Below are 72089 nucleotides of genomic sequence, written 5' to 3'. Positions count from 1 at the left end.
GGGTCTCTCCCAACAAACCAACATGGCCAGTGTCTTTAAGTTAGGACAGGGTGATATTTATGTTTTGCATTGAGGGATCAAGTGGAAGGAAGAATATACATCTTGAAACACTACCAGTATCCTCAATGCAGGGACTCGGTCTCAGGTGGCCCATGGCCAAAGAAGGTAGGAGGGGTAGGGCTTACTCCTGGAGAGCATGGTGGGCAGAGCAGCCTGTGTTGGAACAATGTTTTCCTCTCTCCCCCCACCATACATCAGGAAGAACTTGTCGAAATATAAAACATTACCAGGATGGAACCCCACATTTTTATTTTTATTTTTTGTACCTGGGTTTCAGCCCAGGGGTGCTTAACCACGCAGCCACATCCTCAGCCCTTTTCAGATTTTCATTTTGAAACAGGGTCTCACTAAGTTGCTGAGGCTGGCTTTGAACTCACCTTCCTCCTGCCTCAGCCTCCTGTGCTGCTGGGTTTCAAGTGTGCACCACCACTCCTGGCCTGGGGCTGCACTATTGTCACAGAAACGGTCGGCACCTGTCATAGCCCAGCCCCCTGCACTCACCATGTGGGCGTGCCCATCTCGTGGCCTCAGGCTGCCAACCCTTGACTTCTGAGGGGTTTTCTCTGGCCCCTTGACATTGTTCATGAGTTGGACCAGAAGTGGGTAAGAGCTGTACTCCCTGAACAGCCTGCAGCCAGCTGTGTTACCCCTCCAGTGGTACGACCAGCACCTGCTCTGCCCCGTCCTCCCCAGCAGAGCAGAGCACCGCTGTCTCCAGGGCGGGAGAGTATGTCCCCTTCCCTGTCTTTCCCGCCTCTTCACCTTGGCAAATTCTTGGATGTGCTTCCTGAGTCTACCTGACCCTTTGTCCAGCCACCTACCTGTCATTTCTCTAAGTTCACCTGCCAGTTCCTCAAACATCCTTTTTCACAGGGTACTGCCAGGTGTACATTACTTGGTATTTTTATTTAGATCAATGTTTTCATTTGCTCATACTTTTTTAATGTAGTAAGAAAGACATGACATAAAGTTTACCACAATAACCATGCATGTGTGCATGTGTGTTTGCATATGAGTGTGTGTGTGCACGTGTCTGTATGTGTGCATGTGTGTGTGTGCATGTGTGTGTGTGTATGTGCATGTGTGTGTGTGTGTTTCTAGGGGTTGAGCCCAGGGCCTCGTGCAGGCTGGACAAGCATTCTATCACTGAGCAGCCTCCTCAGCCCCTAACCATCATTCACTCCAGGTTCCAGTGACAATAAGTTACACAACCATCCCTGTACACATCTCCGGAACTTTCCATCATCCCAAACAGAAGCTCTGTCCTCATTAAATAATAACTCCATTCCCTTCTCCCCACAGCCTCCAGTAATATCTATTCTACTTTGTCTCCATGAATATTCCCACTCGAGATACCTAAGAAAGGTAGAATCTTGCCATGATTTTGTTTTCTGAGCCTGGCTTATTTCACCTAGCATAATATTTTCAAGGTTCATCTATGTTAGAGCGTGTGTCAGAATTTTATTTTTTTATGGCAAATATTTACCCGGGTTTGGTGTTAACCACATTTTTTAATCTATTCAATCCCCTAGAGTGACCCTGTCTGCCACTAGAGGTTCACATGGCACCTCTATGCGACAGTCTGCACACTGTATGCATGCACAGAACAAAAATCAAGACTCATAACTGAGTCTCCAGACCTAACTAGTATCTACTTAGTGCCTTATAAATGCTCAAAATTATTTGCTGGCTGATTTAGTTCTGAAGATTCAGAATCTCTCCTGGCCCAGGAAAATTCAGAGCTGCATTGAATGTTGGCACAATCCAGGAACTAACAAGCTTATGCTGGCTTTATCTGGGAACTAGGGCCAATGTTGCCACCATGCAGTGGACTGCCAGGGAATTAATGGCCCTGAAAATAGCTCTTAACCAATGATTGAGAGACCCTCCCCTCTCCGGTGATAATTTTGAAGTGGGACATGTTCTGTACTGGGTCCCAGAGTTCCCAGCAGGATGGGCAGCAGGATCCATAATACATCTTTTACTGATGGCTCCTCTTCCCCTTAATTTCTCTCTCCCCTCGAGGACACCCTGGCTCCAAGTAAACATTATACACCTGGACCCTTAGCTCATTCTCTGCTTCTGGGGAAACCCACACAGAGACACTGGAGAACATGAGATTTCAGCTCATTTTTTGTATCAAAAAATTATTTTTTTTCCTATTGGATTTCTTTCAATACAGCGATTTGGGGATGGGTGAAGGAAGGACCAGAAACTGTCTCTCTTTGCAGCAATCTCTTTTCCACAGGGGTTATCCCCCAAATGGATGCAGCTTCTTGAAGACGTAGAGCAATGTAATTAACATATGAAATCCTTACTTCTGATATTATTAAATTTGTTACAGTTTTACAGTGCAGAACATATTGAAAAGGCAAATTAAAATGTTATGTGTTAATAAACTTGGATTAAATTGGGCTTTGAGAACCCAGGGAAGGCAAGTTGGTCCCACATGGATGCTGCTTGGAGTTTTGAAGGAGCCTTCCCTCCCCTTGAAGTTGCCACCACTGAAATTACTCAGGAAGAGGCCGGATCTAAAGAGGAACCACCCCCTCCAACTTGGATCCGAAGTGTGTTTCTGTGGAGTGTATGTTTAGAGTTGGGTTTCTCAACACTTCATTCCCCAGACAGGATCATGGAAAGAGAAAGAGGAAATTGAGAAAGCTCTTGAAAGGTACACGGAAAAAAAAAATGAAGAAATCAAACCCATTCCCAACAGAGTAAGCAAAAGGAACAGGGGCCACCTATGTGAGGAGCCTCTCTTCCCACAAGCTCCAGGTGATTCGTTTCCCAGGGTTGGAGAACTTGCCTGAACATTCTTGGTCCAGGGTGAGGGTGGGTTGTCCTTTTTCTGTGGGAGGACGGACAGTCGGCTCAACCTTCAGGTTCCTTATCCACTGATTGGACTGTGGAGAGAAAACATTTTTAAAAATAGAAATGCAACAAGAAAACATGATTTAAATAAAATTGCAGTATAACAGTGATTTCCATAGCATGTGTATTGAATTAGTACTGTAAGTCCTCTAGAGGTGGTTGAAAGTACACAGGAAGAAGGCACAGGTGACACACAAATACTGCGCCATTTTGTTTAAGGGACTTGAGCACCCAGGGATTTTTTTATCCGTGTGGGGACAGGGAGGGTGTCCAGGATACTGAGGAGTGACTTCACTGAGGAAAACCCTCAGCCAGAAGAACTTAGAAGACTGAAAACTTGGAGCTACCCTCTCAGCAAGGCCACCATGGTGCCCTTGGGGACTTCACAGTCCCCTCTCAGTCCATGGCTTTCCAAAGCTCTCCCTCTCCCAAACACTACCCTGTTCCCTAGTCTCTTTCTGCCTCTCTGATGGCTTCTCCTCAGCCCCCTCCACTGTGGTCTTCTCTCGGGGCCTTCCTTGGTCCTGTACTCTCTCTGCTCCATGAACTCTTCCCTAAGTTTCTTTTCCCACCTCTCCATCTCCTGATCTTTCTCTTTTAACCTTCAAACCTTTATACCCATGGTCCATGGGCCACCTTCACCCAAGACCCCTAAGCTCAACGTCCTCCAAAAGGAGACTACCCTCTTCCCCATGACAGTTCCTCATCTTGAATCTCATCTAACCTAACATCCAAACTGTAATCCAGGGATCTATTCCTAATGCTCTATTAGTGACGTTTCTAGGTTACAAATGACCCTAGAACTTAAAAGTGGCATTAACACAATATGTTGAATCCTCTTCCACATAGGCTTTGGGTCAGAAATCAGAGGCTCAGCTGGGTGGTTCTGGATCAGTCTCTCATGAGGCTGCAGGACCGCGATTGTCTGAGTGTTAGACTGGGGCTGGAGGATTTGCTGCAACATGGCTCACTCTCTGGGCTGTTGGCAGGAGGCCTCAGTTCCTCATTATGCTGACTTCTCCATGGGGCTGCTTGAGTGTCATCATGACAGGGCCCCTGACTTCCTCCTCCGAGCCAGTGATCCAAGAGAGAGGGGAGCGGGAGGAAGAGGCATGACGACTTTTTGTAATTATTTGTTTTGGGTGGTGCTGAGGATGGAACCCAGGGCTTTGCACATGCTAGTCAAACACTCTACAACTGAGCCACAATCCCAGCTCCAGAATGCTATTTTGTTAAGTTATGAAAGTTATACGAATTCATTGCAAAAAATTTAGAAAAGCAGAAATTATAGCATAATGCCTCTAATCCTACCATCTGAATAAATGCAAAATACCAGGCTGCCATTGTGGTTCAGAGGAGAGCACTCACCTAGCATGTGTGAGGTCCTGAGTTCGATCCCCAGCCCCACATAAAATAAATAAATAAAATAAAGGTATTGGGTCCAACTAAAAATAATCAAATAAGTGCTATTTACAATTTGAAGTGTTTCCATCTAGACCTGTGTGTGTGTGTGTATGTGTGTGTGTTTATGTGTGTGTGTATGTGTGTTTGTGTAGTTGTATCATTTGGGGGGTGAGAAGGGGTGTTGCCAGAATGCAGTGAGTGCTGGAGCTGTGGCAGGAGGGCCACCAGGAGTTGTGGCCTTACCTAGAGGTACTAAGAACAACTAAGAGAGAGGATTCCAGTTGAGGGGATCTGCAGTATTAGGAATGCCAGAGGACAGAGAGGAGAAGAGAGTAGGTAGAGGTCAGAGGAGAGTAAACTGCACAGGAGGTAAGTCATTTTAAACAAACCGAAGACTGTGGATGTATCTCAGTGCAGCACTCCCTGGGTTCAATCCCCAGTACCACAAATACAAAAATGAATAAATAAATAAATAAAGATCAAGGTGCTGGATGTGGTGTTGTAAACCTGTAATCCCAGCAATACACCAAAAAACCAGCAAGTTCAAGGCCAGCGTCAGCAACTTAGTTTGACCCTTTCTCAAAATTTAAAAAAATGAAAAGGGCTGGGAGTGTAGCTTGGTGGTAAAGCACCCCTGGGTTCAATTCCCAGGACCAAAATAAATAAATAAAATAAATTGAGATTACGAGAGGGATGCCCATCAGTGAATGGTAGAGCACTTGCTCAGCACACTTAAGGCTCTTCCTGAGAGCATCAAAGTAAAGAAATAGATAATAAGGAAATAAATTGGAGTACAGTTTGAGCTTTCTATTTTAAACTGGGCTTAAAATACATTGTAAGAATTTTTATATCCCATATTTTATATACTACGATACATATTATTATAAAAGCATAATAATATAAATTATAATTTAACTTGTTATAATTTATAATTAATATAAATTAGGGGATGAGGGTGTGGCTCAGTGGAAGAGCACACGTTTAGCATGAGCAAGGCCATGGGTTCATCCCCAGCACCAAAAAATTATATATATATATATATGTAACTTTTATAACACAAATACACACAAATACATATATACATATATATTATTTATATTATGTATTTATACATTATTTATGCATCAATTTTATGTTCTATATTTATGTTATTTGTATATTTACATTACGTATTTATGTATTGTTACATAATATATAAACATTTTATTTATTATACTTCACATGTTTTAAAATGTTAAATGTATTGTACTATTTAGATTTTTTAAATTGTATATATATTGTAAGAATGTTCTTCCAGCCAGGCACAGTGGCACATGCCTATAATCCCAGCAACTCAGGAGGTTGGAGCAAGAGGATCACAAGTTCAAGGCCGGCCTCTGCATCTTGGTGAAATCCTCAGCAACTTAGAGATAGCCTGTCTTAAAATAAGAAACGTCTTTAAGGGGGTTTCTGGGGATGTAGCTCAGTGGTTTAGCACCCCTGAGTTCCATCTCCAGCATCAAAAGAAAGAAAGAATTTTATTCAAATGCAAGATATTTAACGACTGCAGACCATTCGAAGGACACCGCTTACTGACCCCCTCATCGAGCCCGTTCTGTCTTCCCCACTTCAAGGTCCTCCCCGAGCCCTTGCAACAACTGCTGATTTGCCCACCATCTCTGGCTCTGGCCCCTTCAGTTCCCGCACTGCACATCCCTGCAGGGCTCATCCTGAGACACAGATATGGTCACGCTGTTTTTCTGCAGAAGTCCCCTCCATGGCTCTGTACTGTTCTTGGCCTAAACTCCAAGCTCTTCCATGTGTCTGGCAGGGATCTTCAGGCCCTGGCCCCCTATCCCCCTACAGATGCAGCTTCAGCCTTCCCCACTGGTGCCACATGGTCCAGCCACGCTGGTCTCTGCTAATAGGAGGGAGTGTGGTATAATGGCTGGTGCCTGGACATTGGAGCCAGCTGCCTGGGTACAAATCTCAGCTCTCCTGCTTGCCCACTTTCTGAGTTTGTAGAAGTTCCCCATGCCTCAGGATGATGGGGGGACTCCATGAGTTCCTGCATAAAGAGCGCTCAGAATGGTGTTGGCAAGTGTAAGTAAGTGCTCCATGGATACATCAGATGTTTTCATCATTAGTGACACTCCCTGAACACAGTGGAGCAGTTCCCTAATCAGAGCCCCTGGAATCTGGGTGGGCTTAGGATGCTTCAGCCAATAGAATGCAGGGGGTGTCCTGCCTGTGACTTCCAAGTCTGTCACACAACGTAGTGTAGAGCCTCTTCTCCAGTGCAATACGTCCTCTCTGAGGCACCCTGATGGGAAAGAGCCCATGCCACACCTGTGGGAGAGGGTATGGCAGTCCCAGTCTCTGTGTCACCCTAACCAGAAACAGGAGATATCAGATCATTTCAGCCTCCAGTTTTTAAGTTGCTCCAGTCTCTAGTTTTCCTACTGAGACCTCAGACTCTAAGAAGCAGAGACAAGCTCCCTCCACTCTGCCCTGCCCACATTCCTGACCTACTGACTGTTGTTTTGTTTTGTTTTAGTTGTAGATATACATAATACCTTTATTTCATGTATTTATTTTTATTTGGCGCTGAGGATGGAACCCAGGGCCTCACATGTGCAAGGCAAGCACTCTAACACTGTGCCCCAGCCTCAGCCCCTGACCTGTAGACTCTTAAGAACATAATAAGATGGTTCCTTGAAGTTGTAAGTGGTGGGTAATTCATTACACAACAATAGATAACTCTTTTTCTCATGGCAAACTCCTACACTTTCTTCAAGACTCATAAAAATGTTGCCTCCTCCTCTCTGAAGCCTTCCCTGATTCCTCCTTGCCTTGGGGGTTTCCTGTGTGTGGGTCTTCAGGGGCCCATTCCTCACCATGTGGACCTGTGTCCTCATCCATTTCTCTCCTCAGACCAGGCACCCAGCAGGTCCATCTTTATGTCCTAGCACTAGGGCTGTTTAATGGAGGTTACATTTGATGAATGAATGATTGTGGCCAGTGCTGGCCTACATGACCAAAGCATCGGGAAGATATTCACATAATTCCATTGTGGGATTTGATGGATGTTGGTATAGTGGAATGCACTTTTTTTTTTTAAAGAGAGAGAGAGCGAGAGAGAGAGACAGAGAGAGAGAGAGAGAGGAGAAAGAATTTTAATATTTATTTTTTAGTTATCGGCGGACACAACATCTTTGTTTGTATGTGGTGCTGAGGATCAAACCCGGGCCGCACGCATGCCAGGCGAGCTCGCTACTGCTTGAGCCACATCCCCAGCCCTGGAATTCACTTTTAAACAGCTTTACTGAGGGTTAAACAATGTGAAATCAACAATACATATTTTTAAATGTTATTTTTAGTTGTAGTTGGACATAATACCTTTACTTTTATTTGTTTTCTTATTTTTATGTGGTGCTGAGGATCCAGCCCAGTGCCTCACACGTGCTAGGTGAGTGCTCTACTGCTGAGCCTCAACCTCAGCCCCCAAAATACATATTTTTGACAGATAGTCAACTACATATTTTAAAGTGAACAATTTATTATATACATTCACAAAACCATCCACACAATCAAGATAGTGAACTTCTCCATCACCTCATCATCCTCAAATTTTCTTCCTTTTTCTTTTTTGATACCAGAGATTGAACTCAGGAGTACTTTACCATTGCATTACATTCTCAACCCCTTTATTTATTTATTTATTTTTTATTTTTGAGATAGGGTCTTTGCTGAGGGTCTCACAAAATTGTCCAGGCTGGCCTCAAACTTGTGATCCTCCTGCCTCAGCCTCCTAAGTGTCTGGGATAACATGCATGCACCACTGTATTGTGCCCAAAAGTTTATTTATGCTCCCTGTAATTGCACCCTATGAGCACAAGTAACCACCAATCTGCTGACACTATAAAATAGTTTATATTTTCTAGAATTATATATAAATAAAATCCTGTGATATGTGCTTTTAACAAAAATCTGGCTTCATTCACTCATAAAAATTTGTCCACCCTGCTGTGATATAGTCATAATCTATTTCTTTTTACTGCTGAGTAGTATTATTCCATTATATATATGCATCACATTATCCTCCATTTTAAAAATGAGGAGACTGAGGTTTGGAGAAGCGAAGCAACTTGCCCAAGGTCACTTTGCTGGTGAACTTGAACCCAGGTGAGTGTCTTCAGAGCCAACTATCTTAACTGCCACCTGTGCCTTCTAACTGGGGCATTACAACTTTTTTTTCATTCTTTTCTTTTTTTTTTTTTTTTGTTTTTCCAGTGCTGGGAGGCATGGTGCCTTTTGTTGTGGTAGACAGAATAATGATCCCCCAGAGACATCTATGTCCTAATTCCTGGAGTCTGTAAATACGTTATATAAGGTGGCAAGGGGGAATTAAGTTTGCAGATAAAATCAAGGTTGCTCTAAGATGGCCTCAAGACAAAAAGATGCCCTTGGTTTCTTACTCTGGGGGCCAGTGCAGTGTAATCACAAGGGTCCTTTGAAGTAGCAGAAGCAGGCAGAAGAGGAGAGGAGGGAAGAGATATGCAGATGCTGGCTTTGAAAATGGAGGAAGGGGCCACAAGGCAAGGAATGCAAGAGGCCTTTAGGACTTGGAAAAGGCTGAGAATGCTCCAGAAAGAATGGAGCCCTGCCAACACTGGAGGGCGGGGGAGGAGCTTGGGGCCCACTTCTGACTTCTGGCCTTCAGTACTGTAAGATAAGTTTGTGTTGCTTTAAATCCCTAATTTGTGCAAATTTGTTACAACAGCAACGGGAAACTAATGCAATGACTTTGACCATTCCTTCTAGAAAATATGAGCCCTTGGACGAGAGCTAGGGGCTACTGTGGTGTTCAGGGAGAGTTGGGGGAAACTGAGCCTATCAGAGGGTATGGGTTTCTGGGCAGAGTGGTCACACCCGTATTCCCTGCCATAGGCTCAGTCCCAAATTCCAGCTAAAATATTCCCAAGTAGTGAGCGTGGCTCAACGGTGGGTGGGAGACCTTGAAGCTCAGACCTATCTAGGCTGAACAAATCATTTCCTGGTTCTTTGAAGTCCTGGGGTAAACACAAGAGATAGGTTTTCTCCACCAACTGAGCCTAACAGACCTAGGCCCCAGCTGCAGATGTTGCCGGGAATGTGGGCATGCTGGCCCAACGTCAGCCTTGCCATGGATGCTCAGAAAACAGAGATGATCAAAGCCCTTGGAGAAGGAGAGCTCGTGGGAGTACGTAGGAGCTGACAGTAAGTGAGAGTAGCCTCACTTGCTCCATGTTCAGAGAAAAATTCTCAAGATGCATCATTTGGGAGAATGGCAGCTCTTTGGCTTCCCCTCCTCCAGCCACATGACTACTGAGGGAAAATGCCTATTTATGTGAGCAAGTCTTCTTTGTTTTCAAAATTATCAACTTGTAATCTTTCTTGCATTTATGATATTGGTTTCTTATAGTTTACTCTGGGTTTCCCAACCACTTCTCTGAGCAGGACAGAAGAAATTTCCTCCTCTAAATCTTGATCCACCTAAAGCAGATGAAATTGAGGTCAGAAAATGTCTTTAAAGTGTTACAATTTCCATGTGCAATGGCACAGACTTGTAATCCTAGCAGACCTGTAATCCTACCAGCTCAGGAGGCTGAGGTAGGAGGATCAGAAGTTTCAAGCCAGCCTCAGGAAAAGCGAGGCACTAAGCAACTCAGTGAGACCCTGTCTCTAAAGAAAATATAAAATAAGGCTGGGGATGTGGCTCAGTGGTAGAGTGTCCCTGAGTTCAATCTCAAGTACAAAAAAAGTTATTGTTTCTATTATTATTATTATTATTATTATTGGCATTGTTGGCATTGTGGATGGAGCCCAGGAGCACTCTACCACCAAGCTGCAGACATAGTCTTTTTCATTTTTTATTTTTGAGATAGGGCCTTGATAGATTGCACAGGCTGGCCTCAAACTTGAGATCTTCTTGCCTCAGCCTCCTCAGTTGCTGGAATAACAGGCATGCATCTTGGGCCAAAGGGACCTTTTTAACAAGGGAGGGGCCATAAACCCTGAATTCCCTGCTGGAGTTAGGCAGATGGTGTAAAATACATCACCTGAAAATGACTTTCTGGTACAGAGTCAACAGATTGGTGAGAAGCAGGGCCCAGGCTTCAACAAATGTCCCTTGAGGCCCTTCTGGTATGAATCCAAGCTTAACAGGGCTAGGGTTGTAAGGGGGGACAGTTCTGTTTTTTTGCAACTCTGAGATTTTTCTTGTAACAACATTTTTCTGGAAGGAGTTTAGAATGAAACAAGCTTTAGAGGAAACAGAAGAAATGAGGCACGAGGAGGTCAAGCTCCCTCCACACCCTAAGGCACCCTGACTGTAGGTGACAGGGACCAGGGACACAGCTGGCAGGTCTGGGGTGGGGGCAGGGTGAGGGTCCAGTCACAAACATGCTTCAGAGCAGTGCGCACAACTCATTCAAAAAAAAAAAAAAACTTTGTGTGCTGCTCCAGGACCCTCATCCTTGAGGATTAGTTCCTAAAGGCCTTGGTCATCCCTGCCACCCCCCCACCCTTCGTAATTCCCCCCGCGTCTCACCCAGTCCATTCTGTTACCTCCACCTCTGACCTCTGAGCCTCCTGCAGTTCCCTTAGGACAGAAAAAGGGCAGAGGCACTGGCGCCCCTTCCCACCGGATGACCCCCTCCTTTCGTCTAACACAACCCATCCCCAACTCGCTCCTTTTGTTTGCCCCCTCTCTCCTGGATGGGTACTATCCGCAGTTTCCATCCCCCTGCCCCCAGAGCCTGGGCAGGCAAGCTGGGGGTTGTTCTCCCCCCTCCCCAGGAGAGGCAGCCTGGGGCACCCCAGAGCAGAGGCCAAACACCCACTCCCCCAGTGTATGCCATCTGCCATCTGCCACCTGTCAGCCTCTCTCCGGGTCCTCGATCCGAGGCACCAGTGGGGGTGTGGCAGGGGGCGGCTGGTTCGGCTCCTTCCTGGCTCTTTCCCAGGCGCCTAGAAATCTCTGCCCTTGCCTGGGCCCTTGGCACTCTTCAGTCTAATCCTGGCCATCCCTGGCTGCAGGAGGTGGCTCCTTGGGGATGTTGGACATTCTTGGACTCACGAACTGGGGAGGGCGGTGGCTGAGGGTGCCAACCCTATTTCAGAGAAAGGGAGGACCTCGGGGCCTAGGTCTTACTTAGTGGATGACCTGGCCATAGCCTGTCTGGGTATCCTCATGCTTGTTCTCTGCTGTAGGCATGTTTGCCTGGGCATTGCATTTCTCCATTCACCCCACTGTACCTCGGAGATGGCCTTGGGCTCATGCCAACGGCCCTCCTGCCTAAGGCATTTCTCTGCATCTGCTGGCCTGCTCTCACTAGCATCAGGGGTGCAGGGGGTGGCTTCTACCTCGGCAATCAGCCCACTGCTAAGCTAGCTGGTGGGGCCTTGGGCCAGGCTGGCGAGCAGGCGGGGAACCCAGGGGTGCGGACACCCTGCTTGGGGTGGGCACCGCTGCTGGGCTGGCCCAGCGCTCCTCTCGGAGGGGAGAGGATTTTTCCGTGAAAGGTTGCCCTGTGTAACTCGTCTCTGAGGGGACACAGCCCTCCCCTCTCCAAGTGGCAACTTATCAATCTGCGAGATTGATAACCCCCAGGGCCACACTGTGTACCCTCTCTGCTCTCCAGGCTCAAGGCTCCCAGGTCCACGGTGGTGTCACTTGCCTGGGAAGGGGAGATGTGGGGGCCTCACCCCTACCCAGGACCTAGAGGTCTGCAGCTGGTGGCGGAGGGGCACGCTTCAAAGTAAAGGTTTATGGGAGCCGCCCAGGGAAGACTTTCCTTAAGCATGTGCCTTTCCAGGACCCCAGGACCAGCTAGGAGATTTGAGACTCAACTAGTTCGAGAACTACAGGGACTTCAGGCTGTTATGCTCGAATTCGGGACCCCCCCCCCCAAAGACCACCAGAGACCAAGATAAGGTGTTAGAGTCACAGCCTGGAAGTGCGCACCAGGCTCAAGAACCCTACAAATGAGGGTATAGGCCAGATCCAGAGGAAGAGAGCCAGCGACTACAAAGAAGACAGGAGCGCTGGCTGGAGCACTGAGGAGCCCGGGCGCAGCCACTGCGCAGCTCCTGCTTGTCCTCCTCCTCTGCCACCGCCGCCTCCCCCCTCTCCGAGCCCATGGCCCATGGAGGCGGCTAGCGGGCTGGCGACTTGGCACCAGCCTGGGGATCGGCTGCGACTGCTGCCCTAGGGCAGGCAGCAGCAGCCAGGTGCACAGGCTGAGCGATGCCCGGGGAACGGGCGCACCTGAACACCGCTGCCTGAGCGCCCCCCGCACCCCTTCCTCCTCTGGGGTACAGCACCAGACCCAGAGTCAGAGAAGGGGGCGTGAGCCAAGGGCCCCAAGCCGCGGCTTTCCAGCCACTATGGCCTTTTTGAGCCCCCACCCCCAAGTAGGCTGAGTTGAGGTACCCCCTCGCCACCCATCATAATCTCCAAACCAGGCGTTTGGGCATTTTTTGAGCCATTAATATTTATTTATTTATTTTTTTGTGCGGCAGGGGATATTTGAAGCCTTTTTTGGGGGGTGGGGGAGGTACTGAGCTCCCGCCTACCGACCGCCTTCCGGTCTCATCCCCTCCTGAGACCCTCTGGACTCCAGCCCCATTCCCCCTCCTCAGATGGGTTCATTGTGAGCTCTACAACAGGCTGCAAAATCCGGCAAGGGATGGAAGAGGAGGAGAAAGAGGAGGAGGGTGAGGGTGGCGGTGGGGTGGGGGAGTGAGGGGCCGCAGGGGCCAGGGGTGGGGAGGAGGAGGGGGGCGGCTTTTTTTTTTTTTTTTTTTGCATAACTCCGCTCAGCCCAGTGTCCTCTGGACTCCCCTGCGACTGCCGCTGGGAACAGGAGCCCCCAGCTGCCGCATTGCAACAGTCAGGGACCTGGCGTGCCCCCTGGGCCTCCTGCCGCCCCACCTGAGGTCCGCTTCCAGCAGCCGCTGACCTTGCTGCAAAAAAAAAAAAAAAAAAAAAAAAAAAATTCCAAGAGGCAGGCTGAGAAAGTGGAGAAGGGCTACCCTGAGCCGCGGAGGGCAACGGAGCGCCTGGAGCCCAGGACGTGTCCAGGCAGAAGCAGGTGAAGACGCGCTCGGTGAAAGGTGAGCGAGCAAGGCGCCATCAAGCTAGGAGGGAGAGAGAGAGGGAGGAGGGACCGGCGAGCAGGCGGGCGGCTGGGGACCTGATCCAGCAAGCGGAGAGGAGGAGGAGGGGGCGGCAAGGAGGAAGAGGGGGAGGACGAAGCCAGGAAGGGGAGGCGAAGGCGGTGGAGGGGGCACGCCATGGACACCCTACCCGCTCGACACTTTCCGGGCCTGGAGCCAACAGTTGCTGGGACCCAGGCCTGGGTTTGCCTACGAGGGGCCTTCCTTGCTTCCTCCTTGCTGTCCGGGCCTGCGTGGCCAATCAAGGGGTGCTGCCCAACTTGGCGGGGATTGCGAATCTTGGTGCTGGCGAGAGGAAGGAAAAGGCGGCCAGGACATGCGCCCAGGAGGCTGGCAGCTTCAAGGTCGCCCTTGCTGGCCCTGGGCCTCGCTGGCTTTCTCCAGCCCCCTCCTTGTAGCCAGGGGATGTGAAGAGCAGTGGGCGCTGCCTGAGCGGGCTTCAGGCGTGTCATCCAACCTGGCCACCTGGCTTCCCCTCCAGCCACCTGGCGTCCCCTCCCCCCCTCCCCAGGCCGCGATCCCAGCTGGGGCCGCTGCACTTCCTGCCTGCTCTGTGAGGCCAATCAGGCAGGGAACCTCTGCCAGGAGTTCATTGTCTGCACCACGCAGGCGGGTCGCAGGTCCCCCAGGGAGCGCTGCAGCCCTCTTCTCAGTGTGCCGGGTACTCACCTTCCAGATCGTGGCCAGCTTCCTTCATCGAGTCCCCAGGTTGCGCACTTTTGTGATGAGAAATGGATGTATTGGTACACACACACACGCACACGCACATGCACAAACACGCACTCCTTCTCCTTGCTTTGCTTTCTATTTACACCGCGTCCCAGGCTCCAGGGGCTCCTGGAGAACAGAGGCCCTGGGGAGAGGCATTGCATCGGATGAGCCCCTCCCCTGCCATTTTCCCCTAGTAGGCCGCCCTCTGCTGCTTTGTCCCAATTCCAGCCCCTCGGATGGGTGCTTAGCCGCCTGGACACACTGAGGGATGACTGAGGAACAGGATGAGAGTGGCTATATGCCTCTGAAGACTTAAAGTCCTGAGGCCCTTGTCCTCTCCCCACTCCCTTGATGACCTCTGGCTGCAGCCCAGTTCTGCTCTGAAAAGTTCATTTCCTGAAGGCCTGCGCGGGAAGGCGCTGGAGCAGGCTCTCTTCCTGCCAGCCTTGCACTTGGCTGGAGTAGTTGAGACTAAATCTGGCAACTCAGGTGATACACTAGCCACCTCCCTCCTCCTAAAGTCCCAGGAAAGCCAGTGGCAGACAGCCTGAAGAGATGCTCCCTGTCATCCTAGAAGAAAACCAACTCAGTTCAACTTTCAGCAGCGGGACTGCACCTCTATTACGCTTCGGGAGAAGTTGGTCTTACTTCTGCTCCTTGTTCTGTATCCCAATTCGGAATAGCCTGTTCTGTCTCACAGAGGTGGGGGTACCAAAGGTGTTCTGATCAAGAGAAGGAAACCAGAAGAGAGACTCCCAGAACAAAAGAGGGAAGAAGGGTAGATGTTTGTCCTTTTCATGAATAGAAGGGCACCCACAGCTTTAAGTAATATTTGATTTCTTTTCTCTTTTCCTGGCTCATTGCTCACTCCTTCTAGAGCCACTTAAGAAGATATTGTAATTGGAACTACTGGATGCAAAATGAGTTTTCTTTAAATTGGGCAGTTGATTTTGGGTTAAACTTGCAGATTTTTTTTTTTTTTTTTGTAAAGATGCAAGCTTGCTTACCTATAACCTGGTAATGTGTTTTCATATCTCCTTATTTTAGAAGTCAAGCCACAGAAAGGAAAGGTTGAACAGTTTGCAGTGAACAGATGAGTGGGTGTTTCAGAGTTGCTTGAACAAAATTCTAAAACCACTCTATGGATCTCAGAGAAAGACTCAAGAATTGGTCTTTAGCCTTTCACGAAATGAGCCTTGAAATGATTTTAAATGAATCTACATGTACATGTGTGTATATGTACCTGACAATTCAAGCAAATTGAGGAAGGGAGATATCTAGGTGGGAGAAGACTAGTGAAGGCATTTTGAGAAGCGTTGTACATACCAGCCACACAATCTTTCTGCAGAACCTTGGCATCGAAAGCCCCCTGATTCTTCCCATGGAGCTTTACATTTTCTAAAAGCAGCCACAACCTTTGTCTCTCACCATTTTGTCTTTTATTCAGTTTACTGGATTGCTTAGGGTGGAGATGTGGCCACTTATCAAAGGAGGAATTAAGAGAGTAGATAATTTGAATAGATAAGAGTTACAGCAGGTAAGGGATTTATTGCTTTTCAAGAAATTCCCTCCTTCTCACAAGCAATATTCAAAAGTGTGTGCGTAAGTGTGGACAGCTCCACACCAAGTGTTTGAAATGGCAAGGTCTTCACCTTTAAAGATGCTTGAAGGTGCTTTTTAAGGAACAGTGGTACATTTTACATTTAATTTTATTTTATTTTGCCTCCACTGCTGTGTGTCATGGCTAATGTGGAGGCATTGTGGACTTCCTCAGCTCCGTGCATTCTGCAGTGGAAGTCGCTTGACTGTGATTCACAATTGATCTGGGAAATATGAAAGCTCGTAGCAGGAAGGAAAGACAGAAATGTAACAATTTTGAAAGGATGCTCACAGAGTGTGATTTGAAAGCATAGGCATTGCTGCTTTGAAAATCAAACAGGCCTCGGTGTGTGGGGGGGCTCACTTCCCACTTTGGGGACACAGCCTCCCTCTGGAGTGGAGGTTCATTTTTCCCCCCAGGATGTTTGTCCTTCTTTGGAAAACCCAGATTTACTGGAGGGAGGATACCCAATAAATAGAGAAGGGAGCTGGTGTGGTAGGACAGGGAGTGAGCAGCCTCATTGGTTTTCCAAAGCCTTGTGATTTTGTTTAAAAACAAGAAAGAAAAAAAATCCATGAATGTTACAAAAGTCACATTTTCTGACTGATTTTCCTATATTCCTTTCCCCTTTTTTGAGTCCTGGTGGTGTGGCGTGGTAGTTGCAATGATTTTTTCCCTTTGATAATTTTGGCCTCATTCTCCAGGCTGTTCCCATCTCACTCACTGATGTTATTTTGGCTGATGGTGGTTTGGTAAGATTACCTAGCAGTTCCCTCTGTCATTCAACGTTAAGGAGCCCTGACTCCCTTTACCCTACGTCTGGCTGCTACTGGCTTCCTCAGATACACACAACTGCTTCTCTCATTTCTATGGAAAAGGAATACATCTTTTTTCCCAGCCTCAGTTTAAAACTTTTGAATAATTTGTACTGCTGTCAGTTTTTCTCCATCTAGCAACTGCCTGTTAATTACAGTTCTTAATATTAATTAGCACTCAGGCTGTGTCCACATACCCCCACCCCAACATCCAAAACTACCCCCAGTGACTTTTCTCTCATTCCCTCCCCTTCTTTGTCTTCTTCTGCCAGCCCCGAGCTCCTCCAAAGTCCATTTTAGAAATTTGGTAGTCTAGGAACCTGGGAAAAGTGTAGCTCAACATTGCTAGTGTTTCCATGGAAATAATTGAGATGTAATAAATAGAGGCATTCTGAGGTTACAGGTTTCTTGATTCATCTGAGACCACATACAAGTGTAAATTGTTGACATTTGTTTGGCTAAATGTACATGATGTTGCAGGAAGGGCAAAACAAATCCTTTGTACCTTCCATAGCTTTCTATGTGGATTGGGGTAACTGATATTTAATCCTAATATTTAATCCCCCCCAATTAAGTTATCTATTCTTAGCTTTGGAAGGGCCTGTTTCATTCTAGAAAATATTCTTTAGTTCTAGTAATTACTGTTTAGATTCTTACACCTGTTTCCTTGCAAAAACTTAATAAGCAATAAAATAAAATAACTATGTGCCTGTGGCAGGAGAATCCTACTAAACATTTAAGCATAAGGTGCCGAAGGCTGGGGATCTGGTTCAATCTAATACAAAGTTGCAATAATTGCTATATCGGTAGCCAACTCTTAAGCTGGTGGCTGTGGAATTCTTCCCCTGGTGTAGGATTTAATAGTCTGGCAATTAGATTCATTGATTTCTCTTAACTGTTCATTTGGATGTGTAAACGAAAGGAACTCACCACTGAGGCCAGCGTGCAGACTTGCTGCCTGGCTCTGGAAAAGACTCATTTAGGTGGCAGTGGTGGGAGAGTGTGTTTTCAAGGCAGCGTTAGAACCAGCTCCCTCCTCTTTTAACATTTCTCCCCATTTTAGAAATGAAACGAAGGGAGCCTGTTCAAATACTGTTTAAAAACACAACAGTGTCTACTTCTGTCTGAAAAAGTAAAAGCAACCATTGCTGCCTCTGGTGCTTCGAGAGTAACATCTTTGTCTCAGGGTGACTCAACTTGGTTGCATACTTTTGGCATGTGGTCTGTTGGATATCAGAGGATATAACACTTTGTCTGGGCTCTTCAGCAGAGTGTCTTTCTTTCTTTCTCTCCTTTTTCACAACATTCTAGGACTTGGAGCTACCTGTACCAGAAGCTCTGTCAAGCCCTGAGTGGGGGTGACCTCCTTTGGGTGTTAAGGCCATCATCTTGGACTTTTTGGAAGGCTGGTGGCTGGATACATCAGCAGTTCAGAAAGTGTGTAGATTATAAACGCTCTTGAACATTAGTTTCCCCATACTTCCTGCTCTGAATCCTGCAGTTTTCCTTAAGTGTCACTAACTTATGGCATGCAGGCATCTTAACTGTTCGAGGTAATCTAGTGGTGGATGGCTAGGTTTCCTGATGGCCCCTTCCATTTTGCAAGGTGGGTGGGTGGCTTTAGGTGCTTGATTTTCCTGAACCCTGGCTGAAGTAAAGTCCAAACTTGTCTATGCATAGTACACTGATGTTTGCAAAGAGTATTATCTTTATTTCTTGAAAATATTTGTATAGATATGAGGGTTTCTTCCTATCTGAGTGAGTGTCTAGGGTAATTAAAACAGAAGAGCATCTTGGAAACTCTTAGTGCCTGGTTATAATAGGTAACCTCAATAGGTGTGGTTGGGCCAATTTGTCAATTTCTGCAAATTTCCGTTGGCTTGCAAGGGCGTTTTGTGTGTAGATATATTAATCTGTAATCAGAGTAGTTTTGCACTCAAAATGGACTAGTGAAGCCTGGATTGGTTATATATCCCACTTGAAGTTTTCAGCGATGACTGTCAGTTCCCTTAGCCTGCTCTGGGTGCCAGGCAGGGTGAAGTGCGTGGGGGAGATAAAGATGGAAATTTTTGATTCATAGCGTACCTGCCAGGATGGGGTGGCAGCCAGTGACTGGGGTTGTACACTCAGTAAATAAAAATACTTTACTGCTTTCAAGGATCACCAATTATCTGATTGCTCCGCATGGCCGTCTTTAAGGAGAGTGCTGTTTTACCTATCTTCTTGTACAAAGGTTTAATTTTTAATTTCTTGTGAAAAGGATTTTCTTTGTCTTGATTGATGTCAGGAATAAAAGCATGATGGTAATAACCCTTTGAAAGCTATTGTATTGTCAGCCCTGCCTGACAGTGGGAGGGCTTCCCAGCATTATAGATTAGTGCTCTGAAAACACTGACATTTTCTTTGTTACATTGCTGTTGTTCTACTTGCAAAGTCAATTACATAATGTCAGAGCTCAGTTACCCATTTGTCTTTGGAAGTAGCAGTGTCTTTCATTGTCTTCTTAAAGATATAATTTCATATTGTTATTGTTGCTTTATTTTCTCCTTTTCCTTTTGAACCTGCCTCCCTCCCTGGTTACCTCCCCTTCCATGTGCTAACCGCCCCCCATACCCCCCCATAGTCTGAACATGTTGAAAGGGTAAAGTTTCTAAGCTGGAAAGCTTGAATGTAAAAGATTAGGTATTATTAAGTTCCTCTGTTACACCCAGATTCCTGAGATAGTTAAGACAACACCCTACTGGCCATTTAGCCTAGGGCTCTGTGCAGTTCCTCACAGGGCCCAAACCAATCAGTTTGAATTTGTAACCTGCTTACGAATGACCAATCACCCTCGCCCACCAATGAATGTGCCAATCACGTCTCAGAGTTGTTGTTCAATTTCCCCGCGCCTCATGATGATTTGTTGTGATGTATGCAAAGACTCCCACCCTCTCCAAAAAGTTTACTTAAGCTCTGTTTGACCTTTGCTCTGGGCTCTGAGCTGCGCTCCCTTCTTGAGTGGGCACAGAGTCCCAGCGCGCTGGAATGGATCCCCAATAAATCCCCTTTTGCCAATTGCATGGAGTAAGTCTCTTGTGTATGGTCTCTCCCTCCGACGCTCCGCCGGACCCCTCTTACAATGTGAGCAAGGCAAACACTCTGGTTTCAATTGTGACCATCCAAATTCAAAGATCGCTAGACCATTATCTCTGAATTCTTTTGCTCATTCACATCTCAGTGGATTTTTATTGATATAGTGACTACAGCATAAAAAAACCCATCCAACGAGATTATAGTGTTGATAATCTCTTATCAAGTGGGTTGTTCTCTGGATTGGGAGTCACTAAGGTTGGCAAATTCAGAGCTTGCTTTTTAGATTTTTTTCCTCCTCCCACTTCCTAGAGCCTGCAAATCGAGCTGAACCAGGTTCCTTGGTAGATGGGACCCTGGCGAACAGTTTATTATTATTATTATTATTATTATTATTATTATTATTATTATAGATGTAGCATTCAGCTAGAGCCATTGAGTTTGGGATTTAGGATCCTGGATGGCCTTTTGTCACGGGTGGAAGAGGTCTCATAGGAAAAGCATGCAGTTCACTCTCCCACTGCAGATGACAAACTGCGTTATAAGGTATTGTTCTGAGGGGATTCTAGTCTGCCTTTTTGGGCACACTTGGGCTTGGGAAGGATTTACATCCCTGTTTGAAATCTTGCTACTGAATGGAAGGAAGCCTTGACATGTCTAAAGCTGAAAATGGTTCCACAGGGTGTTTTTATTTACCTGCCATCTTCACCATCCCTCCCTTCTCCAGAAAATCTGAAAGTCCTGAGTTTCCTAAGCTGGTCATGGAAGAGGTGGTCACCTGGAAAGGGGCTTGCAGAACCGTATCTCTCACCCCACAGAACAGGGTGTAGGAGATACACTGGTGCTGCCCGCCACCACCGCAGACTGCAGATGACGGGCTCCATCAGGAAACTCCATCTGAAGACACTAATGGTGGGCCCCCAAAGTTATTATTATGAACCACCAGACAAGAGCCTGTGTTCACCAGCAATTTGTCAGGACTAATTTTGTTTTTCTCCAATAATTGAAAATTAATGTCTTGAAGTGAAAGCAGATGTTCATGTCATCTTCTGAATTGGGATATAAAAAGGGGCTCTGTGGATGTGCTCACTAATCTAACAGCAATTTCCTTGTCCTCCATAATGCGGTTTGCTTGGCCTATGACACTTAAGGCCAGGGATTGGGAGCTGAGATAAGGGGGCCTGGGTGGCACTCCTTGTGCTCCTTGGGGGTTTGTTTGGGAGGGAGACTGCGCCAATAAAAATCTTTTTGTTTGAGCTCTGAAACTTGGAGAGTTCATTATTGAGGATGTTCAGTCGCTGGAGACATATTTGCTGAGATACTTCAAAGCACTGTGCTAGGATAGGTAAGGGGATCCCTGGAAGGGGGAGAGTGGCTTCCTACAGATGTGTGGGTCCCCAACTGTCATGTTCTTTCGCTGTTGCATGGTGAAGCTGCTTAAAGGCTTGCATACCTGGGCCTGGATCCCAGAGACCTCTGCTCACCTCTCTGACCTGAGCAGGGGTTCAAAACTCTGCATCCCTCTTTTTTAAAAAATGGGGGTAAAATACATTTTAACCATTTAAAAGTAGTATTTAAATACCCAACATTGCATCTGACACTACCCCCAAGTAGTGATGGTTGGGGGAAGGCCATCAGTTCAAACTTTACTCTTCCAGGGCAGATGTGAAAAAAATGGCTCAGAAGATGATATGGGGTCTCAAATCTCATGGTTCTTTTTCTTAGTCCAGAGTGAGAGGTGAGTCAGGTCTGCCTGCCACTAAGAGAGAGCAGGAGTCCTGCCCCATCAGGGCCAGTGGGACTGGGGTGGACAGAAACTTTCTAGTGATCTGGTGACCATTCCCAGGATTAGAACATTTTCCCTCTCTTTAGGGGTGCCATTCTTCTAGAGACAAAACCTGGCTGGGTGTGAGTTCCCCTAGTGGCCCCCATAGGCCAGATCTCAAGTGGCTCCCGCACTTGCCTGCCAGGTCCCAGGCAGCATTGCCTCACCCAGCCCAGTGCACTTGGGGAAGGTTTGTCTGCGATAGGGAGAAGGGAGGAGCAGCTGTTACAGGACGGCCACCTGGCTGCCTTGATTTGTGGAGTCCTTGAAGCCCCATGTTGGGCCTGTAGGTCTGGGCTTTGCTGCAGCATGCGGTCTCCTCCTCCTCTGCCTCCTCCAAAGTGCTGGGGAATTTTTTCCTCCCCTGATTTCCCTGTAATTGAGATTTGCCCTTTCGCCACCTGGGCATGAATTATTTTGTGTAGGGTTGTCATTCCCTGTCCTGCTGTGAGGTTTATCTCATCTGTTGATCCTAATTAAATAAAACATACTGTTCACCTAACTCCTGTTGCACCACATTTTTTCTGCCTGAAGGCAGAGTGATGGCCATCTGGGCCTGGTCAGGGACCAGTGCATTCCTAGAGATAGCGGGGGTGGGGGGGTGGCAGGTGAGGAGCTGTGCCCCTTGGCCTGGGTGCTGTGGGACTATGGAGCAACTGGCAGCATACAGTGTGTTTCTGCTTCCCGAACAAGAGGTTTGGTTTTGTCCTTAGCCCCCATGGGGCTGTAGGTTTAAATTTGGGGAGACGGGAGACAATTACCACTCCAGGGACTCCCCAGGGAGAGGACAAGGGAGGAGAGCAGGCTGGCAGGCTGGTGGGGGGAAGATGGAGAAAAGGGACAGTTTTCCATCACCTGAGGTGGAGGCTGCAGAGAGTGCTGGGTTCTCTGGGGATTCGCGAGCAGTACACCTGTTCTTGTGTCCCAAAAGAGCATCTGCAGCTGCCCTGTTCCCCCCAGAGGGACAGTGGTCAGCCAGGGCCCTGGGCATGTACATTGGGAAGATTCAGGCCTTTACTGTTGTTGCCTTTGAATCTCTAAGAATCCTGAAAACCACGGAAAAGGGACCCTGGAGTTCCTTCATTCAGACGTGTGTGTGTGTGTGGTGTGTGTGTGTGTGTGTGTTTGTGTGTGTGTATATGTGTGTGTGTGCCTGGACCTGCACACTGCTTTTTTCAGGGAGCTCTCTCTCTCTCTGTGCCACATCCTTGCTTCTTTAGTTGCCGCAGTCTGGCTGGGCACAAAATCACGAGCCACTCACAGCCTTGTAGATTCAAACAGCAATTCTTTATTCCCGAACTCACACCGGCATTCTACACACGTTCTGGGGAAATCCACGTTCTCTGCAAAATCCACGTTCTCCACCAGGCTCTAATCAGCAGGATACGCCCTATTCCCTGCAAGGTACACCTTAAACCTGGAACTGCCCTAAACCCAAGGAGCGGGATACTCCCTAAAACCTTATCTGCCCTAAACCGGGATCCGCCCTGGTCCTTGAGCAAGGTCACCTTAATCAAGCATTCATGCAATGTCACTGCAAATGACCTGAGTCTAAGACAAGCCCATTTCCACAATGGAGAGTCCTTCTTCTAAGCAACATGGGGTAGGCTGACAAGAAAATTTTGATGCATCATTTCTACTTGGCAATGGCTCTCAGTATTTAGTTTCACACATCCATCTGCAATCTGGCTCCCACAATTTAGGTGCGTGGGTACTCGTTCCACCTGTTGCGGCCACAGAGAACCACTCAGGTTCCCAGTCCCCAGAGCATCCCTGTGGAGAGCTGGTCGGGCTGATCCTGCCTTCCTCATGGGAGAGCACCTTGCCTGGCACAGGGCAGCCTGGGGGGGCCTCCGGGACCTCATGCTCCATCACAGATGAGGACCCAAGCTGGGATTCTGGACTACTGTGTTTAAAAATAAAAGGACTTCTGAACTGAATGAGTGAAGGTGTAAACTTTTGAGGGAATGAACTTGTGAGCAAGCACGTAAGTGAATGAATGATCAGGTCATGGCTAATGAATTCCTAAGAGAAACAGCGAGTGGGTGAGCTCCCAGGCAGAACGTGGGATCCCGTGGGTGTCACTCTCTCTCGTCTCTTCTTCCCTCCTGGGCTCCCTCTGCCTTTTTTCCTGCTCAGGAGGTGAGGCTGCCAGCCCTCGTGCCCTGGAGCTGGGGTGGCTGTGCCATCCTCTTCTTTCTCAGGTGCTCCTTGCAGTGAGATGGTAGTTGCTGCTCACGGCGGGCCTGTGCCCTGTATGGTCCTAGGTTGAAAAATAGTCTTTTAAAAATGATAAAAGCGATATGAGATTTTTATATTAATTTGAAATAAAACAGAATGTTTGACTCAATAAATTCCCATCCTGCTGCTTATGGTCATCCTGCCACAGAGATTGAGGGGTCAGACGGGACATCCTTAACTGGCTTGGTGCTGGCCAGTGCTGGGCAGTTCAGCTACCATTGAGTGGCCTTCAGGACCCTCCTCATCTTTCAGGGAGGGTTTGCCCCAGGATTAGCCCTAGAGTGAGGGGTAGGGTTGGGAGAAGGAAGCGGGAGGGAGGAAATGGGCAGTGCTTGCAGGGAAACCTGCTGCCCACAGTAGAAAAGCAAGGCTCACTCTGAGCTGGCAGAGTGGTGCATGCTTGTGATCCCAGCAAGTGATTTCAGGAGTCTGAAGCAGGAGGATTGCAAATTTGAGGCCAGCCTTGGCATTTTAGTGATGCCCTTAACAATTTAGCCAGATCCTATCTAAAAATAGAAAAAAAAAATAAAAAGGGCTGGGGATGTAGCTAGGTGCAAAAGCACCTCTGCATTCAATAATCCCCAGTTCTGTAAAGACAAACGAACAACACTATCTCCAAGGTGAGGCTCAAAATGCTTTATTTTTCTTGTGGGGGATGGGTGTGTGTTGGAGGCAATGAGTTCCATGATCTGGGGAAAGATAGTGTTCTCTTTCAGTCTTAGTTTCCCTATCTGTGAAATGGGATGGAACCAGTTGGATCAGCTGCATGTCTTAGCTGCTATAGGATTTTAATTCCTGGAACACAAGAAGTGGCAAACACACAAAACTTGTGTTTTAAAATAATGCAGGCTAAACTGGGTGTGGTGGTGCAGGCCTGTAATCTCAGCGACTTGGGATGCTGAGGTGGGAGGATCGCAAGTTCAAAGCCAGCCTCAGCAATGGCACTGCACTAAACAACTCAGTGAGGCCCTGCCTCTAAATAAAATATAAAATGGGGATGGGGATGTGACTCAGAGGTTGAGTGCCCCTGAGTTTAATCCCCAGTACCCCCCAAAAAAAGTTTCTTTTCCAAGTGCTGGGGCCACAGTGGATGTATCTGAGTTGGCTGCTCTAGGGCATCTGCTGCAGGGCAGCTGAGTCCTTTCTAGCCCTTTATAAGGTTTAGGATGAGCAACTGATAGGGAGAGGCTTGAGGCTTGATGGTGATGTTTCCAGGTGTCTGAGAGGTAGAGTTGGTGGTGATGGGCATTGTTGATCCCAGCTGGGGGTGTCCCCGGCTTTGGCTCCAGGTGTTCTGCAAAGCATTGCTGGTCATCTGGGTGCTGCTGTAATCCAGTGGTGACCAGGTCAGACACATATCCATCCAGAGTCACCAGCCCTGATCCCTGTGGAGGACACATGGAGGGATAGTCAGGACCTGGCTCTTTGGGCACCATGGGGCTCTGTCTTCCTCTTGTCCCCCATTCCTGCATGAGATTCTCACAGCAGCTTTCTGATTTACTTATCTCAGTTTCACAGGTGCGCAGACTGAGGCACAGAAGTCCCTTGCCCAAGGTCAGACTGCTGGAAGTAGCAGAGCTGGGATTTGAGGGCAGGCCTTATCTAGGTCCAGAGCCTGAGTCAGTCACCACCACCTTTATTTATAACTACCTCTGTGGCTGTGAAGGACAGCAGAGGCCCACCTCTGGTCTGGGTGAGACAGCCATGAATAAAGATACCCAGGGGGAGCCCTCCTTCCCACCCTTCTGTCCATCAGTGGAGTTCTGCCTTTAGGCCTGTCCATGTTCCAATCTGGGGGGCGGGAGATTGACATCTTAAAAAACAGTCCCGCTCTTTTCCCAGAGCACTAGCATCCTGGGTGCCCCCTTCCCCAGAGCCTTTTCAGTGGTGCCTTTACACTAGGCCTGGGTGTGTACACCTGTGTGTGTCAGTTTAAACACAGATGGTGCCTGCTACTCCCTGGCTACACTGACTCTCAATTCATATTTTCACGTAGCAGAGATTTTAGTTTTGGTTGCACAATTAACATCATTGTAGGCACTGAAAAAAAAAAAATAATAACTTGACCTGGGCCCAGCATCTGGAGTCTTTGATGAGGGGTTCCAGGTCAGTGTTTCTTTGAAAACTTCCTGGGAAACTTGAATGTGCAGCCAGGGTTAAGAATTGTTGGTGAAGGAGGTAGCACCAGGTGTGCGTCACACATCTCCACGTTACAGCCAGAGAGGGTCTATGAAAAGGATGCACCAGAATTATTGATTGTTTTCATGGAGCTGGGGATCAGACCCAGGACCTTCAGTGCCCTAGGCAAGAACTGGACCACTGAGCTACATTCTCAGCCCTCTAGAACTTACAGTCCTCTAGCAGTGGACATACAGTTGCTTTCTACTGTTTTGCTGTTAGTGACAGTGCTGCATCGAGCATCCTCAGGTATCCATTTTTGTGTTCTTGTTTGAGTATTTCTTAGGCTGGACTCCTAGAAGTGGAATTATTGGGTCTAAGGGTATCACTCAAAAAATTTGATACTTTTTTTTTGTACTATGGATTGAACTCAGGGGGTACCTGGCCACTGAGGCATATCCCCAGCCCTATTTTGTATTGTGTTTGGAGACAGGGTCTCATTGAGTTGCTTAGTGCCTTGAGTTGCTGAGACTGGCTTTGAACTTGTGATCCTCCTTTCTTAGTCTTCTGAGCTGCTGGGATTACAGGCTTGCACCACTTCGCCCAGCAATTTGGTAGATCTTTCTGAGTCACCTTGTGCAAAGGATGTGCCGGGGAACTCTTCAACAACAGGGCCCAGGTGCAAGGCACATTCCTCTGAACCCTTGCCCACCTAGGAGGTTTTCTTTCTTCTCTTTGTTTCTGTCATCCCCCTTGCCCTTTTTGCTCTTTTCCCATCAGGCAAGCAAGACATTGCACATTGTTTTTGTTAGTACTTCTTTTATTATTATTAGCAAAGTTGACCACTTTGGTTTCATTTCTTCTCTGGGCAGCTTGGCTGCACTGGCTGCACCCAGTAGGCATTTCTTTCCTTTGGTGAGTCCTTCGGTCTTTCCCCCCACCTCCCTTGCATACATCCATTCTTCCATCTGAATCTGGAGCATCTTACCAGCTGAGCTTAGCCTGGGCTCCCAGGAAGATGCTTGAGAACCAAGAGGAAGCCATGTGTTCAGGGAGCCCATTGACTGGAAGGGTATGAGTCCTCAATCACCAGACCAGACAGGGCAGTCCAGCATTGAGGTCCAGGCTTAGGGCTGGGGGGTGGGGGAGTAGGGGGAGATTCTTTTTGATAGGGAAAATCAGGCAAAGCATAGGGAATGGCATTTTGTTTGGACCCTGAAGGGTGAAATCAGACCACCAGGAGCAGCTAACATCAGAAGAGCACCCTTGGGTACAGGTGCCGGCCTGTGTTCTTTACAGGCAGGGTCTCATTTAATATTGGCACTAATTGATGCTTAGGTGGGGGCCTTAGGCTCTCTTTTTCATGAGCAACAATGGATCTTGGAGAATCCTCAGCTGAGCATTCTTCTCATATGGATGGTCAGACTTGCCCAGAGAGATTGCAAGTCAGGTGTGCAAGGTTATACAGTGACCTTGTGGCAGAACTATGCCTAGGGGAGGGCCAAGATGTGCTGGGGGAGCTTGCTGCAGCCACTGACCCAGGCTAGGACCCACTTTGGAGACAGCCTGGAGACCCCTAAGCTTCTGGAGTTTGGGGAAATTCTGAGCAGATGGGTCTGGGCTCCCAACCCTGCTCCCACACACCCTTGCTGTGTTACTGCTGAGTCTTAGTTTATTTTCCTCCCTCCCAGGGGAAGTGTGAGGACGACTCCCTGGAGCTGAGTGCGATGGTGCAGGCCTGTAATCTCAGTAATTCTGGAGGCTGAAGCAGGAGGATCGCAAGATCAAAGCCAGCCTCAGCAACTTATTGAGGTCCTAAGCAACTCAACAAGACCCTGTGTCAGAATAAAAAAATAAAAGGGCTAGGGATATGGCTCAGTGGTTAAGCATCCCTGGGCTCAATCCATAGTTCAAAAAATAGAAAGAAATCTTGAGGGAGAGAGAGCTGTAAATTGAGTAGCCATACAGCGGAGGGTTAGTTATTTCTTCTGGTGGGATCCCACTGCAGACTCTCCCATTCCCTCTCATCTATATCTATACTCAAAATGCAGCACTGGAGATAATGGGCAGGAAACAACAACAAACTTTTAATCTGTCACCTGCTGGTGACACCTAGCCCTCTTGGTGATGCCAGATTGTGCATCCCTCCTCATGTCCATCCTCTCACCCCACCAGAGGACTGCTGCCCATCTCAAGAGCCTCCTCAGCCAGGCACAGTGAAGCTGGTTGTGTGGGAGGGAAGGTGTATGCCCCAGAATGGGTTGCCCATGTGTCTGTGTGTTCATGAGTACATGTGCTTGTGGGTATGTGTACTTGTATGTGAGTGTGTTTGCGCTGGTGTGCTCATGTGTGCTCACACATGCATCTGTACATGTGTGCATGAGTCAATGTAAATGAATGTATATGAATGGCCTTGTGTGTCTGCAGCTGAGGGAAAGGACTTTCGTAATTGCTTGCCTGGTTCAGAATCTCAGTATAGGGGCTGTGTTACTTTGGGTATAGTTTGTACCAAAAGTTTGGAACTTCTAGGCTCATAGGTTTTCACCCAGAGAGAATGAACATGGGTGAATTTACTTTATATGCTTTCATTCAAATAATTGGAGCATCTTCCATGTGTGGAGCACTGTGCTAGACTCAGTCCTATTAAAAAAAGAGAAGCAAATCCTTTCTTCTAAGAATCAGTTGATCATTTATAAAGCTGTGGTCATGAGGGTGGTTAAAAAGTATTTTCTATGGCCAAATGCATTTGGCAAACACTGGAATAAACAATTAAAAAGTTTTTTAAACCTTGAGGTCTTCTCTGAGCCTTTAAAATGCTAATGTAGGACTCAGATATTTTTAGTAGTTTGTGATTTCCAAACTTATTAGATTGCTCTTTGTGGAATCCTCTTATCTTGGACACAGTTTGGGTTTCAAGGCTTTTAGGGTTGACATTATTTACTGGCTCTTCATTTGTTCATTCATTCAGCCCAAGTGTTTACTGAGCACCTATTATATGCCAGGTATGCTGAAGCTCCACAGGTGAGAAGACAGAAGTGTATTCTAGTAAGATTGAGGGGCCCATCTACAAGTATATGGGTCCATTCATCCTTGAAAGCCAATCCTGGAATAGGCAGAGAATGGTGTGGGAAGTTTTCTGGTTAGGGCCATCCTGGAGGTGACACTTGAGCTAAGATGACAGGGGGGTTCATGAGGGGATCTGGGGACCTGAAAGTCTTTGCAGTTGATGATTCGGAGGGGCTGGGAGGGGCTGGGAGATTTTAGGAAGTCTGGAGAGAGGGCTCTCTGAATCTTGCCCTCAAATTCTGGGACCACCTGCTACCAACTCAGTACCCTTTTGGTTTCCCTGGTGCAGTCCAGAAACCAGAGAGAGGCTTCCCTTGGTGTTGAGTCAGTTAAACGAGATTGTTGCAGGCACAGGTGCTTCAGGGTTCTAATCTTGTCCTAAGAACTTCAGTGGCTTGGCCCCTTTTTCTGCCCCAGACCTATCTCGATGTAATTCTCACCATGAAAGGAGGAGGATGACTTCTCCCTGGGCCTGCCTGCTGTGCACACCACCTGGCCAAGCACCTTGCTTTTGTGCCCATGCCATCTCCCCAGCGCCTGGCACTGGACTCACATTCCCCCCACCCCCCATCTGACAGATGGGAAAATGAGGCCAGGAGGCTTCCCAGCACATTCCCGCAGAGGGCCAGCCAAGAATCCAACCCTTTTCCAAGCCAGGCTGTGACCCGAGGCTGGTGGTGTGTGTGGGGGTGCAGCTCGGTGTTGGGGACAACAGAGATTTTCAGGACGGGAGAGTTGAGGCCCCTTAAAGCCACCTGGTGCCTGTCTGCAGAGTGGCCCCATAGGGTTTGGGTCCTGAGAGATGAGCAGGAAGAGCGAGTGGGTGGGAGGTGGGGTGGGAGGAGGGGGATGGAGAAGCGGCTGGGGTGGGCTGGGGTAGGCAGTTGGGTAAGAGTGGGGGGAACGGTGGCAATGAGACAGAGGCGGTAAGGCATGGGAGGGGGCCTGGGGGCTCTTTCTGGCCTTTGACCTGGGCGAGCCCAGCGGGTGCTTGGGAATGCTGCCCCTCCTGGGCCCTTGTCTGCCCGGCTCTGGGGGGGGGGGCAGCCTGGGACCTCTTTGAGGCCACTCTCCTGGGAACGCGTTGGTCCACCCCCCACGCGGGAGGGCTCCAAGGGAGGGCTCCAAGGCTGGGGCGCAATAACTCAGGGCCAGGTTTGGGCACAAAGCGGCCATGGCAGGGGTCTGGCTGGGAAGGCGCAGGCTGCGCCGCTGGCTGGCTGGCTGGCTGGCTGGCTCACTTGCTGGCGCTGCCCTGGTGGGGCCTGCTTGTTCCGCTCCGCAGGCCGCCTGCTCCTCAGAGTCTGGAGCCCCCAGGACTGCAGAGTCACAGTCCCTGCGTCAGCGCGGCCAAAGCAGCGTCTCACCTTCAGCTGGGCTCCAGCCATGGGTGGGCTGACGCCCCGCTGGCCAGATGTGCGCCTTGGGGGAGCCATGGTGTCCTTGAGCACTGATTGGCCCTCAGATTTGGGGAGGTGTTAAAGGAGGCAGGGAGTGCAGCCTGGACTATCCAAATGTATGGCAATAAATATAAATGCAATTTTCAGGTCCTAGGGACTGATCTGCGCACTCACTTCATTCATTCCTTAACATGCACTTCACAGTATCTATGAGTAAGGCCATGATTATCCCCGTTTTACAGATGAGGAATCTGAGGCTCAGCTAGGACCACATAGGATCCGAATATAGGCCTCTCTGACTCCAGAACCGTGTAGTCCCTGTAGGGTGTCCAGGCATGCATGGATGGGCTGGGCATCTGGGCATGGGGGCCATTCTGAGTGCATTTGCACATGTCCAAGAAATTAAAGATAAGTTAGCAGGCAGATCGTAGTAATTCTGGGTTTGCCATTTCAAATTCATTCATAGGCTCCTTCGTCTGAGGGATATTCTGAGTCCGGGCCAGGCCTTTTGCTTTTTTGGGGTCTCTCTACCTTGGGGGAGCAGACAGTCGGTGGGGTGGGGTATGTGGCAGTGAGACCCCAGTAAAGAGTAAAGAGTTCCACCAAGAGGCAATTTCTTGCTGAGAGACTGCTCTGCTTATCTGACTTAGACAGGGTCCTCGGGGAGGACATTACAAAGGACATTGGTGCAGGATGAAGAGAGGTGACTGCTGAGGAAGGTGTGTAGTCCCCTCTGGCTCTGAGTGCCTTCCCCAGGGTTGCAAAGGAGAAGGAGAAGAGGAGGCTGTGGCCGCTGTCTGTAAGGACCTTAAAGGACGAAATCTGGGGAATCTTGGGCACATATGTCAGGAAGGGCAGGGACGAGTGCTGACTGGCTCTCCCGAGAGGATTGGAGCCCAGGTGAAGAAGAGCCAGGGCAGGACAGTGGTAGACACTGCCTGGCATGGGTGGCATTGTGGGGTGGCCCTTGGTGCATGCACATAGGGTCTGTCTGAAGAGTCCCCAGGGCAGGCCACCTGAACCTCGAGCTTTGACCCTCAAGGTCCCCAGAGGTTCTCATTGGTACCTCCGAGTACCAGGGAGTAGGTTGTAGCAACAATTCTTGTTTGTCTAATGAGAAAAGGAGGGCCACAGAGGCCAGCAGCCTTGTCCTGCTGCACCTGCAGCAGGGCTTGTGACCATCTGTCAGTTGGGACGTTCATTTCCTGGGTCTCTAGATCCCATGGAGAGGAGTTTACCAAGGCCTGCCTCCCCCTCACCCCAATGTTAGGGTTGGAGGTGGAAAGGAGATGCTGGTGGGTGCCCCATTACATGCACCTGAGTCCCTGAGCCTGGTTCTGGACTGAGCTACCCCCGTTCAACCAGGATCTAGCTAGGTCAGTAAGGAAACACCTGCCCCCATGTGCCATTGTATCCCCAAGTCCACTTTAATTGGGTCTCCAAACGGGTTTTATTCTAAATTTCCTGTCTGGCTCAAAATACCCACTGCTCAGGCTCATCTAGGGGAATGTAGAGGGCTGTGGATTCCCAGGACTGAGTTTGTTTTCCCACTTGGACTTGCTGGGCGAGTCTGAGCCTGTCCCAGAACTTCTCTGTGCCTCTTGTCTTGCTTTATTTTTCTTAGGAGAGTCCCAAGTTTGCTTCCGGGGAGGGAGGTTTGACTTGAGACAAAGGGGAAAGGTGTACTCTGGGCCAGCTGCATGCCGAGTGCTTGATGAGCCATTTCTCATGAGTCCTATCAACAGCTCTGTGGGGTTTGTACCATTATGCCCTCCTGTCTGCAGTTGAGGCTGCTTTGAGGGACAGCCGGGGATCCAAGGTCATATAGGTACATCATAGTGGCCTGATGCCACCCACCATGCCTGCCTGAATCACTCCCAGGACAGCTTCTACATACCTGGTGAACCACTGAAATCATTGTCTCGGGGACAGATGGGCAAACAGTTATGAATTCTGAGGCTGGAGACACTGTGTTCCCCCTGAGGACCCAGCTGTGGCCAACTCCACCCTACCCCATACTCTGGGCCTGGCAAGCTGCTGAGGTTCAAATCAGGGAGAAGCAGCTTGGACTGGTCAGGGGTGGGAGGATGAGGCCAGGTCCTGAGTCATTTCGGTGGGTATTGGGCTGGGCTTTACCTGCTTCTTGGTTTCCTGGCTACTGCAACATAGCAGTGTCCATTGCTGGGCCCAGCTGGACCAGCAACTCTGTCCTGCCATGTGGGAGGTGCTTACCTCTTTTAGGGACTTTGGGTGGACAGTTCTTTCTTTTATTCTGTCCCCTTCTATCCTATCCCCCAGGCCTCAGGAGCTCCATTGGCTCAACTTGGAAACTTGGATGTACTTGGTGAGAGTGTGTGGCCTTGATGAGGGACTCAAATCGGGGACCTGCCCTCTGGACCTCTTTCTGCCTCCACCCAAACTGCCCTCTGGCCCCGGGCCTGGCCTATAAGTCTGCATCATCTTCATTGTGACATCTCTGCAGAACGGGTGGGTGTGTGCCCCCTCCCAAGCCTGCTTTCTCAGGCTGTCCTTCGTGGGGCACCCATGCTGGCTGAGGGGCTCTGAGCTCCAGCTCTTCTCCCTCCTGAAGTCTAGCTAATTGGCCACTGAATCGACCCTCTGCATTCTCTGCCCTCCGCCCACTCCTTTGCTGGCTTCCTTGGACCCAGGGACCCTGGAGGTTTCTGGACCCTATAGAGTTGCCTGGGTGTTGTGTTTTTTTTTTTGGGGGGGGGGCATGCTGGGTGGAGGAGCTGGGAGCCAGGAGACAGGCCGATGACTGGGTCAGGGCCAGCCAGGGGTGGAGGCTGACCACCAGCCCGTGTCTCCCTGGATCAAACTGTGATCCCCAGTCCCTTCCTCTGGGGGTCTGGGGCCTGGCTTCCCCGCCCTCTTTGGCATTTCCTGTTTGCCTCCTTTTCATTTTGCACCCACACTCCCCAGGGGTTCCTCTGGGTGGGGGAAAGAGCCTACTCTAACCTTTCTGCCCTGTGACAGGACCTGACTTGGCCTGACATGGCTCTGGTCCCACTGAGCCTGGGGTTTGGCTTGACCTCATCTCCCTATATTTCTCCACACCCACCTTCTGGCTGGGAAGCAGGGTCCCAGCCGGGCCCCCCTCCAGGTCTGAGCCAGAGAGCCACGGTCTGAGATGCTCCTCAGAGACCGCTGGGCTGGGGCCAGTTATGCCTGTGGGCTCCAGAAGAGGCTGAAGGATTAGGGATGAGGAGAGGCAAGCACTGGCCTTCTGGGGTAGCAGCCAGGACCGAGGCCTCTCTGGACTTAATTCTGGGGCGGTTTTGAGGACCTCCAAAGCCACAGCACCTTGCTGCTCTCCCCGCCCCCCAGGCCCACCCCACACATGGGTTTGCCTTTCCAGGTATCCTCCCCTGGTCCCCTCCCCCTAGGTGCTTTCTTGAGCTCCTTGGGCCCCTCCCCCAGCCCTCCTGGGCCCCTTCCTTCCTCCTTGACCCACTTTAGACACTGTTGCTGGGGGATGGAGCACACAAGCTGGTGGCTGTGATCCTGGCTGCCTCCCCCAGAATCCCTTGGGGCGGACTCTGGATGGAGCCAGCAGGCTCAGCTGTCCTGGCCCCAGGGACTGGCACACTGCATGCTCCTAGTGGCAGCCTCCCTGTCCCCTCCATGGACAGACAGTTCTGGACAGCTGCCCCTGCCCAGGCCCTGGGGAGGCCCTGCCAGTACCTGGCTCGGGTTTCCCCAGCCCCAGGGAGCAGTGGCTTCAGAGATTCCTTCTACCTTCCTGTCATGCACCATTCCCAGAGGGGAGGGGGGCAGGGCCAGGTCCTGGGCTCCACCCATCCTTCCCCTAAGTCTCTGCTGGACCGCCCGAAGCTCCAGTCAAGTCCTGTGTCTGCTGTTAATCTGTGTGACTTGGGGAGCTCCACTAGCCCTCTCTGGGCCTCATCTGTGCATTTAGGGAATGGAGCAGATCACTGACATTTAACAAGCCTCACTGTGTTCCAGGGACTTGGCTAACTGCTGTACATTGATGACCTCATGGTCCTGTGGGAATGCCATGAGCACACTTTCCTATTCGGGATGTGAGGCAACTGAGGCACAAGAAGGGGAAGGAACATGCTTTTGAGGTCACTCATACATGGGGTCCCGGGCAGCCTGATGGGTGACTGGTCTTCACTCTGCCATTCTCTAATTGATCCTGGCACTGGGGCTATTAACTCTTCAGGGACCAAGACAGGGCCCTCTGAGAACTTGAGATGGGGCTTCTCCTTGGGGGGGGGGCATTCATTCTGTCCTGCTCAGGTGCCCTGCCGCTTTGCCACATGACAGACTGTGGGAAGCTGATTCCCCAGACATCCCAGCTGGAAACACCCCTTCCCCCATCCTGAGTTCTAGTCCTGGGGTTCAGGGACCTGAGTCCAGCCTGACTGTGCCCTCGAATGAACATCACCCCCTGCACAGGGGGGTCCCCCTCCTAGCATGCCAGCTGCAGGGCCAGGAGCGGGTAGGAGTTGCCTGTTAGGACCCCAGCAACAGTCCCTCCCATTTCCCAGCCAATGAGAAATGCAAAAAATAGGGTGGGCGGGCCCTAAGGGGCTGTTTGAATTTGGGAATCTGCACTCCTCTCATCTCCACTTTTGCCTTGACATGTGTCCTGCCTCTGGGAACCTTTTCATGTCACCCCATTGTCTTGCTGAATAAAAGAGGGGGTGGGAGGTGGGAGGGGGCTCTGGGAGCTAAGTCAGGAAATCTTTTCTTATTTGCCTAATTTCCTCACTCAAATGTGTCTTGTGATTAAATATTGCTTCATTCTATCCTGTGTGTTTAGGTCAGAGGCCAGGTTTCTTTTCTGAACAGGAAATTGAGAGTATCTGGTTTTTCCATCTTGAGATTTCTCACTCCATTCCCTCTCTTTCTCTTTTTTATCTTCACTCCTGGAAAAGCCATGGTCTTCCCTTCTGGAACCTATCTCCTCTAGACAGAGCACACAGGTAGTGCAAAGTGTCAGTCAAAGGCAGTGACCCTTACAGTGCTCACTCAGTGGAAAAGACTGCAATAACTTGGTCATGCTGCCCTCCTTTGCCCAGGGTAAAGCACTGAGCAGAGTGGGTAGTGGATATATAACAACAAGTACTGTGTTCTTGGTACTGGTCCTTCTGGCCTTGCCCAAGCCTGCATTCCATCACTGTGATCTCTCATGGCCCTTTACATGCCTGCCCTTGGGGGTGATTAAAATACTGGCTTTCCCAGGTTCATCTTGCAGTCACTCTTATTCAGGAACCTCCATGGCTCCTGTTACAGCTGGGTTAGGGATGGTCAGGGTGAGTCCACTCTTCTAAAAGTAGAAAGAGAAGATATCAGGTTGTTACTGTCTATGGAGGAAGAAAAATTTTAAATTGTTTTCTAAAACACAGATAAAATTTACAGAGTTTACTGTATGCCAGACACAGGGCTTGATGCTTTGTCTACTTGTATTTCTCAGTCTTCCTGAAAATTCCATGAGGTGGGTCCTATTCTTCCCATTTATTAATAAGAACTCAGCACAAAGAAGTCTGGGTGTGTACCACGGCCTTATCATTTTTCTTGCCCCTTTGTCTATCTATGAGTTTATTGGTACCAAAACAAGCATGCTAAATGCAGAGGAGGTTTCCTGCTAAATTCCCCCAGTGGCCAATCAGGCCATGCATTCCAAACTAATGTCTCTCAGGCCCAAAATGCAGCCCCATGGCTCCAGAGCTTATGTGGAGTCTCCCACTCATCCCCACAGCCAGTTCTTTGATCCCACTATAGGATTCAGAACTACATAAGTTCCACTTTGCAGATGTGGAATGAGCAAGGGGGTTGCTGGGGCAATTTGCCAAGGATGTGGGGTGTGTATGTCGCTGGACTGGAAAACAGACCCATGTTCTCAGTTTCTGAAAGCCTACAATTGTCACTCACAGGCTACAAAACACTGGAAAGTCACATTATTTTTTAAGCAAAAATAGCCATTGGAGATCTAAGTCCTGAGCTTATAATGGAACAGTGAGAACTCCATCTTTTTTTTTTTTTCTGCCCACGTCTATCCCAGGAGGTGATTTAAGGACAGAGTCCGTCTTGTAGTAAACACAGAATGATGAGAGTTGGGATGGCAATGCATTCTTGTATTTTAGTAAATATTTAGATTCAATATATCTCAGAGCATTTGAGAGCCTTACAGTGACTATTAGGATCAACTGGGACAATGTAACAGAATTAGTTCATTGGGACCAACATGCAAGACAAATTTATATATGTCTCAACCCTATCATACCACTTGTTTTTGATTATATTATCATTTCTATCCCTGGGTACCTTGCAGACACTTTGGTCTTAACCAGATGTAATTAAACTATGGTCACTATTGGTGGTTATGGAACAATGCAACAAACCACAATGAGAAGTGACTTTTGGACATATGTGAAGTCCGGCCTTTGGCCAATGGAATGGATGATTTACAGTGCCAAGCTTACATACCCCTTCCCCAGGATGTTCATTGTGAATCAAGTGGGTGAATGGTGAGAATGGCCTTAGGCCTGAGCCTAAGCAACTCCATTTTAAAAACTCCAGTTTGAAACCTGCAGTCTCACCAGGCACACTAACAGATCCCTCAAGTATGACCTCAGACAATTACTTCCCCTTACTCTGATAAACAGAGAGAAGACTCTGGTCGGCTGTCCTCTCCTGATAAGAAGATAAAGTGAGAAGATAAGGGTGGAGACCACCAGACCAGATGTTTCTGATCCCAGGGTAAATGATGTCCTGGAGAAATCTGGTGGTAACTGATAACGATTGCCAGAGGGGTCATAAAGCCCCCAAATTTAGTGTAAAAATAGAGCTAATGAACAGGGATTCAGCCAACTAAAACAAGGATGCACTTGGGGTGGAAAGTCTGGTGAGGAACTGGACTTACATCTCATTACTTGTCATCATTCTCCTGATGAGATCCTCATCACTCTCAAACTCTATAACCTTATCTGCATGGTGAGAGCCTCAACTTCTTTCTATGACTCTCTCCTCAACAGATCTTCCACTCCATGCCAGGAAAAACCTGCCTTGGTTCTGGACCTGATTACTGTGAATCTTCTTCACATGATATCTCAGAATCAAATAAATTAAGTGGACTTCTTCTCATCAAGCGGACAGTGTTCTAAAAGCAAAAGCAAAATCATTAAAAAATATTTCCTGACTAGGTACCTGACAAGTACTCTTTCATAGCCACACATTTATGTAAGCCATAAAAAAAAAGAAGAGCCCTGACCCAAAGTTTGGAGAATACATTCTGCATTTGGCTAGAGTAGGAGTTAAATTGCATTTCCAAATTTCTGTACACAGATAAGGCTAACGGACTAATGATATTATGGCACTAATTCTGTCTTTTGTAATAGATGAGGTTTGTACCTTGTGTATATGTGTGTGTGTGTGTGTGTGTGTGTGTGTGTGTGTGTGTGTGTTTATATGAGTGTAGTACTGGTTGTTAAACTGAGGGAATATTATTTCCGAGCTGTATCTTCAATTTTTTCTTTTTTTAAATTTTGAGACAGGATCTTACAAATATGATTTCTTTTGTGCCCACAATTTTTAAGTACATATCAAGATCAAATATGCCTGACACAAAGGCAAATCTTATCTCCTTTAGGAGCCATGGATTCATCATTATTTTAGATTCTCTTAAAAGTTAAGTGACATTTTTTTTTCAAAAAGGGGGGTTACACACATATGGTGTCTCATGTCAGCAATCTTAATAATTTGGGAGACTTAATCAGGAGAATCACAATTTCTAATTCAGCCTAAATAATATGAGAGGGCCCCAAGCAACTAAGCAACACTTTGTCTGAAAACTGAAAATAAAATAAAATAAAATTTAAAAGGGCTGGTGATACAAGGGTTTAGGAGAACTAACCTGGGCTAAGTACTCATTTCTCTCCCCTTAAAAAGAAAAGAAAAAGAATTAAAAAAAACAAAAACAAAATTTTTACATCTGGTGTACTTTTTTATTAAATGGGGATAATATGTTAGAGAAAAACTTCTGAAGCTTATAGCAAGGATTGCCAAGTAGGAATGATGCATCGAAATTTCATTGCCAGCGTACCCCATGCTGCTTAGAGGAAGGACTCATGGAAATGGACTTGCCTTGGACATTCGATGTGACATTGCATGTATGTTTGAGAAAGGTGACCCTGCTCAAGGACCAGGGTGGATCTGGGTTTAAGGAGGATTCTACTGGATTAGGGCGGATCAAGGTTTAGGGTGTATCCTGCAGGTTTTAGGGAGTATCCCGCTCCTTGGGTTTAGAGCTTCCCGGTTTAGGACAATCTGGGTTTAGGGCGGTTCCAGGTTTAAGGTTATTCCTGCTGGGAATAGGGTGTATCCTGCTGCTTGAGTTCCTGTTGAGTTCTCTTGGAATTCAGAAAGTTGCCATCTATTTGCCTGCAAATTCCATGATCTTGTTATTTTTTAGTGCTGAGTAATATTCCATTGGGTATAAATGCAACATTTTTTAATCCATTCATCTATTGAAGGGCATCTAGGTTGGTTACACATTCTAGCTATTGTGAATTGTGCTGCTATATACATTGATGTGGCTGTGTCTCTGTAGTATGCTCTTTTTAGGTCTTTTGTGTATAGTCTGAGAAGGGGAATAGCTGGGTCAAATGGTAGTTCCATTTCCAGCCTTCCAAGGAATCTCCATATGGCTTTCCAAATTGGCTGAACCAATTTGCAGTCCCACCAGCAATGTATAAGTACACCTTCCCCACCCCCACATCCTCGCCAGCAATTATTGTTGTTTGACTTCATAATGGCTGCCATTCTTATTGGAGTGAGATGGTATCTTAGAGTAGTTTTAATTTGCATTTCTCTTATTGCTAGAGATGGTGAGCATTTTTTCATGTGTTTGTTGATTGATTGTATATCCTCTTCTGAGAAGTTTCTGTTCAAGTCCTTGGCTCATTTGTTGAATGGGTTATTTGCTTTTTTGTTGTTTAACTTTTGTGTTCTTTGTATACTCTAGAGATTAGAGCTTTATCTGATGTTTGAGGGGTAAAACTTTTTTTTCCCAGGATGTAGGCTCCCTATTCACCAGATGTGAGGAACTTTTGAGATGGTAGGCTTGCTACTTCTGAAGGCAGCAATAGCCCATAACCAGCCTCTAGCTTCTATCCCTCAGCCCCCAAAGTTATTAAATAGAAAAATTTTTTATGCAGGTCAGACAAAGAAGGCACATCAACAACATTTGGCTAATGTAAGAGCATGCTCACAAATGTTTTTGACCTTGAGTACATACATTGAATCTGAGTGTTTATGACCTTGGCTATTTGCTAAAAAACATAGCCCTCTGGAAGCTATACTAACGCATTTGGTCTTTTTGGGGTTTTTTGGCCCTAAATGCCTCATGGAATTTAGCATTTTACAACTTCTACTGTAAGGAGCAATGGTAACCTCACCATTTTTAGGGTGAAACACAGAATGCTGTTTATTTCTAATTCTTACAGACAAAAAATAATAATCTTGCACTCTTGACACCTGGGTAAATTATATTTTTAAGTCCATCAGTTCTGCTTAACAGGTAAAATATATTAAACTTGGATACCTGTGCTGGCCATGCCAGTTGTTCACTGGAGCCATTGGCTGCTGTTGTTTCATTTTATGCATCTTCCCATGACTGGACTTGAAGGCCTTTATCCTTTTTCTCTGCAGACTCAACATCACAATGGGGAAGGTTGATAGGTATTTTCAAAATACAGAGATCTTACTCTACTGGATGTGTTTAGGATTCCTAGACCTCTTGATTATCTTGAAATTCCTCATTCTGGTAGTCTCTCATACACTTGCATCAGCTTTTGCTCTCAGATATATAGAAACCATTCATCCCATGGCCAGAGCAGCTGCACATGACTCATTTTACTACTTCTCCAAATCATCTATGCCACTGCTGCCACTTTTTTCTTGGGCCAGGGGCTGGGGCCTAGGCTTCAACACTTCATTGACACTTCAACTTGCAGTGTTCAGGTTTGCCCACAGTGCAGTCAGAATCCTTATTTCTGCTTACAAGGAACTAATCCCATTATATCACAACTCTCCATAGGAGTCCACTGTAATAGGACTGAGGCAACTAAGTGTTGTATGCTTCTTGGTGTCCCTAGGTGCCACCACTCCCCTAACAACCTCTATTAATCTATCAGGACTGAGATATCTCTCACCTGCAAATATCCTAAAGACTTTGCCAGTTGCTGTGTGGATGTTGAGACCCAGGATGTAAAATTCAGGTCTCGAGCATTTGAGAGATGTGAGGCAGAGTTGGCAGTGTAGTCATTTTTATGCAAAAAAAAAATTAGCTCCCAGACATCCCAGAGCCTTCAGCCCTTAGATTCCTGCATCATTTCATAGGCCTTTTCATATACAGGACAAAAAACAAAGATGAATTGTCAATATTTTAAATAATGAACACATGCTCAAAAGAAAATGTTTATGACAATGAATTCATACACTAAATCAGGGTATTTATTACTTCAATAAATAATAATAACAACCTGTTGGAAGCATCAACAACAGAGTAGCTATAGCCATGTTTGGCCTTTCCAATGATCCACACTTTTAGGATTCATCATCAAAAAATCTACACTCCTGAAGTCTTCTGCAATGATCTATTAACAAGGAAGTAAGAGCTCTGCATCTACAGGCTACAAAATACACTGTATTGTGATATGACTAGAACACAATCCCCTCTGCCTAGGATTACTAAAAGCAATGTCCAGATGGTATCCTGACAAGCTCATAATTCTTTCAACTTATCATTGATCAACTGCTATGTGGCTGAAAATAAAGATGTAATATGTTTTGAAGTAATACTGATATTATTTTGATGATCCAGAATATACATACAATTGAATATGGCAGAAATCCATTACTGTGCTGCTGTTAACAAACCAAGTGCCATGTGATTTTGCAACACAATGTTTTGTATTTGATATTTTTCTTTATTAACTAGAGATAGAGCCTGTTTTGTATGATTTAAGATTTGACTATGTACTCTATCTTATTCACCAAGGATACATAAAAAAAAAATACCTCATTCTCATGAGTTTAAAATTTTATTTATCATATAGTCCTCTCTTTAGCTATAACCACACCTTAATTTTCCATAGGCTGCAAGGTTTACCTAATGAAGTAAAAAGATCCCATATGAACCCAGCCTTAATTGATGATAAGCCCACACTTGAGACAATAATTTTTATATATTTTCTTCTTATTCAGTGATAGATATCTAATTTACTAAACATAGGCTGAATGCCAGGATTCAATCACATGTGGAACAGAAGTTATGTGAAAAACATATAGTGCCTTATAGGTACTGGTTACATTTTTATTAATTTAAATTTAAACTTTAATCTCTTGACAGGCTTTATTGAATTATATGGAAATATGTGTAGACTTCTATGCCTTTAATGGTTGATGATATTCTCAGAGTACCCCATACTAAAGAAGAAAATTGAAATCACAACCCTGCATTAGGCTAAAGACAAAACTGCAAAATAAATTAAAAAAAAATGTTTAGATTCTAGTTTCTGGGTTACTGATGACCTAGAGTCTTCTGTTCAGAGATACCAATTTCTTTTGGTTAAAGTATGATATCTAAAATGAAAATGGATCTGTGCCCAGAATCCTGTGAGAAACAGTGTCCACTTTTGTACACTTCTGAGTTGTAGATGACTGCTCTCTCAAATTGCAGAGTCTGTCCTGTTCTTTGGCCCTGAGAGAATGTTGTTTGGTATGTTTATTCCATAACTTATGACATAGAACTGAGTTGTCCATTTTTTTCAACTTGCTGAGGTCAGGATATTTATAGATCTCAAACATGGAATATAGCTGTGATGAACATAGATATCTCTGAGAGGTCAAGAGTGAATTTTAGGATGAAGTTTGAAAAATACATTTATTTATTAGTCAATTGATATTTTCAAAAATAATAATATTTTGGATATAGTGGTTTAAGTTATTAAATTTATTTAAGCTGTCCTTCTTAAATTTTATTATGAATACTAGAAATTTTTAAATTATACTAGTGCATTATGTTGTTTTTCCCTCTGGAAAAATATTAATGCCTTAGGACATTGCTTAGAAGTTTAAAATAAAATTTGCCTTCTCATAAGACAGCACAAAAGTTAAATGAAATTTTAAAGTAATTTTGATAAGATTTTTATTCATAAAATTATATATTTTGGGTGTGTGGAAGATCTTGCCTCTTGGTTTTATTTTCCCCATTGGGTTTCTCCCCACTGAAATTAAGTTTTCATCACATGAGAAGAACACCACATAATCTTTTACCTTTCCCCCCTCACTAAGGTGTTCCTGTAGAGTTTAAGAGTGGTGAGGATAATACAAATGATGAGACGTGATGATATGTCATTCCAAGTCCTCATCAGCCTACCCAGCTCAAGTGCATTTTTTATAGAGCTGGCTTAACATCTGTTCATTTGCTCTACACTTTATACTAAATTTTGTAGCCTTTTTACCCTTTTTTCAATTCTTGTTAGTTACCAACAGATTTTTTCTTTTTTTTTTTAAGTTTTTTTTTTTTTTTAAAGAGAGAGTGAGAGAGGAGGGAGAGAGAGAGAGAGAGAGAGAGAGAGAGAGAGAGAGAGAGAGAGAGAGAATTTTTTTAATATTTATTTTATTTTTTTTTTTTAGTTCTCGGCGGACACAACATCTTTGTTGGTATGTGGTGCTGAGGATCGAACCCGGGCCACACGCATGCCAAGTGAGCGCGCTACCGCTTGAGCCACATCCCCAGCCCACCAACAGATTTTTTCCATGCCATCATTTACTCTAGGACCAGAAACATCTGGTCTGGTGGTCGGCACACCCACAAAAAAAACCAAAAACTTTTTATATGAGGAATTGGTAGTTCTGGCCTTATAGTGTATCAGGGTTGGGCAGGATTCAGGAAGTTCTAAAATCTCACTCAAGCTAAGAGTAGTTTACTGGATTCCACCCTATTTCACCTATAATACAAAGTACAGTGGTCTGCACCTTGGTCTTCTCACCCTTCCCTCTTATTAGGTGAGGACAACCTGCCAGAGGCCTCACTCTGTTTATCAAGGTGAGGGGAAGTGATTTGTTTATGTCTGAGGGCAATACTTCAGGGCTTCTTTAGGCATGCCTGGTGAGACTGCATGTTTCAAACTGAAGGTTTTAAAATGGAGTTTTTTAGGCCAGGCCTAAGGCCATCCTCACAATAGTGTAGTTAATTTGTCCAAAATTAAGGGTTTTGTTTGTTTGTTTGTTTGTTTCTTTCTTTCTTTCTTTAATGTATTTGTCCTCAATTGATTTTTTTAACCAGGTATATAACTCAGGGGTACTGAGGAGAGAGATCATGGGGTTACAAATGATGGTGGATATGATGTATATTGTTATATTAAGTATATGTATAAAGAAGTGAATTCATGTAAATATATTTTGCATAAAACTAGAGAAATAAAAATTTGTGCTATATCTGTAATAAGAATTGTAATGCATTCTGATGTCATATAATTAAAAATATTTAAAAATTAAAGATAAATGATGTCATTATATTCTTACTGAAAATAAATACTACTCCTTTTAAAATTTGAAAATAAAAAAAAGGTCTGTTTGTCAGTTGTAAACTTCATAGAGTACAAAATGTATCCTGAACATTTGGTAATACATAAACCTAGATGTAGGTATTTATAGTGTTGTCAGCAAAATTATATATAATGCAAACTTCTATAGCATTAGATTAAATTCAGCCAGCCTCAGCAACTTAGTGAGGCTCTAAGAAAATCAGTGAAACCCTTTTTCTTTATAGAATATTTTATTAAAGGCTGAGAATGTTTCTTAGTAAAAAAGCATATCTGATTTGAATTTGTAAGAGAGAGAGAGAGAGCGAGAGAGATCGAGATCTTGAAAAAATAAAAAAAGTAATTAGTGACACTCTTAGTGTCAAGGATGTAAATAATTTAAAAGTAATAGTTGATTAACTACTGCTTGGGAAGTTAGTCTACTCTCCAAAAGTGAGAGAGGAATTCTTTATTAAAGTGTATATAAAAAAAGAGGACTTTTGACACAACTTTTAGTTGACACAGACTGGGTCAACTTTAGCAGGTGATTAGGGTTCTGCAAAAATGATAAATCCTTGAGTTATTTGGAATAATGTGATTTTATCTAGTCTTCATAAATGAAGATTGAGGTCTAACATAAATCAGGCTTGGCAAAGGAAAAACATTTCAATGAAAATAAATGTATGAATAAACACATAAAACAATATGTAACCAAATGTCAACATTCAGAATATTTATGCAATTATGTAATCACCAGTAATGTAAAAACAATGACAACTAAAGAAAAAGTGAATTAATAAAAAACAAATAAATAATGTAATGAATTAATTAATGAATGAATAGCTAACAAGTGCAAAGATGTAATGTGACCTGAATTGTCAAAGTCAGCTTGTAGCCATGAAAAAGTGTAAAGGTACATAGAAATGGTGTTTTACTACTTACTGAGACATACCCTATGAACTATAAATTCCACTCCTACGTGAGAAGAGTTGAACACAGAACCCATTCACCTGGCTCTCTCACTTGGGAACTGTGCAAAAAATTACCTTTTTCTTTCCCTCAAATTTTATTGCTGCTTCTAAGAACACTACCCTGTATATTCACACTATCATTGTAGATTTGTAGCATGTGAGCCCCTATAGTGTTCAAGTTTTTCTTCTTCTTTTTTCATTGCTCTTTTTCTCCCTACCCCTATATCATCCACCAATACTTATTTTGTATAGCAAAATCTACATACTCAGCAATCACCAGTCTTATATCTTACTATATCCATTTCCTACCTTGTGCATGAACACTTTGAGATCCCCTCCATCAAAACATCAATAGTCCAAAGTGATCAGAATGGGGGTAAAATTTGCAGAATATTAATGGTCAGTTACACAACAAGAAAGCTATAAAAAGTGGGTTTCATTTAAAGGTGAAAATAAAAAGAAAATCTTTAGACTTCACCAGTTAAAATAAAGGATCAAAAATTTATGAGTCTCAATAATTTGAATTATACTTGTGAGTCACTTTTTTGGGGGAAGGGATATAAGGACATTGCTAATGAGTTTAAAGCTCAAACTGTTTTTTTTATGAGACAAAGAATTAAAAATTAAAAAAAATATATATTAAAGTAATTGTGATATCATTTTCATAAAAAAATATATATACATATTTATTCACAAATTGCTTTAACCTTAAAAAAAGTTACAAGTGTCAATACATTTCTCTCTGGGCTCAGTTCTATTATTGGAAGAAAACTTTGCCTTAAAATAACCCCATACAGAGGCATTTAATGCAATTAACAGGCCTCAAATAATAATAATAATAATAATAATAATAATTGAGTTGTGGAGGATTTCATGCTTGTGAAGCATACCTGTAATATTAATATAAGTTGACTTGAAAAGACATCACAGGAGAATTTTATACACTGTCTGAAGACATATATGTATATATTATTTATAAAAAGTGTTTATGATTTCTGTAGTGAGGGTGCACAAGTCCAATACACAGTCTTTTTTTTCTTGAATATTTTTTTGTTGTAGATGGTGCTGAGGATTGAACCTGGGCCACCCACATACCAGGCAAGTGGGCTACTGCTTGAGCCACATCCCCTCTTGGGTGGCTTTTTAATAGGGTGCTGGGTGTTCAACCCAGTACCTCACACAGGCTAGGGAAGTTCTCTACCACTGATCCATAACCCTAGTGCCCAAAGTCCTTTACTTAATCTTTTTTTTTTTTTTTTTTGGCGGGGGGAGAGTGTGTGCGTGTAGTGCAGGGGATTGAATCCATGGCCTTATATCAGGAAAACAAGCACTCTACTGACTAAGCTATATTCTCAGCCCTTATCTGTAGTCGGTAAACAATGACAATGGAGCAGCCTGTCATTCAGACTTTGATTGTGTGCCCACTTGGCTCAGGTTGGAGGCAGTGCCTGAAGCCTTGACCAATCAGTAACTTAGGTGAGAACTGTCCAATCCTCACGCCGCCAGTGATAAGGGGGAGGGCTTCTAAAATTTTCTGTTCCCTTGGTGTCTGAAACCCGCCATTTTTTCAATCTTTTTGTAGGCTTCTGTCTTGGATCCAGAGCCCAGGTGTCAGAAGCTGAAAACAAACCACAGGGGAGAACGCTGAGAACCCTGAGAGCCAGGAAATGGTAAGTGTGCCTTGTTATATTGAGACTGCATAGGAAGGTGGCTTAAAGCTGACAGGAGTGGCAATGGTGGAAACTGGCAGTCATGGCTAGGGACTCCTTGTGATCCTCTCCAGAGTCTTGTGGCCAGAGGGTCTCTCTGTGGTAGCTTAGCCTTCACCTCCCTCTGACTAGTCTAGTGAGGCTTAGATCAGCAGTTAAAACCTGGGCATTTTGTTCCACAATTGTGTGGTGTTTTCAGCTTCTTTCTAAAGCCCTTTGTGGGCTTCCACGTGCCATGAGTCCAGCATGTCTCCAGATTGCATAGTGAAGACTGAGATAATTACCAGGAGAGAACTAGAAATCCATTTATTGTATTCATGCATGAGAGAGGCTGTTAATTTTAGGGCTTGTTACTGATGAGGTTTTTTTTTTTGTTGTTGTTGTTTGTTTGTTTATTTATTTATTCATGTATTATTATTATTATTATTATTATTATTATTATTATTATGTGTGTGTGTGTGTGTGTGTGTGTTGTTTTCTCTTTGGTACCAGAAATTCAACCCAGTGGTGTTCATCCACTGATTCACATTCCCACTCCTTTTTAAAAATATTTTTATTTAGAGATAGGGTCTCTTTGAATTTCTTAAGGCCTCACAAATTTGATGATGCTGGCTTTTAACTCATTCTCTTCATGAGTCCTGAGATTTTTAATTGTAGCAGAAGCAGTAATCTTGTGAAATCCAGAACTTCAGTTTAGCTCTCCATAGGACTCAGAATAAACCCCTAGTTTTCTAGCTCTCTGTTCACATATCCAAAACTAGGGTTCTCTGTTTAAAGATAATAAGTATAAAATAGAATAGATAGTATAATGACCATGTAATGCGGATAATGGGCCTCACTCAAACACACCTGGTGGCTAACTGAAAGATGTTAATGAGCACCATTAAGGCCTATTTCAAATGTAAAAGACCTTTTAGCCCACTTGTGGAAACACATTCAACAAAGTCCTTTGTCCCAGGGGTGATTCCTGATTGAATTTCTAGAAAAAAGGATGGGTCACAGAAAGAATGAATGTGAACCCATATGGTAGTCAAGATGCCTTTTCCAAAGCCTATTCTAAATGCATTATGTTTCATGTTCTGCCCCAAAACATCAGTAAACTTCTAAGATGGCACACAAAAATGAGTTTTTTTTTTTTTTTTTGGTATTATTCCTCATACTACATGGTGGACGTTGTATTTCTTCTTGCTTAAATAGATTTTTTTTCTTCAAAATTTATGAGACAATCACTCAGATTCAATTTGCAAACTGAGAAATTTTGGTTCATCTCAAAACTCCACTTTCAGCATTATTAATCATTTTCCCATGTTTTATTTCAAATGTATGCATCATTTACAATGTTTTTCTTCAAGAACTCGGGGCATTTTTAAAAGATTTTAATTTATCATTCTGAGATTTTCACATGAGAAGAAAGCAGAATAAAATAAGGTGATATTAAAAAGAATGAATCTCTCCTAAATGAGGTTTATATGTCCCAATTAAGGATTTTTAAAAACTGTAATGGGTCATCAATTGAGGGTTTATTTTTTTATTAATTTGTTTGTTTGTTTATTTATCTATAGTCAGACAATCTGGGGTTGTGGCTCAGGGATAGAGCACTCACCCAGCACGTGCAAGGTCCTGGGTTTGATCCTCAGCAACACATAAAAATAAGTAAATAAAAATAAATAAATAAATAACCCTCAGAAACATTCCAAATATTTCAGGAAAATCTTTTATTCTGGTGTGGCAGGAAAAAATAAAAGTGGGACTGTACTGGGTGTTGACCTCAGGGCCTCATGCTTAGAAGGCAAGCACTCTACAAGCTGAGCTATTTACTCAGCCCCATTTTTGGGGGAAGGAGACCAGGGATTGAAGTCAGGGGCAGTCTACCACTGAGCAACATCCCTACCCCTATTTTGTATTTTACTTAGAGACAGGGTTTCACTGAGTTGCTTAGTGCCTCACCATTGCTGAGACTGGTTTTGAATTCATGATCCTTATGTCTCAGTCTTGTAAACAGCTGATATTACAGGCTTGAACCACCCTGCCTGGCCAACTTCCATCTTTTTTTTTAAAGAGAGAGAGAGAGAGAGAGAGAGAGAGAATTTTTTTTTAATATATATTTTTCGGTTTTCAGCGGACACAGCATCTTTGTATGTGGTGCTGAGGATCAAACCCGGCTGCACACATGCCAGGCAAGTGTGCCACCACTTGAGCCACATCCCCAGCCCCAACCAACTTCAATCTTAAGGGCTAAAGTACACGCAAATTAGATCAAAGTCCATGTCAATATCTTGGTACTATATATATAAAGTTGTTGATAGACCTTATATTCCAGTGCCTCACATGTGCCAGACAAGTGAGCTCCACTGAGCCCCAGCCCCAGCTCCCTGGTACATTTTTTTTTATGGGGAATATTGGAGATTGAACTCACGAACACTTGACTACTAAGACAAATCCCCAGGATTTTTTTTTTTTACTTTATTTAGAGACAGGATCTCACTGAGTTTCTTACCACCTCACTTCTGCTAAGGCTGGCTTTGAAATTTTGATAATTCTTCCTCAGCCTCTTCAGCAACTGGGATTACAGGCTTGCACAAACACACCCAGCCCCTGGTACATTTTTAATACCAATTTTATGTAGATTTTAACCAGTAGCCTTAACCTTTTTTCTAATGTATATTTGATCTGACCTAGTTCTGAGTTTTAGAATATCTGAAACAAGGTTCGTAGAGATTGCAAATTTTTTGGAGTATTTAGAAAACACCACTGAGTCTTGTCTTCTAGGGACCAGTTTGAATTTTAAGTGTGTAGCTTCTGAAGGGATGGACTAATTGGATGCTTTGCAGCTGGAAAGCATTTTCTGATATTCGTTCTATCTAAAGGTACTTTATTTTTTTTTATTAGATACTGTGAATAAAGGTACAATAAAAATAGATGTGTGGCAATATATTTAGCAAAAGGATCCCAAATTTTTTACATATATACCCAGAGTTATTATTACTGGATTGTATGGCATTTTTTTTTTTTTACCGAGAATTATTATTTATATATTTTTTATTTATTTAAATACTGGAGATTAACCTCAGGGCACTTTACCAATGTACTACATACCCAGTCTCCAACACTTTTATTTATTTATTTATTTTTGGGAGAGGGTTTTACTGAGTTTCTTAGGACCTTGCCAAGTTCTTGAGGCTGGCCTTTAACTTGAGAATAAATTCCTAGTTTTCTACCTCTTATTCCCCTAAGCCACTGGAAGTACAGGCATGTACAATTTTGCACTGCTAGTCTTAATTATTACTAGTGGATTATGTGGCATTTTTATTTTGGGCTTTTAAAGAACCTTAACACTTTTATAAAAATATATTTATTAAATTTTATTGTCACGAACATTTTTACATATTTGTGTACCCTGGAATCCCTATTAATTATGAGATATTTGCTTGGTTTTGTATGGCTTGGTGCTGAGTATTTAACCCAGAGGTACATTCCACTGAGATACATTCACATTCTTTTTTATGTTATATTTTGAGACAAGCTCTCATTAAGTTGATTGTAGCCTTGTTATGTTACTGAGGCTGTCTTTTTACTAACAATTCTCCTGTGTCATTTTGCATAGCTTCTAGAATTTTAGGAATATGCCACCATACATGACAATTTTAGATTTTTCTAATAGCCATTCCAACAGCACTGAATAGGCTGAATAAAATCTATTTGATTAATGCATTAAATCCCGGAGGCAAGTTTATGTGAAGTAGCCAGTGTAGGAGTGTTGTGTAAAGATTAGCAAGGATTGTGGAATGTGATAGACATTATTATCTAAAGAACATATATGGAGCTGGGGATGTGGCTCAAGTGGTAGTGCGCTTGCCTGGCATGCATGCGGCCGGGGTTGGATCCTCAGCACCACATACAAACAAAGATGTTTTATCTTCCGATCACTAAAAAATAAAAATATTAAAATTCTCTCTCTCTCTCTCTCTCTCTCTCAAAAAAAAAGTAAAGTACATATATGAAGAAAGAAATTGATGTGAACATACTTTATATACAAACAGAGTTATGAAAAATTGTTCTACATGTGTAATAAGAATTTCGATGCATTCCACTATCATGTATTTAAAAAATAAAACAATAAAAAATCTTTATATGTATCGCTCAGAATCAAACTCGAGTGTTTTGCACATTCTAGCAAAGTAGTCTACAACTGAGACACAAATCCAGCCCATGAACCCAGCTTTTTATTCTCTCTTTGTAGTAATCAGAAACAACTTTTAAAAATGAAATTGCATTTATATCACTTTTAGTAGTTCAGTAATATATTACTAATTATACTTAGTAGTTTTAAAAAACAATCTAATGGATGACTGTTATTTTTTCCAAAGATTATTTTATCACTTTTTTAGGGCTTGGTGAATGATCTTTTTTTTTTTTTTTTCAGAATATAGATGTCTTCTATTATCAAATGCGTCCATGCTAAGTGTATTGAAAATAGTGATTCTAAAAGTTCACACAATATACACATTTCCAAGACTATAGGGGAAAGGGAAAGACAATATTCACAACCAAGAAACCATTTCCCATGGAATCATAGTATCAGTGTCTAACCTGGAGTGTAATCTAGATCTTTCAGTGGTAAGGTTGTTTAAGAACCACAACCATAGGTTTTTGGGATCCTCTAAAGTACACTGAATGGCTTTAAATCACTTACTCTTCTTCAAAATAAAATTTCTTCTACCTACTTAAAAAATAAAGCACTATGAATGAGAAAGGTGAATGAGACTTAAGTTCTGTGCAGGTACTGAGGTTGACCTTTAATTATAGTTTATAAATAGTCAAATAATAAGGGCCTTAGAGTTGTCTCATCTTTTTTAACACATGATATAGAATACTTAGATGAACTGACATGAAATAATGAAAATGCATTTCAGGGAAGTGATATCACAGAAATTTTCATGGTAGAATCTTGGAAATATGGGAAAAATATATTCATGTACATATGCATTTCTTTAGAAAAAAGTAAGTGATAAGTACATGAGTGTGAGGGTAAATTCAGTGTGCCTCATGCATTGTAGGTTGACGGTAACGACAAAATAGTAACTGAGGGGATCCAGAACTCTATAATCCTTGGAGACATTAATAGCAATTTAGAAAAAGAAAATATAGTTAAATCTATTTAGATTTACCTCTGTCCTCTGTTCCTTTTATGAATTTGATTCTGTCAAAGGAGATTATGTTGTATGGTTCTCTCTGAATTTATGTTTTCTTTTTTTTTTAAATTTTGTCAGTGATGTCATGTAAAGCACTGTCTTAAACTCACTTTGGGGGCTCTTTTACCTTCTGTTTTGGACTGCAGAGCAGAGACTTACCTCACTCATTCTGTGCAATGAATTGACTTTTGTCAATCTTTGCAAACAATGGTTGGAAGAACAAGCATATTGGAGAGTCTTTCATATCCTATAATATGGTTGTCAGATCCTGTGGGTTAAAGGGTAGTTACTTGCTATGTTTGAAAAATATTCCCTATGAAATGGGCTTATCTATATTTTTTGTTTTGGAAGCCCCATAAACACAGAAGAGAAGCATTAATGGTCACAAACAAAGGAATGCCAGAAGCCATTAGATATGAGAAAATACAAATAATAATAATAATAATAATAATAATAACAAATAAATAAATAAAATAAAATCTTCTCATAGAGCTTTTAGAGGTAAAAAGTTTATTTCTGTTTTGTGTAAGAAAACTAAAATTTCTCTTTGGCCTGACCATATTTTGATGTTTTAAACTTGCTTGCAATTTCTACCTGTGTTTTGAATTCACCTATGCCTGGCTATCCCTTACCAGATAACAACCCTCTCTAAAAACTTACTGGTGCCTCATAAATTCTGGCTCCTGCCGACCAAATAACAATTCTCTCTAAATCTCAGTGGCAGCTCATAAATTCTAATGTCTGGAGCTGAATTTATTTCCTACCTTGAAATGTTAGTCATGTAGATCCTTAACCTGCAGTTTTTTTTGTCAGGAATAAACATTTGGACAGGAATGGAAGTTTTGGTTCTCTTTTTAAGCAGTTTTATTCCTAGTGAATAATCTTTACACTATTTCTGCATTTTACTGGTTGGAATTAGTTATAATTCATATATCTGCAATAAAGGTACGGAATGCAGAAAAATATTATTGCTCATGTTTAAATCACCTCCATTATTTGATCTTTAGCTTTTTAAATAAAAAATCTGCATAAAACACTCTCTTAATAAATGTCTATCTTTGTATATTAGCAGCAACTGAGTTATAAAATTTGCTATGATAACTTGTCTCTTCATGTACTTAAAGACGATGAATTTGCTATTTAGCACTTAGGTATAATTATCTATGATGTTCTCTAGTTATTTGTGTCTCTATGCCAAATTTTATACCAAGCTCTTAGTATGTGCCTTAATTATTCTGTGTAGCAATGTAGGATTTATGTCTTATTTGTGACATTTTGTTCCTAGAACTGTGTCTAAAGGGAAATATGTATAAAATGATTATCCAGGAAAAAATCTATCTAATATTATATTTTATTTTATATTTATTTATATATTTATGTATACATATTTTTATTATTTAGAAACTCCCTTTGGTCTGAAACTACAGTGATACTACTGTATTTTAGCTTGAATTGTTGTGAGAAACAAACTGAAAAGACTTTTCTCTGTGTTGGTTGGTGATTTCTGCAACCTCAGGAACCTAGTGAATAATAGTAGAAATAAATATGTAACTCTCTAGTTTGAGACAGAACCACCAAACTAGATGATGTTTTGCTTCTGCTTTCTATCTTGATTATTAGAAACATACCTTTAAATTTACATAGAACACTTTTGGAATTATGTTAGTCCTTCTAAAAAATCAATGAAAGTAAAAAATAATGAGGAAAGATAAATAATGAATTCCAAACAATTCATTTCTTAAAATAAAGATTTTTTTTTTCAAATTACCAAAAGTTCTGAAAAGTGAAAAAAGTTAAAAGCTTTAGAAATATCCTAAGGCAATTTCTCTTTAGCTCAGAATAGTGGACTATATCTCCAACTCATTCTTCTCTAAAATTGGATTGTGTGCAAATATGAAAAAATAAAGTGCTAAGATGACCCACATGGCTTATAAGTTTTAAAATCCTGACAGGAGCTCAAATCTGCCATTTTTCCACTTTACAAAATACAAAATCTTAAATTTGTACACTTAACAAACATTTGCAGAAGTGTAATTCAAAATGACCTAAAAAAATAATAAAAAATAATCATTGAAGGTTGACCCACTGAACATGAGGGACTTATAATATTGAATCCCTTATATTAAATGTCTTTTTATCATTGTCAAAATTTTCCATGTTTATATTATAAATATATTAATCAAAAATTTTTTGGATTTAATAACAAATATCTAATTTCCTATTTTATTCAGTCTTTAAAAAATAGTAGTAATTAATACTAACAATTTAATGCTCATACTTGTTAAAGTATGAAACATATACTTTAAAAGCTATGGACTTTAAATATAATTCAGTCTTTTATGTGATTTTTTTGACTTTTATTTTCTCATAAGTTCTACGTATTTTGTACACATATGAAATACCACTTGCATAAGGCACCTATGTAAAATTTATACATAGTGTTTTATGCTCTTTTTTAAACTGGATATATTATGAAATATGATTGGCCCCAGTGACCATTTTTCCTACAGATTATTATTTATCTCTTCCAAGATGTATATTATATTGAGCCATGCCCTTGGGGTTCAAGTGTTTAATGAGTACCATTGCATACTTACATGTTACCATGATCACATATGCTGTAATTTCAGTAAGTCTCTGTGATGGGGAGTATCATGTATATTCAATAGCAATAGTTTCCACAAATAGAAACTAATTTAAACTTCTTTTGAGATAATGATAATTAATTTGTTTTAAATGTTAATCAATATTACTTAATTTTTCCCATGATGGGTTTTTATTTTGTATTTCTTAAATTTCTAAAGATTTTGAATTTTTATAGTTAATAAACATAAATGTATAAATTTGAAGTTCAAAATTCTGTCTTTTATATATTTTTGGCTTAAAAGATGATAAAATGATCCAAAAATGCAGCTAGAGATTGATTTCAAAAAAGAAAAAGGTTCAAATTATTTTTTAAAATTGACTTTTTTCTTTACTCATCATTTATTATAGGTTTCTTTTATGATTGTAAGGGTAGGTTTTTCAAAGTGGATTCTAGGGCTTATCTTTGTTAATTAGTACATGAAAAATAAATAAGAAATTTCTCTATACTACGGCTGCAGGAAAATGAATAATCTTCTTTAAAATCATATGGTAATAAAATTATTAAATGACATATTTACTAAACATCCACTCCTTAAAAAATTTTTCTGTAATATTTTTGGCAGTGAATCATAAATTCAATTATCTGGATTCTGGGATTTAATATAAAATCATATGGAATAAAATTTGGCCAATCCTAGAAATATTCATACATAATTTGTTGTTTACTTAATGACATGGAGATAGCAACTAATGCACATATTTACTTTTAGAAATAGTTACTTTTTTGATTTTCAGTTTCTAATAAGCCTTTTAGAATTATTTCCTTACTGAGTCACTCAGGGCCACTCATGTTTTTTTTTTGTTTTTTTTTTTTTTTCATTTTGTAATCTCCAGGCATTTACCCTTCTATGAAATCTGTCTTGTGGGCTCTGTTTCAGAAGAGTTTCTTAACATGAAAGAAAAAAAAGTATTTATGTTGCCCCTGAAATGTATTATCAATGCACTCTCTTCAAAATGGAGAGAAAATAATATTTCCCCAGACTGATATCCCTGTGTCAGGAGCTAACAATACTTTGATTGTCTTTGAAGAAATTTCATAAGTTCTGTATCTGGGTAGTTTTCTGTGGGCTGCTAAATTGCCATTTAGTATCCAGAAACCCATGTTTTTTTCATCTGTACTATGGGAATAGTTTTAGAGGGCACAGATAAATAATGCTCTTCATGGAGGCTATGAATACCTGTATGTTCTGTAGTGCACAGCTGACAAAGTTGCTGGAATACACTGTGCAGATTCTATTTGGTTAACCGTTATCTGCCACTCATATAAATTTTCTTTCAAAAGCTCATAATAACCTTTTCACTTTAAGCATCCATGTCGTCCCCATTCCCAAGTATAAAAGTTTGAATCTTTTCTGAATTCCAGGTTCTGTTTCTCTTATGGTTCAATGTTGTACAAATAATTATGATTTTCTCTTTCTTTTACACTGTGTTTCTAATAAAAATGTTCTCTGCTCCAAACCTATATTTCTCATGTCCAGCTATGTTTAGAAAATGACATAGATAATTGTATTTCATAATTTATAAAGGAGAGTTGAGAATAATTCTTGCTCGTGTTACCCCTCCTTAGAAACTTAACCAGAACTGTTCTTGGTCCTGAAAAGGGAGGACCATAACCAATCAGATATATAAAAAAAGTTGATTAATTTTCATTCTCTTCTAAGAACTCTCTGTTCAGATCCTTGGCCCATTTCTTGATTGGGTTATTATTATTATTATTATTATTATTATTGTTATTATTATTATCATCATCATCATCATCATCACTATTATTATTATTTGTTTAGTTTTTTGAGTTTTTTATGTACCCTAGAGATTAGTGCTCTATCTGACATGTGAGGGGTAAAATATTCCTCCTAAAATGTAGGCTCTGTCTTCACCTCACATATTGTTTCTTTTGCCGAGAATAAACTTTTTAGTTTGATTCTATCACATTTATTTATTATTTGTTTTAATTCTTGTGCTATCAGTGTCTTATTAAAGAAATTGGGTCCTAATCACACATGATGAAGATTAGAGCCTGTATTTTATTCCTGTAGACAGAGAGTGTGTGGTTTAATTCCTAGGTTCTTGATACACTTGGAGTTGAGATTTGTGCATGGTGAGAGATAGTGGTTTGTTGAAGAGGCTCTTTTCTCCAGTGCATGTTTTGACACATTTGTCTAATATATAATAATTATATTTTTGTGGGTTAGTCTCTGTGACCTCTATTCTGTACCATTCATCTGCAGTCTGTTTTTTTTTTTTTTTCAAATGCAATGCTGTTTTTGTTACCATTGCTCTGTGGTATGGTTAAAGGTCTGGTATAGTGATGCCACCTGCTTCACTCTTTCTGCTAAGGTTTACTTTAGGTATTCTTGGTCTCTTATTTTTCCAGATAAATTTCATTGTTGCTTTTTCTATTTCTATTGGAATGCCATTATGATTTTGATCAGAATTGCAGTAAATCTGTATAGTGCTTTGGTAGCATTGTCATTTTGATAATATTAATTCCGCCTATTGATGAGCAAAGTAGATATTTCCAGCTTTTAAAGACTTTTTTGATTTTTTTCTTTAGTTTTCCTTGTATAGACCCTTCACCTCTTTCATTAAGTTGATTCCCAAGTATCTTTTTTTTTGAAGTTATTGTAAATGGGGTAGTTTTCTTCATTTCTTTCTCAGAAGATTTTTCACTGATATACAGAAATGACTTTGATTTATGTATGTTGATTTTATATCCTACTACTTTGCTAAATTTATTTACTAGATCTAGAAGTTTTCTGGTAGAGCTTTTTGATTCTTCTAGGTATATAATCATATCTGGCATTTGCAGGTAAATGGATAGCATTGGAGAAGATAATGCTAAGTGATGTTAGCCAATTCAAAAAAAAAATGCCAAATATAAGGAGACTGACTCATAATGGGGTAGGGAGGGGGAGCATGAGAGAAATAGATGGATTCTCAATAAAAAAGAGGGGTGGGTGGAAAAAAAGGGGGAAGGGGATTAGCAAGAATGGTAGAAGGTGATAGAGACCATAATAAAAATTACATGTACGAAGACACAAATTTGTATCTCCATACTTTAAATACACCCAGAGATATGAAAAATTGTGTTCTATACATGAAATAAGAATTGTAATGCTTCTGTTGTCATTTCTTTAAAAAAATTGATAGAAATATTAAAAAAATTTGTTCATAAATTATATACATTAAATATGATCATGTCATATAAATATATATATACATATATATATATATACTCATATGCATGTATATAGATCTAGGGAAAGGCAAGTCTCTTTCCTGAATTTTTAAAAATAAATTAATTTATTAATTTGTTCTAACTTGCTAATAGAGCAGAATACATTTCACTTCATAGTACACAAATGGAGCACAAAATTTTATTTCTCTTGTTGTACAGAAAGTATAGTTACAAAACCCATGTAACTCTACTTTGTGTACAACAAGATTTTCATCTCATTTCACCATCTTACCTACCTCTATACCATCTCCCATCACCTCCCTCCCCTTTGTCTTATTCAGTTTCTTCATTTCTTCAATGCTACCTCCCACTTCCCCCGTTATGGATCACCGTCCACTTATAAGAGAAAAGGTTTGGTTTACTTGCCTTAACATGATATTCTCCAACTCCATCCATTTACTTCCCAATTCCATAATTTTATTCTCTTTTAATGCTGAGTAATATTCCACTGTGTAAATAGACCATATTTTCTTTATCCATTCATGTATTGAAGAGCATATAGATTGGTTCTATAGTTTACCTATTGTGAATTGTTTTGCTATGAACATTGATGTGGATATGCCTCTGTATTATGCAGTTTTTAGGTCTTGTTGGTCTAAACTGAGGAGTGGGATAGCTGGGTAAATTTTGTTTTCTTTCCAAGTTTTCTAAGGAATCTCCTTATTCTTTTCCAGATTGGTGTCACCAATTTAGAGTCCTACCAACAGTGTAATGGTGGTCCTTTTTCCTCACATTCTCACCAACATATATTTTTGATTGTATTTTTAATAACTGCCATTCTGATTGGAGTAAGATTAAATTTTGGAGTACTTTTGATTTGCTGAGAAGAATATTTTCAGTTTGAATTCATCCAATCTAGTGACTCTTGTTTCTATTTCTTGTGCTTTAGTAGTATTCTTAAAGAAGCAAAATTTCAAATCCCCTTCCTGGGATTACAGGTGTATGAGATCATGATAGCAACACAATTCATCTTCATTTCAAGCCCACTTTCTTAAGAGGCTTTCATCTTAGGATGAAAAAGAAAATGTTATAGAAAGGACATTGGGTCTAAAGCCATGCCATAAAATAAGGAATATACCATTAATCAACTTAAATAATAGACTCAAATCTTTGGATCTGGGGAAAAACATATATGTATGTATATATTATACACACACACACACACACACACACACACACCATACACTTTCTGGTTAAATCTCTGTGCCGTCATTCAGGGCAGTTTCTCTCTAGCTTTGTTTTTGTTTTTGTTTTTTTAATCTCAGGAGAAATATTGGTAAAAAAAAATAAAGAAATGTATCTTTCATCTGTAGCATAAAAAGCAGTGATCATATCCTTCATCTTCCTGAACTTAGGACAAGCATAACTCTCAAATATAGCTCTGTGAACTGTAATTTTCTGGAGTCTTGACATAGTTTTGAGGGTGCTGTTCCAAAATTACATATAATTTATTAGCAATATTTTAAATACATAATGGTAATTTTTACATAGTGGAAATTATGGGTTATACTCTAAAATAAAATTTTTACTATTTTTATATTAATTCTAAAAAATATTTATCTTTCCACCTCATATAATTTTAATGTTCAATATGTTTCCATACAAGAGAAGATAACTGAAATTTTACAAGATTGTCACTGTATTATTTCCATCAAAAAATAATATTTATATTTATAATCTACAAATTCAAAGGGCCGCATATGCAAGTTTAAATGCAAATGCTTTTCTGGGTTGGCTGGATTTTACTTCTCCATGGATACCTTACCTTAAATTTGCTGCAGTCTGAGGATCTGGATTTCAATTCCCAGTGCCTCAAATTAAAAATAAGAAAATAAATAAATGTACAGGCAAGACCCTACAATTGTGACATCATTTATTTCTGGATTTGAGGTTATCTCCTGACTCTCAAAAAACTCACTAGGTTCAGATTGAGCATATGAAGACATAAGTTGTGTCCAATCAGGACCCCTTATATAAACATTGTCCAATCTACACATAATCAGTAAAGAGAAGCAAGTTTTGACCATCTGGTGTCAAGTCTGCCAGAGTGGGTATCCACTTCTAGGCTTCATCACTTATGTTCAGTGAACCTGATTTTTTTTCCTGTATAGGTACTTTGTGATTTATAGAGAGGACATGTGGTTCCTAAAAATAGAGTAAATGATGAGTTTGCAATGAAATCCTGAGACTGGATGGTGAGTCTGGTTGAAACTGGCTGCACTGACTGTGGTGGGAACTGGCAATGGTTGGCTAGAATCCCTGGTGTAATCTTTGGTTTCTGCAGTCCTGTGTCTTCTTCTGAGAAAGGTCATTTCCACTGGCCAGTCAACTGGACCATATATTAACAGTAGACACTGGAAGTCCTATATTATCGTATAGAATATCTTCAGCCCTTACCTTAAATTCTATGTGAGAACATTTGTGGCAATATTTCTGAATCTTCTCAGATTGTGTTGTGGATTCTGGAGTGAGGAGATCATCCCAATCACAACTCCATGCATTTTTTCCTCTAGGAGTGGGGTGAGATACTCTATAGGTATTTCAATTTTTCTTTCCTCCTGAATTGATTCTCCTTCATGTTGGAGATTGTGATATTGTGGATTGAGCCAGAGGTACTGTACCACTTAGCTACATACCTTGTACTTTTTAATTTTTTTTATCTTCAAACAGTTGCTGAGTGTGATTTTAAATTTATGCCCCAGTATTATGAGTTGTATTTATATATAAAATTTTAGCTTCCTGTTCAATGACAACTTCCCCCTTTCCCAGCATTATCAGTTACATTTTTGCAGTATTATCAGTTACTTTACCCATATTACATTTCAAATGCACATGGTATTTTCAATTGTTATACTAAAAACTGGATGAGACTTTAAAGCATTTTTTTCTCTCTGGGTGCAATGATACATGCATATTAATTCCAGAGACTCAAGTGGCTAAGTCAGTAAGATTGCAATTTCAAGGTAAACATCAGGAACTTAGGTAGACTAATTAGACAATTAGAAAAACCTGTCTCGAAATTTTAAAACATGGCTGGGTATGTAGCCCAGAATCAACATGCTGCTGTTTCAAATCCCCAGTACCATAGAAAAAAATCAAAAGCAAATTTTTTGTTGTTGTTGTTTATGAGCATTTTACATTATTGAAAAGTAAAGAAGAATTACTTGATCTTTGAAGAATCATGTATTTCTATTCTTCCTTTGTGTCTCCAAAGGCAGACAACCTGTCAGAGTGTCTTTATGCTCAGATTTCCTTTTGTGGAATGTATATGAGAGCATTCTCATTTCCTACTCTGGTATTTTCCTGGAACTGTGTTTCTGAACTATGTAATATGAGGATCCTACAGCTGGCACATCTAATGCCTCTCATAAGTCCAGACCAGTACTTGGGGCTTTTTTTGTTCAAGAGCACTATAAATGTAGAGAGCTTAGTTTTTCAAAGAAATAACAGAGAACTCTCAACTTCAATTTTTTTAAAATGTCTTCACTAATTTTATAGTCTAGCACAGTGTTTCTTTCTTCCGTATTCATATAATTGGAGTACTACTTACTATTCCACTTTTTGAGAGTAGCCATTCTAACAGCTGTGCTCATGCAGAAGATCTTATAGTTGGATGGTGCACTAAAATTATGATGCAATCTTTTATATTCCAGGGTGCTTTATGCTCACTGGAAAGAAATTTATGTGCACCTATTTCAGAAAAAAAGAGGGATCTGTGATTGTAACCATTTTTCTTCACTAATATTTGAGATTTTAGCCCATTACAATGTTTGCACACCAATGTGAAAACACTCCTTTTTGTTCTAGGGATATTTGCACCTGTACAGTTACCAGTGCTTTCAATGCTTTGAGGTTTCAGATGTAGTCCATTGAATGGAAAAAGTTAATATCAGGACAAATTACTTACAGAAAGAATTGGTTAGGTCTGGTGTTATTAGTAAAGTGAGCTTGGTGAGAGAGCTCAGGAAGTGCTAAAATGCCACTTTGGCTTTCAGTGGTGGTTTGTATTTCCCTGTTAATTTTTTGGTACTATCTAGATAAAAGTTCAACTGTCAGCAACAGCTATTTGCATTTTTAGAGAATGTTGGCAAATCCCTTTAACGGATTAAGGGGTTACCTTAAGATTTAACACCTCTTCCACTCTGGTCTAATGGAATAAACCCCATGGATCTTGCATGGCCATAGAAAACCACTTATTCCCCGCCCCCCTGCAGTAAATACTCATGTATATATTATTGCTTCCTCTGTGTGTACAGATAAATTGGCATTTAAACTACAGGCAATTTAGAGTTAAATAATATATTTCAAACCCAAATGAATCTTCCTTTATTTATATTAACACTGGATTTTGGCATTTTGTTCAGTAATTTTGCATATTGTTCAAATCAGAAAAATCTTCAAGTGCATTCTACTTATCTCATTGTCGATATATTTTTTTCAGTTTTCCAATTTGTGTGCCTCTAATTCCTTTACAGTTTTTAGAAGGACTCAAAACAGGAGTATATATTTATTTGGTGTGTATCTATAAATGGAGGGAGGCTTATATTCTGCTTTTATTTTTATTTTATTTTTTAAAATTATCTCTCTTTATATCTGCTCTTTGGTGGATGCTTGTGTATAATTCCAGTGTCACCCATATTCTGCGCACAAGTCAGTTTTGTAATCTACGCCTTTTATTCTAACATCTACCTTGAGGTTGGATTGTAGCATTAATTCACAATAAATATTTTATTGATATGTTTTTATTTATATACTTATAATAATTAACAATAAAAATATATTTGAATATATATGAACTGCCCTATGTAGTTTTCTGTACTGTGATTTCTTTATCTTAAAATTGCTACACTGTTGTAATATTATACCATGCATTAGTATCAGGTAATGATCACTAGTACATTTGCTCTTATATATGAGAAAGTACTTGTCTAATTGTATATACATTCATCTTTCCAGGAAAATTTTAGAAGTTTTTGCTTTGATTTCTTCTTTAACAAAATGTAAAGAATGGTAAAATTATGACCAGTTATTACTAAGGGGTACCTTGGGAAAATGATCATTTTCATAATAGTTTTATCAACAAAAATTCTAGCTCCTAGAATTTACATTTTACAAAATGTAATAATTATTTCTTCCTCTTTAGCCATGCCCCTTTGTTTCAACTCTGGAAGAAGTGGAAGAATGTGGCTGTATTCTCAAGTACAGTTGCTGAAATTTTAGTCTCTGTTTCCTGTGTGGGTGTATCATATATATATGATTACAAAACAGTTTCTACAAATGGATAATAAAAGCTTACATTATTATTTTAATTTTTTAATTTTATTTATTCCACATATTTATCAATACTATTTATTTAATTCATCTATATGATGTGATTTTATTCAATGTTACATAATTTCTAGAGATTTTGAGTTTTCATGATTATTGAACACTTAGATTTATCCTTTTTAAAGTGACACTTCAAGAATTTCTTGTTTTTTATTTTTTATTTCTTTTGCATTCTGTTGTATTTCTTCTTCTTATAAGTGTTTCATTATATGTGAGGAAATTAGGGTTTATTTTTAACTTGTCAGTTTTGCAGCTTTTAATGTAATCATTTGATGAATAGATTTTTTTGTATTGATATTTTGTAATTCATAAGTTTAAGTCTATTATATTGTATAATTTTTAAAACAACAAAAAACTATTTTTTTCTTTTGTGATATTAGGGATTGAACCAAAGTGTCTTAATGCTGAGCATATTCTCAGCTGTGTTTTAAATTTTATTTCCAGATGGGGTTTGCTCAATTTCTTCAGATGGCCTTATATTTTTAACTTCATGCCTTAGACTCCAGAATAGTAGATATTTCAGGTGTGCACCACCATATGAACTCTATCTTTTGTATGTAAACTTTTGAGCTTTGTATTTTCTTATATATTTCAGTATTATTTATTAATAACTTATATTCAGCATTTAATGTGTCAAAATACGTTGTTATGATATATGAGTGAAGGGATAAAATAGCATTTTATTATCAAACTCTTTTCCTAATATCCTAGCATGTTTTAAGAGTTTTTTTGTTGGTGTTTTCTGTAGTTCCACCATTTATTTTATTATGAGGTTTACCCTGATTGATTTTACTTCATAGCATCAATCATGTGGCATCATGGTATTTTGGTCAGCAGTAGACTTTATGTACAACCATGGATCTAGCAAATATCTTAGCCATGCACTAGTCTATACCATCTAGATTCTGTCATTGCACTCAGAGAATTGAAAAATTGCAGAAGATTCTTAGAATAAATTTTCCAGAGTGTATTTCCATAAAATGAGAAATCATTATATATGCCTATATTTGCAATTATATACTTTATAATTGATATAATTTTTATTTGTTGAATTTTCAAATTTGCTAGTGGTTTTTTAATTGTATCTGCTTTTTTAAAAATTTGTACTGAAGATTGGGTGCTTAACAATAAAGCCACATCCTCAGTCTTTTTTTAATATATTTCATTTAGAGACAGAGTGTTGTTGAGTTGCTAAGTGCCTCACTAAGTTGCTCAATACAATACATATAAGACAATATTATATATAATATAATATTGTCTTAGAATTTATGATCCTTTTTTCTTATCCTCCTCAGTCATTGGAACTACACTTGTCCATAACTAGACTGGACTCATTTGCCTTTTAAAAGTACCAACATTTATACTGGTAACTCTGTGTTATGTTTATCTTTAATAACTTCTAATTTTGATCTTTTGCGTAAGACTTTCCTAACTTTTATTTTTTATTTTTTTATTTTTTTAAAGAGAAGAGAGAGAGAGAGAGAGAGAGAGAGAGAGAGAGAGAGAATTATTTTAATATTTATTTTTTTTGTTGTTTTCGGTGGATACAACATCTTTGTTTGTATGTGGTGCTGAGAATTGAACCCGGGCCGCATGCATGCCAGGCGAGCGCGCTACCACTTGAGCCACATCCCCAGCCCTACTTTTAGTTTTTAAATTTTACTTTTTATTGGGATGGATGAATTGATAATAAATTCTCTTCATTTTATGGCTTACTGATTTTTTTGTATGTTTTATTTTCACCTCAGGTATAGATGAATTCCAATTTTTCTTGCTGTATGGAGCTCAAAGTGAAACACAAAAATCTATATGGATATTGTTAAAGAAATGGAACCACAATTTTACCCAGGTTTTTTACTGAACTGTATATGTCCAAAGGACATAAAATCAGCATACTACATTGACACAGCCACATTAATATTTATAGCAGCACAATTCACAATAGCTAAGCTATAAACCCAACCATTCAATGATGAATGGGTCCACTCAATGATGACAGGATAAAAAACTGTTGCTTATGTACACAATAAACTATGAATTGGCCATGAAGAAGAATGACTTTATGACATTTGCCAGGAAATGGATGAATCTAGAGATTTTATGCTAAGTAAAACACACCATTTCTTTAAGACCAAAAGTTGAAAGTTATTGCTGATATGTGAAATCTAAAGCTCATAAAGTGGGGAAGGGTAAGAAATAAAGATCAGTAGATTGTACAATGGTTAACAATAAATAAATAAATAAATAAATAGGAGAAGAATAGAAATATAAAAGGTATACATCTGTAAGTAAATCCTACCATTGTAGCCACCAACAAGAACAGGATTTTAATTAGGATAAGATATATCCCATATTGCATAATACCATAAAAATCGATTTTATTGTCAGGTAGAACTAGAAATAACCAATAAAGTTTAAAAAATTATATTTGTTTGAATAGCTGTATGTATATTTTATTATAAATATCATACAATATAAACACCAATCAAAGATTGTGTGTGTGTGTATATATATATATATATATATATTATATATAATTATGTATGTTAAAATTATAAAAAGGAAAATTCAAACAGTATTGTTGTTGCTATTTTTATATTAATAATATACATAAATACTATAAAATGTTTGAACTTAAACTTAAATGTTTGAATATTAAATAAACTATTAAATATTTCCATTAAGTGGTCTGTCTACCTTGTTAAATTTCAAAATTTCTCTTATACCATTGATATTAGAATTACTAGAGATCTCACTACACATTCAGAATAGCCAGCTTTATCAGAGAAATAACAAATAAGATTCTACACATTAGTAAATTTCTGATTAGTGGTTGTACAATTAAAATCTGAGGATTCCCTTTCATAATTACCATGATTTTCTCATCTGAAAAATATGTATAATTTAGATCAAGATATAAAAAATTACAATATATATATTTTTGTGATAATGCCTGAGTTTTATATTGTGTTTCATAAATGTGAAGTATGTATACATTTTTGAACTTAATTCACTTTTTATGCAGAAGTAGATAATAGTAGCATTGAGTTCCAAAACACTACCTACATGATAGTCTACTAACTCTAATTTCAACTGTAATTACATTACATACTGTGCAAATATTCCTGTTGTCAAGGTGTTATTTATTTACCTATTCTTATTTTAGGAACTGTTAACATTTATGGATGTAGCTATTGATTTTACTGAAGAGGAGTGGGGATGTCTTCAGCCTGCTCAGAAAAATTTATATAGAGATGTGATGCTAGAGAACTATAGAAACTTTGCCTTCCTGGGTAAGTTTAATTTCCCTTTAAAATTATTAATTACTGATTATTATTTAATTTACTTCTGTTGCAGAGTATATTCTGGGATCTTCTCTATAAAATGAGTTTCAGATTTGTGTTTCAAAGAAAAAGAGCATTTTTACACTCTCTCTCTCTCTCTCTCTATATATATATATATATATATATATATATATATATATATATATATATAATTTTACTCTTTAACCTGTCTCTTTTTTTGTGTGTTACACATCCTTCACTTTAGATAAGTAGTACCTAGTATAATATAGTGATGTAAACTAATGTAGACTACACATAGCAGGGGACACAGTTGAGTCATTCAAATGTCAAGGAGAATACCAAACTAAAAAAATGTTGAAAGAGTACTTATACAGCAGAAGAAATTTTCAGAAGCTTAGGTTTATTTATTTTGATTGTAATCATTGAACACATACTGCCCTATATTTATCACATTTTCAAATTCCTTGTTGTTCTCTGTTTTCTTCTTTAGTGGAGTCCCAGTTTATTCAGAATAACCATCAAAACTTACCTTTTGTTTTGAGGGCCAGCATGATCTGTTTCAAATCTTCTTTTGAGGAAACCTTTAAAGAAGCAAACAGAACAGGGAGACACACAGAGAGTGAAAAGGAAAAAATAAACAAAACTGGCCACCCCTCTTAACAGCTGCACATATAATACCCCAAAATTACATACCTTCTGATACCATGACTACATTCTAATGCAGTGTTTCTTTAACCCCAAGTGCTAGCTAACCCAGATTAGGTAGAGTTAATACAAATAGAGCCCCTTCTCCCTAATAAAATTACCACAGAAACTAGATAGTGTTGTCTTAATAGCTTCAGGGAGAAACTGCTGGGCATTACAATTGTGGGACTCAGGGTTCCAGTTACAATCACCCCCACACTTTCCTGTCTATTACAAGGCCAGAATATCTAATACCTCCCCTCTTTTTTTAAGGCCTTTTGAATAAATAATATGATTTATCTCCTTAATGCTCTTGGGGGCAAAAAATAGGCAGGCATAGACAACAGCAAGTTCCAACATCAGTAAACATCCACCTATGAATATTTTTGACCCAGATGAAATTGAGTAAACATGAAGTTAACCAATTCAACAAGTCCAAAATCCATCATCTTGTTCAACCTTGTTAATGATATCTTTAAGGTAATCTAAGTCTTTTGAAATAAAATTACTATTATAACTTAAATTGAAGAAACACATGGTATTAAACTTCTGATATATTTTATGATGTAACAATAACAGACAATCAATTTCAGCATGATTGTCAAGTATTGCTTGACAATGTTGTTTTTGTTCTTCATTAAGCATATTTACATCCATTGAGGCATGAATAATAGTTTCACAGTAGTTTTATAAGCCGGTAGAGCTAGTCCAGGTAAATCCACCAAGGAGAAGTTCAAAGCGTTAAATTCTGCCTTAGAAGCTTCACTGAATCATCACAGGTTTTATCAAGAGGAATAGATCTTTTATGAATAAATTGCACAGGATGGTGACCTATTAAATACTATGTGGATGGTAGGACACATTCTGCTGAGACAACAATGAATACCATGAGACATTTTTGCAGGTATATCACAATTTTATGAAAGTGAGTCAAGATATTATAATGGGTTCTAAAAGTCCAGGATCTCACAGTACTGAATTTTCCAGAGCTGGTGTCCAAAAACAGTGCAAAATTGTTATTAAGACCAAAGCATTTACAGAGTTTTGTGTGAGTTTAGCAATCAAAGCAGTAACAAAGTTATCTAGAGTACATTCTAACCCCATTTAAGCCAACACCTGTTGAGCTGAGGCTGTTAATGGTTTTATATCTCCCCAAGTAACTAGAATTCAAGTATCTTGGGGTCCTCTTTTAATGTTTCTCCTCTTTTGATGAGAATAATTATTCTCTTGTTTGGATGAACTCTTATCTTCCAGGGTTAAATGAAACTTAGAAATCAGCTTGTGAAGTCCCTGATGTACATTTATAATTGCTATTTTTCAAGCATGAAGCTAGAGTCCAAACAGGACATGTTGGCATAAGTGTAGCAGTCTATGCTTTTCCCCACGTGATCAAAGGCATAGGATCTTGTGCTGGTCAGGTGGAACCTCATATATTACATAATTTTATTGGTAATGGCTGTTTGACAATAAAATGTCTATTCAATGAAGATGACCAATTTTGAGTATTAACTTTATGTTGTATATTGAGCACATTAACTGTAAATAAAACAATATTTAATGCATATTAATATAAGAGAGGCTAGATCTTTGTTTGTTTCTGTTTTAAAAGGCAAGTATTAGGATACAGTTTGCTCACTTAACAAAAGCTTGTCCAAAAGAATTATGAGATATTTCATGATTTAAAACTATATCTCATTGATTAAAAATTGTGGAAAAGGATGAGATGTAAAGGCAGGAACATTATCCATCTTTAAACAAATATGGCCTCAAGGAGATGATCATGCTTGGTTTCTTTCCATGCTCTCTGCTGGAACTGACTTGACATTTTCTTTTTAGATTCAATTCTGTTAGTAAATTTTTTCTTTTGTTTTGTGTTTTGCAATAATGCACTAGAAATCATAAATATTTTGAAGTGAATAAATCATTATATTTCTACTTTGTAATGTTTTTTTCCTTTTTAAATTTTAATTAGTGATTTAATTTCTGGATCTTTTTTTATTGTGGCATGCTTGCATTTTTTCATACTTCATATATATATATATATATATATATATATATAGAGAGAGAGAGAGAGAGAGAGAGAGAGAGTCTTTGACTATAATACCAACCCTACACAAAACACAGTGTGTTCTCTTTATACATCTATAGGATGTATAAAGAAAAGTGGGAAACATTTTTATATATATATATATATATACACACATATACACATATTTCATATATATACATACACATATGTATATATACATTTATATACATATACATATACACATTTCCCACTTCTCTTTATACATACTATAGATTTTAAATTTTTACAGTATTTTTCAAGTTGCTTAGACTTGTCTTAAACTTGGTACTGCTTGATAAGCCTCTCCCATATTTGTAGAATTTCTAATTGGCACACTAGGAATGCCCCCTCTCATTTTTCTTAAAGAATTATTCACATAAACATTGTGCTCATTGATGTTAATATTTTTCAATTTCACTCTCTAATTTTTTTTAAAATAGTTATTTAGTGTTCTTTGAATAATTCATAACTGTCAGTATCCTAATATTAAGTTCTTAATGTTTTATTTTTATTTTTTTGTCACTTGGATTTAGCCATGCTTCTCTTTGTTTGTATTTGCTGTACTATTTTTTATTTGTACATTAAAGGAGCCATCAGTAGACTATATAGTCCATTTTCTGGAAAAAAGTATACAAACTTTTAAATAAATAAAAATAGGCAAGAACAGTGTTGCATCCTTGTAATATTTGCTAATTGGGAGGCCATGAAAAAGTACTTCATGTTTGTGAGAAGTCACAGAAATTTAGAAACAGCATGGCTCAAACAATTTTAAAAAGACTTGTGTTGTAGTTCGTGATATAGAATTTGTGGGGTAATCTCAAGCATTACACATGAAACATTAAAAGTTGGATGACTTAAAGATCCAGAATTGCCAGTACTAAATATGTATCCAGGAACAATTAAATCAGAAAATTGAAGATATACCTCTGCTTTTGTGTTTAGTGCCAACTTTTTTCTCAGTATTAAAGCTTGAGTCTCAATGTGTGTGCCCATCAATGTCAAATGTTTAAAAATATGTACTTATATACTATTATTATTTATTATTATTTAGTTATTTAGTTATAACCCACTTGAATCAAACTGTGTAATATGATGTATTAAGAACTATGTAATCTTATGAACGACCAATAAAAAAAAATATTTTATCTCTTAAAGTGTTATAAGAAATATATGCAGGACTTTGAATTAAGTGAAAGGTCTCAGGTATTTAGATATTAAGTTGTAGGAGCTTTTGATTCACATGTGGAAGTCAGAAATTTAGTGAGCAAAATTTTGCTCACCGGGTATTGTTTTTGTGTAGGGTTGATATTATATTCAAAGTTTTCATATTTTTATTTTATTGAGCATAATAGGGTCAAGAGTTTTATTTTACAACATAGTGAGTGTATTATCTTCTTCATAAATACTAGTAGAAGGAATACAATACCTTGTAAGAAAAAAATTGATAATTATATGAAATAATCATTTTGTTAATTCATTCTATTTAGTCATTTTACCTTGTATATATACTATAAAATACCATGATATATTTATAAATAAACAAATTTGTATTTGTCAAAGGAAATTCTCATATCACACGAATGTAAAAATATAAAAATCAATTTATTATTCTTGATTGTCATGTGTTGAATTCATCCAAATATTATGGCCATAGGCTATGCAAGGTTTTTATAGTCTTTTAAAATGTTTTTATGAAAAATTTTATAGACATATATGTGTATATTTCTTAGTAAATTTTTTGTTCATATTTCTTTTTAAGACTCAATAGCCTCTTTTCCCTTGTTGAATATTTATGTTATTATTACTCAAAATCTTCTAGTTAGTTTCATGTCTCTATGTCATAGAAGACAAAAACCATATTTTGGACACTCTTTGAAAAAGCCAGAAATGTTTGTATATGTTTTACATTTCTCATATTCTACTGACAGTGAAGGTAGATCGTAGGTATTTCCTAAATACACAATACTATCTTACGAAGGACAAAAGCCTGTTAATGATACTTTTCTAAACTTAATTATATTACTCATCTTAATGATGTTCTCCTCTTGGATACTGTGGTCTGTACCAAAATTTGGATAATATTCTCAAGATAATTTTTTCTGTACATTTTTATTGAACTAACATTTTTTTGGATTTATTGTGACTTTGGATTTACTAATCTGCTACAGTCCTGATGTACTTATTTTACCTTAATTTCATGTTATGTATGCAAAATATATTTATCCCAGTCTAATAGCTATTGTTCTTATTTTTGTTTATTTCAGTCATGACTCCTAATCATACCCAAGAATACTCACCAGAAAAGGGCCTAAAACATATATTTCATGAAGTGATAAGTGGAAAATATAAAAGTTGTGATCTTAACTATTTACCACAAAAGAAAATATTGAAAACTACAAGTGAGAGTGAACACCAGAAATCATATAAAAATTCAGGCCTTGTTCACCACCAGAAAATTTATACTGGAGAGAAGCCCTACAAATATAAAGAATGTTGCAAAAGTTTTAGTAAAAAAAATGGTCTTATTTACCACAGAAGGAGCCACAATGGAGAGAAGCCTTACAAATGTAAAGAATGTGGCAAAGCTTTTGGTTACAAATCACAACTTATTTGCCACATCAGAATTCACACTGGAGAGAAGCCCTACAAATGTAAAGAATGTGCCAAAGCTTTTGGTATTAAGTCAAACCTTATTTGCCACAGCCGAACTCATACTGGAGAGAAGCCCTACAAATGTACAGAATGTGGCAAAGCTTTTGGTCAAAAACCACACCTTATTTGCCACAGGAGAACTCACACTGGAGAGAAGCCCTACAAATGTACAGAATGTGGCAAAGCTTTTGATTACAAATCACAACTTATTTGCCACAGCAGAACTCACACTGGAGAGAAGCCCTACAAATGTACAGATTGTGGCAAAGCTTTTGGTCAAAAATCACACCTTATTTGCCACAAGAGAATTCACACTGGAGAGAAGCCCTACA

Source organism: Urocitellus parryii, chromosome 7 (genome assembly GCF_045843805.1).
Source record: "Urocitellus parryii isolate mUroPar1 chromosome 7, mUroPar1.hap1, whole genome shotgun sequence".
NCBI lineage: Eukaryota > Metazoa > Chordata > Mammalia > Rodentia > Sciuridae > Urocitellus > Urocitellus parryii.
Note: the sequence above shows the minus strand (reverse complement) of the source record.